The 61,816-nt window shown below is 46.0% G+C and overlaps 1 protein-coding gene across 6 annotated transcripts; it reads left to right on the top strand.

The window, feature by feature from the left end:
* Window positions 1-16,659: 16,659 nt before the first annotated feature.
* Window positions 16,660-29,595, top strand: YPEL5 (yippee like 5). 6 transcript variants are annotated; one of them, XM_086461913.1, is made up of 7 exons: window positions 16,660-16,712; window positions 20,106-20,350; window positions 20,455-20,517; window positions 20,693-20,844; window positions 21,603-21,790; window positions 25,601-25,773; window positions 27,450-29,595. In XM_086461913.1, the coding sequence occupies exons 6-7, from the start codon at window positions 25,633-25,635 to the stop codon at window positions 27,672-27,674; spliced, it is 366 nt and encodes a 121-aa protein (XP_086318039.1). In that variant the 5' UTR covers window positions 16,660-16,712; window positions 20,106-20,350; window positions 20,455-20,517; window positions 20,693-20,844; window positions 21,603-21,790; window positions 25,601-25,632; the 3' UTR covers window positions 27,675-29,595. The 6 variants fall into 6 exon arrangements, with proteins under 6 accessions (XP_086318039.1, XP_086318038.1, XP_086318037.1 ...); XM_086461912.1 differs by lacking the exon at window positions 21,603-21,790 and having other exon boundaries at window positions 20,314-20,350; XM_086461911.1 differs by lacking the exon at window positions 21,603-21,790.
* Window positions 29,596-61,816: the final 32,221 nt, after the last annotated feature.

Here is a 61,816-nt window from a genome sequence, read left to right as displayed (position 1 = left end):
ATGCAAAAACCCAAGTGTGTTGCAAGGAACCTGGAAGTGGAGTTCTCTCAACCTGTCCCACACCATAGCCTCTCCGCTCCTCAGCTTTTTGTTAGCATGTCAGAAATCTGTAAAAAGCTGAAATCGGGATGGATCCCCATCCTGAATATATTGGGGAAGTGGCATATTCAAAACCATTGAGGCTGTCAGATTTACAACCCAGGAAAGTCACTGGGACATAGGAGAGCAGCTCCTGAGAACTCGGCCAGTTGTAATCGAAGTCAGAGGCTAGATGTACTTCAGGGAGGATGCAGATCAGAGAATAAGAACAGAATATCAGTTGGAAAGAAAATGTATCACAAATATTAGGTTTGCCTAGTAAGACTATGGAATCTTTGCCATTTGAGGCATTCAAAATATGCTTAAGATGATCGAGAAGTACTTGCTCCTGCCTCAGCCTAGGAGGTAAAGGGTGGTGATGTCCTGAGCTGGCTTTTGACACTTCGTTATCTGAGTCTCTGGTATCAAATACTAACTTTCTGTGTCAACAACATGTCATTGAGAAAATGAACTGGCCTTTTTTGTTTCCTGAGGGGGTCTTAGTACCCTGTGGCAGCTGATGCCACCAAAGCATTTTTATTGGAGTCTGCTGTGGGGATTTGTCATCAGCCATTTGAATGCAAGCTGCCCTCACTAAACTTACAGGGACAAATATTTACCTGCAGCAGAGCACAGGCAACTGTAGCTGCAGGCTCCTCTTTATTTATAGCTCACTAGTGCAGGCAAGTTGCAGTCTGCCTGTCTTTGGTCACCTGCTCATATCTGAGGTTAACACATGAGTAAGCAGTAACTTCCTAAAGGCTAAACTGTATTTGCAGAAAAGATCACTTTATCGCAGTCACTGCTATGGACAGATATAAGGTAATACCTACAGACATCTGAAAGCTAAGCCTGCTTATCTGATGGTGTGAGGTCAGACAGAGGGGCTGTTAAGGGTATGTGTTTATAATAACAATTGTGATTGCTTTGCAAAAAGACAGCCCTCAAAGCGTTTCTTCAAAACACTGTCAGGTCAAAATACAGATTCCTGAGAAAAATTAGGGTTTTAATAATATATCATCTCCTATCAGGATACTTACAATCACCCAAACACAAAATAGCTGTGAGATACTTTCTTAGAGAGCTCAGGCTGATCAGATGTCACCTCGCAGAGTTAAGCTGATTAGTGCAATGGTTAGGAGGGAAACTCTTCCCCACAGTGGGCACAGTTAGTACCCACTGGTAGCCGAGGTCTTACCCAGCCTCCATGTCTGAGCACAAGCTGTAGTGGACCCAAAGCCAAGCATGGGCTGACAGGCCAGCTGATGCTCACGTCCAGTTGGCTGCTGCTTTTCTCAATTAAAGAGCTGGGTTATCCCTGCCTTCCTCAGCGTCAGGCCACCTGGCTCTCCACAGAGAGAGGTGCTCACTGTCCCACTGTCAAATTTGGCTGACCTTGGCCAATGGGTTGCAGATTTGCTGGGGAACAACTGAAGGGGAAACAGATGGACAAACAGCGTGAGAGCGTAAGCTGTGTTTCCTTAGAGAACCAGGCTAAACTGTCCCTCTTGGTTTAGAATAGCAAATACAGACTCACGTGTGCACAGTAACTGCCTGCTACAGCCTCATGTCTCTTTTGGCTTCAAAGCCATGAAAGCCCTATGAAATATTGCCATACCTGCCACTCCCAGCTATGGCAACTGAACTGCTCTCCTCCACGTATTCTGGTTGCATTGTCCCGAACTCTGCTACAGGGCACATCTTGTCACGTGGTGGACCTCCTCCTCTCCTCCTTCCCCACCTTTCTCACCAGGTCTGACTCCAGCCCTTAAGATTTCAACCGCTCTGCCTCTCCATCACACAGAGGGATTGCCTCTGAGAGAAGGTAACTGAGTTATAGCTGGAATACAACTGTGGATTGTGTTGTAGCCAAGCACTGCACATATGTGCACACAGGTTTTCCTTAATAATAAATATTGATAATGTATGTAATATGATAATTAATTATGCAATAAACATTCATCACAATAGCCCTGGAAAATGTCATAAAGAGGTGAGTTTAAATGAATATCTGATTGACCCAAAGCAGCTTGGTCTTCCCTCTGGGTGTTACCTCCTACCAATCCCTAAACCACGCAGATTCACCAACAGCATCTGGCCTTTGGAGCGGAGCAGGTTGGTCAGTAAGACAAGGGCTGTAGGCAGAGAAAGTTGCCAGGTTCACAGCAGCTTGTAAGGTGAAGTGGACTCAGTGGGAGATGAAAAGGGAGAGGGGTCCCTCTGTGGGCAGTAAATGCTGGAAGAGACAGGCAGTTGAGGTAGACAAGGGAGCACATTTTGGAGCAGGTTGATGGGCCTCCCTTTCAAAAAAACTAGGCTCAGGCTTAAGAGTTACAAATTTCTGCATGACTTGTGTTACATCAAGGAATCCAGGTTTTAAGAGGTACTGTTGAAACAGCTGCTTTCCTGGCTCCCTGTAAGCAGTATCCTGGCTGCCTGGTCCTACTAATACATGTACAGGGCCTGGTGTCTCCATAGTTCTCCCTGTCCCCAGCACTGCTGCCTTCCAGTGTTGGGTAGAGTGATCTTTGGTGGGCTGAGTGGAGGTGGTGAACCGGAGTGCAGCAGCCAGGGCTCATCCTTATCAGAACAGACAGAAGCAGTCCTGTGTCCCGCTGAAGGGAGACAGCAACTTGGTTCATTATTTCTCTCCTGCGTGCATGTGGAAGCAATGCAAACTCTGGCATAACCCTGGACTATGTTATTCATCAGAAGCCACTTGATGGTGGGATTTGGCAACTAGCCAGTTCCATGGAGAGTTTCCTTCTTGCAGCCACCATCATTTCATCTTTCCTATAAACATCTGCAAATTATCCTCCTTCAAATCCTGCCTTTAAACTTGTCTTTGCTGTGACTGCACCGAGAACTGCCCTTATCTCTTTCTCTCTTTTTTTCTTCCTTTTGCTTCCCTCTCTGAAATAAAGGACGCTAGATCTCAACGTGATTCCTGAACACTGTTTACTCCCAATCTGTGTTGTTTCCATTTCTAGGCCTGCAAATACAAGCTACTGTTGGAGCTCAGTCTGAAAGAAAATATCCCAGCATATGGTTGGCAAATGCAGCATGCTCAGCTCTTGTCTCTAAATCCTGTTTTCCAGTGCTTCTTCAGGGAATCAGCATTGATTAAATGTGCCAGTATATTTCATTGTATTTGGAGGATCTGCAGATCGTCCTTCAGAAAAGTGGAAGCATGAAAAAGTAACTGAGTAACCAAGAGCAGTTTACTGTACGGTGCAAACTGCAATTACATTTCGAAATGGTTAAAACCCAGCTCTCGGTAAGAGATACTGCAGTGACTCCCGTACCCTTTAATCCCTTTGCAAACAGCAGTTGGTGGCATTTGGTTAAACATCTGCCGGAATTGTGAATAAGAGCCACCAAATTCATATCTGAGTGCAAGACTCCTTTAGGGTCTCCCAAAATTTACAATCAATCACTCCCAGACTCCAAGCCCTCTTCTTCAGACATTGCTGCTGATCATGTTTCTTCAAGCTGTCATTTATTTTCTCTCTAGATTTTCACTGGTACGGCTGACGAGGTTACTAAGGCCTGCTCCCCAGGCTGCCCAGCTGATGAGACGGCTCAGTGGGCCTTGGTGCAGCTCTTGAGCGGGCTCAAGTTGACAGCCTCATTTTCCGTGGCCAGCAAGTACCAGTCCTGCTCTACAGCAGCAAGGTTTGAGCTGGCCATGTAGGATCCACCTCACCAGCCCAATGCAAGCCACTTTTGTTTGAAATCAGGACCCCAGAACCCAAGAAGCTGGAAATGTGTTGGATTTTTTTTCCAAGAAAGCTCAGATTTTCACATTTTAACTTGATCCCAGGCACTTCTTGCTGTACAGAAAAACAAAACAAAATAAGCAGTCTAAGGCTAATGTGAACAGACAGCTCTCCTTTTGTCCCCCCAAAATGCCACTCAATATTCTTCTGACCCCTTGCCTAGAAGACAAGTGGCATGTTGTCCTAAAGGACCTTTTTTTTGGCCAGTGTGAAACACGCAGGTTTGACGGGACTGGAAATTGGAGCCTCTTATTGAAAATTAAATGAAAAGCCCTGCCAAAGCCAGTAGTGACTAATCCGCTCAGACAATTACTTACGGGACAGATGACGATGATTTTCAGAACCCAATATTCCCTGCAAACCACTGTCACTGAAAACACTTTGCAAATTTGTCAGTGTGCCCTCCATCTAGGGCTTCTCCCCTTTCCCATTCCAAACCAGTATCACTCTGTGTTTTTCAAAAAGCATATTTTTAGCTCCTCTGAGAGGAAAAAAAAAGGGCTGATGCTGCGAGATTTTTCCACTGTACAGGTAACAGAAATTATAGCATGCAGCTGGGATTGCTCTCCTCAGATGGAACTGGCAATCATTCCCCACCAACATTTTCTGTCAGTTAATTAAAAAGTGCTGTCTCCCTGGAGGGCTGTACACACAAGGCCTTTTGGCCCAAATATTCCAGGTGGTTTAGTTCCACACTGGTGGGATCATGATGGGGGCCACCAGCACGGATGCTGACTCCAGACGATGTCAATCATGAGCTTGGGCTGATAATCATTGCCACTCAAAGCGAATTGGGCTAGGAGAGAAAAAGAAAGGGGAAAGGTTACATCCACAATAAAAATCAGCATCTAAAGATAAAATCTCTGCGTCAATGGCAGAATTCAACACCAGGCTGAATTATTAAAGCTGAAATTATTTTCTGAGGCTAATTTTCCTTTCCTTGCTTCTGTCAGCGGATCCTGCCTAGCAACAGAGGTGACCTCTCAAGATTGCTTCTAGCAGCGTTTCACGTGGCTCTGTTTGCTCGCTGTCTGCAGCTCCTTCCCATCCAGACAGCCAGAATAGCCAGTTTCTCTTTCTCTTCTCCTCAGTATTACCCTCCAATTGCTATGTGACAGCCCTGCTTTGTTGCATTTCAAGTTATAAACACTGTCAAGGGAAATTTAAATCCTCCAGAAAACAATTCATCTTTAAATAAAAATAAGTATCTATGAATCATTCCCTTTAAAAATAAGCACTTATCAGAATTCACACTGTTTCGGGGTAGGAAAAGCTTCTGTTTGCCTCTTAACAAAATCAGGGTAAATCTGTGACAGAATTGTCTGGTTTCCTTAAGGTTTTCTTCCTCAGCTTCAAGAAAGAATAAAGCCCAGACCACTATGGTACCAGCCAGTCCCAGCTGTTTTCTCTGCTTCTCTTTTCCAAATCAGGGTGGATTTAATCTAAGCTCTTAATTATAGACCCCATTCTAAAAACCATTCCCTGCTAAAATAAGATACCAATTATGCACAGCTCCTCTGTGGTACGGGGGCATGCAGTGAGTTAATCAGTTCCCTCACATCTGGTATGGCCCCTACTGCTCTACTGCTGGCAAATCCCTGCCTGCAGACTGCTCCCACCTGGGAGGGGCTTAACCCCTTTCTCACTGGCATCTGAACTGGTCTGAAGGCTATATTCAAGCACATTCACAACCGCAACCTGAAATGCTTCACCTTCAGCAACCAGGTCCCAGTGAGGACCTCAGAGGGCAGGGTCAAGGATGAAAATAGGAAAGTGGTGGAAAATACCTGTCAATTAAGCTCGGAACTGATTTTCTCAATGCCTGCCAAAGTGCAAGGTGGCACGCAGTGCAGGTCCCAAGAGCCTGCAGTCACAGCAAGTGCAGGACACAGGAGAAATAAACTGCACCACTCATCACGTGTCTGTGTGTGCTTCTTCTGTACTCAGAAGGGATGTTTATTCCTGTCTTCCTTGCCTGCATGTAACCCATTCCTTTACCTCCCTTCTGCTTTAATGTATGAGTTTGTACAGAAAAAAAAGTTGAGATGGGTTTCCACCATCACACAGAGCACTAAGGACCACCAGCAAAGCCCTTGCATTCTGCCAGCCTTTTCCTTGGCGTAGACTCACTTCAGTGCCTTGTGGAGACTTCCTCTCCTGTTCACTATAGCACAGACGACCTCCTCTTCCCTTGGTGGTCACAGCTCAGTCTTGCTGCAGCTCCAACAGCTATATGTAAAACTAACAGCAGAGTAGTATCAGGAAGTTATTTCCAATATTTGCCTTTCCACTTGATATATGCTGGTTTCTAGAAATGAGAAAAAAGACCAGTATTAGTTGGAAAACTGTGTCCTGCTCAGCTGGTAGGAAAGAATTCCTTGATGCTATGGGTCTCAGTTTGACAGCTGCTGTCATGAGCCAAAACCTGATTTCTAAACCGGTCTGTCTCACATTGAATGTTCATAATTCTACAACACTCTCCTAGATAGGAGGGATCACATAGCTTAGCCCAGGCTTAAATCACTCCACAAAAAGTAAAGCAGTGGAGAATCAAGCACACCGTGCACAGCAAGGAGGAACAGTCTGTAAAAAACTCACGAACCTTGCTTTGCTTGAGGCAGGAAAATCATTGGGTTACAATATTACAGTGAGATATACATAAATAAAAGGCCTCTTTTATAAGGTGGTCTCCTGCCTTAAAGCAGCACCTCAGGCTGTTTTCAAACGGTTTATATACACGGTTATTTCAGCTCATCATTTGCTCAGTTTGCTTACTTTAAGCAGCCGTGTCAAGACAAATTTCTCTGTTTCAACTTAATTTCTGTTTATCAGTTTTGTCCCAGCATCACCTAGACTTCTATGTTCAACAGCTAACTCAAATCTGGAGCTTGCCACTGCCTACATGCAAATGAAAGATCAAATTGTGGGTGTGGGCCAAAGAACAGAGGAACAGAAAAAACAAACAAGCTTCTTAGCAGTTAATTTAATAGCTAAGACAAGGGCTAAGGATCATTTGCCCTCAGGTACGATGAGTCAATGTAGACAGAGCTATGCCACACAGAAGAAAACCTCCCAGGTTACCCAGAATACAAATCCACGAATAATGAAGTCTTGATTAACTTAAATTGATCATTTAGCAACCATCTCTGGTTCGGTCCCAATTGTGACTGCTGACGTTTTGCTCACGGGCACATGCAGTGAGTCACTGCACACTAACCTCCCCCCCACACCCCCCCACCGAGATCCACCACGTTCAGTTTTCAGCAGCTAGAGACAACTATTAGTAAGGGTGAGCTAGCGCAGACCCAAGTCCGTGGGCTGCCCGTGGACGCCTGCAAGTCACCTGAACGTGGCTTGTGCATGCATCACTGTCCTAGAAGCTAAGCATGTGGGCAGGAGCGGGATGCTTCATACGCTGTCGATAGCCATTAACGAGGCCTTCGGAACGCGGAGGGTAATTAGCAACCACAGAAAACTCACCTGCCTGACACACGGTTCAACTCTGCTTTTAGTTACTTATCAGGTGCTGAAGTGAATTTGCCAGGGAAAGCTTTTCCTGGTGTTTCAGACAGGTTTTGACCTATTTCTTTTTAATCCATCTCCTGGCTCTGTCATTTTGCTTTTCTGCCCCTAGTTCTGAGCTGTTCCATTTGTTTCATTGGCTCCCATTTTTTTTGTGTGTAACTGTCACCGGATTTATCTTGTTTGCTTGCTATTTGGGGGGAAGGAGTATTGCATCGTTCTGTTCCTTTGGGAGCTAGCTACCCACAAGAGGGCCTTCAAACAGAAACACATTTGCTCAGGACTTACACGACCTGGGAGAGTCAGCTCCCTTTGCTCACAAGCAGTTACACTGCATGCTATGAGGCTCCAAGTTTGCTTCTCAACTTAAAGTAGCAATAAAAAAACAACCCAGACAAACCCCAAACCCCAGCAGGTTGGACTTACTAGATTTTATCTGTCAGGGGAGGAAAAGTACAGAAGAGCTCTGTGAGATACTACTGAACTGGTACTGGGGAGAAAAGGAAAAGAAAAAACACAGGTCAATCGAGTATCATGTTTAAAAGCATCCCAGTCCTTGCAATGTGCTGCTTCTTGATTTAGTTTATTCTCAACTATCTAAAATTGGATCTCCCCAAAGTGAATTAGAAACTGCCAAGTGTGTGCATGATTTTTTGGGCAAAAATCTGCAAGGAATTGGAATGAGATCAGGCATGTTTCTCTTGCTAACTGATCAGATCTGAACCCAAGATTCCACCAGACTGAGGTCAGTACATTTCCATGGAGAAAGATCATACTAAATTACAATAATTGAATTTAAAAAAAAAAAAAAATTTAGGAAATGCCAGCATAAGTGCTGTACTGTGAGAAGTTATTCCTATCATCCACTTCCTCAGCTAGCAGTGCCATTTTAACTCCAAAATATAGTCACAGCCCTAAGGGCACTAAAAGGCCTTAACTTCTCTGACCAGCCTCACCTGGGACCTCCACTCACACTCCCTGCCCATAGACTCCAGGGCTCCGTTTAAGCTCTGGACTGAGCATTTGTTTAGTTCCTGCCTGAGCTGTGTTGTAGGTGTGCCTGTCTGCAGCCCTGCCCCTGGCGTGGACTGTGGACCTCCCCCATAGGTATTCTCCTGGATGGTCCCCCAGGTGTATGTTACAGCTTGTCTCCTGTCCTGGTTCTGTGTCCTTTTGTTCTGCACAGAGTCTGGACCTGGTTCATTGCTTACTGTGTCTGGGGCTGTTGACAGACCATGCTACCAGGATCTGTCCCTGCTTGCTGTGTTCAGGTCTTGTAGGACTGTGCTTCACCAGTGAGGGCACTGCTTGTGCTAGGATTGCCTTTGGCTCCTGGCTCACCTGCCCTTTGGGAACAGCAGGCCATTGCTGTTCCCTGAGAAATATTCTGGAGCTAAGCCTGCCCTCACCTAAGTTACTGGAAGAAGCTGGTTCAGTCTAGTAGCCTGCACAAGGAGGTCTAGCTACTTGTGATGTTTCACCTTCACTCATGCAGAGCTCTCTATGCATACCTGCAAAAATAAGTCCATGAGGAATATATCTACTTATAGTTTGCAGCTCCTCCTTTTTACCTTAGCAATGGGTTTATACGGGTCCTTTCTGTTGTCTGCTACAGGTTTCTTCATATGTATCTACTCATCCCTCTGGAGTTTGCTTTCTGAATGCTATTGAGTTAGTCAGTGGAGGTGGGGGGGTGGCTGGTGGTGTAAGCATGGGCTAGGCATTCCTGCCATCTCTCCACATGGTGTGAATTATGAGCCTGAAGGTGCCCTAACCTCTACTAAACCACGGGGTATGCTTGGACATGCAGATGACCGCATGTTCTCAGGGCTCCTTCCAGGCCTGCAGCATTAGCCTGACTAACTGTCCTGTAAAGAAATTATCTCAGTAGCTCACTAGAGACCATACCGGCATAGCCCATGAGCCAGCAGCTCTTCAATGGCATTGCGCCTGCAAAGGTGACATCTGAGGGAGCCCAGCACCCTGTTCACCTGCTGATGACAACAGACTGTTTCCCAGGTTTGCAGTCCTTACAGCAGTATTTTTCCATTAAATTAAACCATCTTGCTGTGCTGGTATCTTCTCATTGCTGTTTTCTTCTCTTCATTGCTGTATGATTAATGTATCTGAACACAGTGGGAGGAGGCACAATACACCTTTGCAAGTATACCATGGTCTTTCCTGTTCAGAACTTAGTGCAAGGTGGAGGCTGTTTTTCACAATGTGGTTTTCAAGGGCTAAGATATAGCATTAGATTGGTTAGTTTGTTCAGTCTAACAAGGCTTTTCAAACCAGTCTAGATTTTAACAGGGCACCTGTGAAAGTACATTTGCTTTTTGCTGGTTAGAAATTCATGAAGGGATGATCACTTCATCTAGCCTCCCACATTCCAGGCTGAGGCTGGACTATGAGCTAAATCCCTGTTGCCTAAGTCTTTCTGAAATGAATGGGAGTGAGGCACCTACGTGATGCCTTTTAAAAATCTGTCTAAACACTGTAATAATAATAATTAGCTGTCACATTAGCAGATGCATAGAAGTTTGACTAATAATGATGCAACAACAGTAATGATGGAATGCTCTTCCATGCTTTATTGGCAAATTACTGGTTTTGTTTGCTTTATTCCTGCTTTGTGCCTCCTCAAAAAGCATGGAGTGTCCAACTCTTCCGTTATTAAAACCTTCCTCTTCCAGTACCTAGCCGGCTGTGCCCTCCACCCTGTGCTCTGTTGGGTGTACAGGTCCCATATCAAGTTGTCATTGCTGCAGGTCAGCTCCCTGCTGAGGTACTGTTGACGCCTTGTTGCCTGCCTGTGATATACTTGTTGACGCGTAATCATCTGTGAAGGGAATTATCCCACTCGTGTCAAGTCCTGCAAATCTAGGAAGAAAGCTTGCTCACCTCTGCCAAATGTGAGCAGTCCCACTGAAGTAAGAAAACTGAATCAGGTATGTTGTGAGCTGCTTCCGTGCATGCTGTTCTACAGTTTTGTGAGCCCATCTGAGTTTAAACCTGTAGTATTCCTTACTCTTTTTGTTTTCACCTATTTCACTGGCCTATGAGTGACTCAGGCTACCTTTACTAGCAAGTCCCTTGCTAGCCTAACTTGGAGCCCATCCTGTGTAAGGCAAATCACATGTGCTGAATAATTCTATTATTTTCCATATAAGCAACTGACCACATGAAAGCCCCCAAGCACCCTTCCCTTGGGCTCTTGGCCAAAATGGAGCCTGGAGAGCACAACAAATGGAAGACTCTTTGCCTTGTGCTCCTGGCATAATCCTCTATTCCCCCTCTAGCAGGACAAACGGCTCCAGATCACTTGATTTGCCTCTCTTGTACTCTTGATTTTTATCTCTGCTGCAAGAACTGGACTGCTTACTCAGCTTAGCAAAGCACTTTAGAATCTTTGTGTGTGTGATACTGTGTAAGTACAAAGTCTCATCACTACAGTTCCGATGTAAGACCTGCAGATAGCTTACATCTTTTTGTCACTGCTGTACCTGGGAAGGAAAGAAATCCTTTCTCACTTCTGTGATGGTCTCAGTAATGTTCTGGAATAAACCATACATCGTCTCTCCTAGTTTGTCCCAGAGGCAAATACGTTATTGTTTGCTCAGCTGTGCAGCTGGTCCCTGAGTTGACAGCCCCCTCACAGACCTCTAGAGCATTTGCAGAAGGCGAGTCAGGCATTTTCTATTTCATCAGGTGTGGGCTTCTTTCACAAGCTTCATTTGTTGAAACACACCCTACCTTAAAGAAGGTGGTGCCACTGGTGTCATTGCTGCTGGACAGAAACCAGATTTGAAATCTGCCTTCTCAAGGTTTCTCCATCCTGGAGACTGCTTTTAAACATGGACACACATCTGCTCAGCTCTCCTCCCAGTCTGATGTGCACTCTGCCTTCACAGGGGTACTTGATTACAACCAAGTATTATTAGGTTGTCAAGAAGATCACAAAAAAAGCCTCTTCCCCACCATTTCAGTGGTATGGATGAAGCTACTTATTGGGTAGGCTACCATGTCCTGTTCCCTTCCCTTGGATGTCCTGTCTCCCCTTTTTATGTGGGCCACATGTTTCTTTCCCCATCTTTGCTTGCCTTTTTCTCTTTGCTCCCTCTGAATTTAGCATCTTTGATAAATGTCTTTGAGTGGGTATCTATGAACAAAAGAGAGTGGTAAGTCTAGAGTGGGGCTGGCTCTCTTCCTTTAAATATGTTCACCTTTGACACCCAAAAGTGTGCCTCCTCAGCATGGGGTGGTACTGTTAAAAGACTGATAGCAATATTGAATCAGCTCCAAGACCTTCAAGGAAATGCTGTGTTGACTGTAGCTAGGAAACCCCACCCAGAGCTCTAGGAACAGCAATGAAAAAGACTGATAATGCTACAAAGATTTTTCCTCATTCTCCGGTCTGTGAAGTGACAACTGTAACGGACCAGTTCCGTCTCTTGTTAAGTGCAACCACAAAGAAACAGCTCAGGAATTCATCTGGGCCTCAGGTGTGTATCTATCTATATTCCCAAGCTAGTAGATTCCTCTGACTGCATCAAAAAATGGTGATCCAGTGTAGCCATTAAAGTGTCCTATTCTGTATGTGCTCTGAATGTCTCTGTGTGGGGCCCTTTCTAGCCCAATCTGTCTTTGTTCTCATCCAGGGCTCACAAACAATAGCGACAGCCCAGACTGTTTGATGAAGTCCACGTGCATTGGAGTAGCTGCTCTCCCCCAAAATGTTTCTTTCCTCTCCTGGTAGACAGCTGTTGGGATGTTTTTCTGTGCCAAAGGAATGGTGCCAGCTTTACCTCCTCAGCTGAGGATGAAAGCTCATTTGAAATCACCTACTTAACATACAGGGGAGCTGGCAGCTGGATCAATGCCTGCCCTGTTCAGCTGGGTCAATGGAGCACTGTCCCATTGCATCTTCTCCCCACTCACACACATGGGCATCAGACCAAGACTTTGTGTGGAGGAAGTTGCATAATCGGATGGCTATCACCCGTGTGTTGGGCACCCGACAAAATCTCCCCCAAATAAAAGACTGATAACTCATATGACCTTGCAGAGCATTGCCACTGTACAGTGATTTGTGAGACAGCAGCAGAGGAAAGCACAAGCAGGCAGCTGCCTTACAGGTAGCCTGTCCTCCAAGGCACTTGTGATCTTCTGAGCAGGGTCAGGTTTCTAAACATTTTCCAGGAAGGAGGGATGGAGTGACCCTGTCCCTTGGCAAGATAAGGTGGTTATGGGAGCCTGTATACAGAAAGAATAATAATCAGCCTGACCCTTTACAGGAGTCCACAACCTGAAAGCTCTCCTTATTTCAGTAACCATCCTCCACTGTGGAAAACTGAAAAAAAAAGGCGGCCTAGCAATGCCAAAAACCTGCGAGATCCCCGTCTTGACTTTCATATGTTTGTATTGCCACCCATCCTATTTAGCAACCTTGCTTGCTTTGCTAGGCAATGGCAGTGAGTCCTGCTCACTTCGATAGTGACTGGCTTCAGGGCGATTTGTGTCCCTCTCCCAGCCTCCCTGAACCCCTGTGTTCACAACAGTGACTCTTCCTTTCTGCAGGAGAGTGTTATGCATTCCCTGGCATCGGGACTGCTTACTGTCTCTGTTCCTGACATCTTAATAGTGGCACATAAATTTTGAATCCCTCTTTGGACATTAAGTTCTTTCTTTGCTATGGCTCCCAGGTGATTTGAGGTTTTCAGTTAAACACCTTTTAAAAACTAGCCAACAGCTACTAGGTATGGTGACAGGGCAATGAGACCAGCCCTGCCGTTATGGAGAAGGCATGGAGGAACCTCCTTATCACTGACCTTCATGTTCTGATGTTGATATTAACTGTATAAATAATTTCCCCTGACAAAACACAGCCATCTGAAAAAGTATCTGTAAATGGCACTTCTGCCCAAGTCAGTTTTCAGGTAAGCCAAAAGCAACAGGTGTCAACTTGTGAGGGAAAATGAAACGTAATTAACTTTTTTCGTGTCTCAGTAGGCTTACTTTATGAGAATGAAGCTGTAGGCTGTACCATCTCCACTGAAAAACACAGGCTATCAGTAGCCACTCTCAAATAACAAGGGCAGCTAGTGGGATGAATCCAGTCTTTGATGTGAGGCAAAGCTGAGAAGACATAGAAGGGGCACCTAGGAGTCAAGCTGCCTCTCAGAGAGATCACAGCCTGTAAGTCTAGCTGTGTATTTCAGCTGCCTCCTCTCTGCTGCCAGAAATCCTGGGCACGGGAGAAACAGCAACGGAAAATCCCGCTAGATCATTGTCCCACCTCAGGCATGCCTGGTTTGGTATGCTCAGCTTTGCCATGCAGAAATCCACAAGTGTACTGGGAAATTAGTAGTGGTTCTGGAGACTGAGTAGGAGTAAAACCCGCTAAGCTGTAGCATTTTCTCTTTAAAGAGAGAAGATCTGCACAAGCAGCTCCCAAGCCCTGGCACTAATTCAATGGGATGTACCCAGGTCTCACTGTATTCCACTGAAGTTTTGTCAGAGGTTTTAATCAGATCAATATGTTGGTGTCTGAGTTTCACTGCACAATTGTTTCTGAGATTGTGATGAATTCCTCAGCCACTTAATTTTCTCTGAAATGCTTCCTATAGTGTTGCTCACAGTGCTGGAAAATGGATTTGAATGGGACAAATATTAAAGGTGGGCATTACTAAGGCTGTTGGGCTCAAGCATCTCCTTTCTCTCTGGGTCACGAAGTTGCAGTTCTAACACAGCCTTTTCTGCTCAGTAGTGCTGCACAGAGGACTGGTTCCTGCAGAGTCATTTGAGCTATCGTGATATGAATCAGCTGTGGAAAAGGCCCAGGGTCTTCTCAAATCCTGGCATAAGAAGTAAAGGAAAAAACTGCTGACTGCACTGCATTTCCCTGTGTCAGAGGAGGATTAATCAATGTTTTCAGGCTGCTTTGAAAATGAAAAGTGCCATGTGGTACAATATTGCCGTTCCTGTTTTTCACCCTGTAGCTGGTATGTAGCATACCCCTTACAAACTAATCGGAAATTGCTTTTTGTATTTTTCGTGTTTTTCAGTGGAGCTGCTACAGCCTGCTGCTTTGTTCTAATAAATGTGTCCTACCTCACACCCCCCACACCCCCCCTTGTCCCTCTTCCTCTAAGCTCCTCTGCAAGGGAAATAAAAACATCAGTCCCTGGCACCATCTGTCAAGCACAGGCTAATCCATTCTCTGCTTGTCTCATGGTCAATTTGGTTTCTTTCTGATTGGCACAGCTACCCTTCCTATTGCTGAGCCCTTGATACTATTCATAGGTTTGAGGTTTGCTTTATTTTCATTATAATATTATTACGATGACTGCAATGTTCAGACATAACATCTCCTCCATATGCCCAGCCTGGAGAAGAGTACAAACGCGCAACCACCCAGTAAGGCAGGCAGCATTGCTCTCCCCATTGTACAGCCGGAGCACTGACTTGCCCAGGGATGTATGGATGCCTCAGGAGCAGAGCTAAGCAGAGAGCTCACAGGTCCCTGGACGTGAGCCAGTCACTGACACCGACTGAAGCACCTTCGCTTTGCTTCTCTTTTTCCTCTTGTTGTGGCTTTGTTTACAGTGATCTCTCTGGGAGCTTCACAAAGATGATTAAGACGTGGACCTTCATATAGCTCCTGTGACAAGACTGAGCAGATCCACCAGAGACAAAGCTCACAGCTACTCCGTGAGGCACAGCAGCACATCAGGTCAATCTGTTAACAAACAGGGCATGTTAAACCAGTTATTTCCTCCATTTGATGGTGGTAAATTGGACCCCAGGCACGAGTTTTATGGCTTCCTTCTAATATTCTTAGTGCTTCTGTTGTCCCCATGCCATTAACTAAGAGGTGATTGCTGTCTGACAGGCTGCTCAGAGACTTTTCCCTTCCTTTGCATGATCTAAAGAGAGGTTGATGACAGGTCCGTGAGAAATGTCAATGCTCAGCTCTGTTCAGGATCAGGCCAGAGCTGACCATACTGAAGAGATCTGATTTTTTGGAGGTCTGCCCAAAGCAAATAGCAGGTCTTAACTTCTCGACGTTGACCCATCACTGACTGTCTACACTCATGCAGGGTGTTGTGCACCCTTCTACCTAGCTATTTCTAATGGTGAAAGAAAGAACCCATGCAAAAAGACACCAGCTGAAGAACAGCTGGGCATGTAAGTATGTGCTGCCTGCTGTGTGTTCACAGAGATGTCCCTTTGACTTTGATGTGAAACGACAGGAGAGTCCTGCTGAGACATTCCTTCCTGCAATTACTGCAGCTCCTCTGGTGATACCACACGGATAGGCCCAGGAATCACCACACACGAAAAATACACTTTCTCTAACATGGATGTGATATTGTTAGAACAGAAATCCTTAAAATGGCATGGCTTGCCCCACAGGAGAAGGAAAACAAATACCCTTTTCCACGTCTGTCTCATAAACAGCAACTCAAAAAGATTTTTATCATTGTGATATCCATGCCAAGGATGCAACCTGTATGTGAGCACTGAGCCATTGAAACTGTCAGGGAACTGATAACGCTTGCAACCAATGTCCAAAAAGGGCCACTTCCCCGACCTTTCATCTCCATCGTGGGCACTATTTAAGGTGTCATGCAAAGATTTCAACTTGACTGGCTGGATACACTGCAAGAAGTATCAGTCACAGCTTCAGTGAGGTGGGGAACCTGGCTGATGGCATCTCAGGACCTTTCCCTGACTCAGACCCTCACAGGGTGAGGCTCACTGCTCGGGCGGGCCAACCCCTCGGGCATGCGAGGCCCTGGGGAGGGGAGCAGCCCTGGACACCGGCATCCCCTTCCTCCCAGCCGGGTCTTATGCCGATGTGCCCTCGGGGCGGCAGGAGGCCTGGTCAGCAGGCTTTCTGGCTTTCGGCTCCCGCAGCAAGAGGTGGGCGCCTCCGGCAGCGCTGCTGAGGGACGGGGCCCTGGGGGGCAGACGCGGGGAGCGGAGGACACCGGGCTCGGGGCGGCGGCTGACAAGCGCTGAGAGAGGAGACTTGGCGGGCGGGCAGGGGCTGAGCGGAGCCGCCCGGCCCTGACTCCCCGCCACCGGAGTCCGCGGCGCTCAGAGCCACCCGGACCCGCCGCCGTCTCACCGGGAGCCGCCGTGAGGCGACGGGAGGCGGGGCGGGCCGTGAGGTGACCCGGGGCGGAGCCTCGGCAGCGCTGATTGACGTGCGGCGGAGGCGGGGCCGCGAGGGGGCGGAGCCGCGCCGCCGAGCCGGAGCGTCGGGGCTGTGGAAGGCGGGGGGAAGACACCGGGCACGGAGCCGCCGCCGCTGCTCCCCTGCGCCAGGTAACCGGGCGGGGGGCCGCACCGCGCCCCGCACTGCCCAGGGAGGCCGGGGCGGGCCGCCGGTGGCTGGGGAGGGAGGTGGCGGCCGCCGCTCCGGCCCGCGGCACCGTGTCTCTCGGGCCGCGGCGGGGCCCCGGGCGAGCCGCTCCGGCCCGGCGGCGCGGAGCGGAGCGAGGGGCAGCGCCGGCCCTGACTACCCCGCCGCGGCCCAGTGCCGCGACAGATCGCTGGCCTTCCCCCACCCCGTCCCCTCCTCCGTCAGCGTCTCCCAGCGTCGCCCAGCCTTCCTGCCCGGCCCTCCGCCCAGGGCCGGCACCGAGTACACCCTCCCCGCCGCGGCCACAACTTCCTCCCCCTGCCCCGCATCGCCGCCGCCGGTTCCCCTCCCCGGCGGGGCGGTGGCAACTTTTCGGGCCGGTTCCTGTGCGGAGCCCCGGGCGGGGGGGGAACGAGGAGCCGCGCCCGGGGCCCCTCCGCCGCGTCTTCCTCCCCCCGCCACCGCACGGCCGGGAGGGAGAAGCGGGAGTGGGGGCAGCGGGGCCGCCCGGGAGGGCGGTGGTCGGCCTGGGCGCCCCTCACGGCGGCGGCGGGGCCTCCCGTCAGCTGTTTCCTCCTGTTTGTTGTCAAGTTGCCTGCGCTGCCGGCAGCGCCCGGCGGCGGCGCCGGGGGCCGAGCCGGCGGCGGTTGGCTGCGCGCGCCCCCGTGACGGCGCTCAGCTGGGGCCCGCCCCCGCGCGGGGCTTTGTGTGGAGCGGCGGCGCGGGGGCAACGGCCGCGGCGCGCGCGGCCCCACCGCGCACGCGTGGGCTGCAGGGGCTGGGGGATGGCCGCCCCCCTCCCTCAGCCTGACGCCGGGCCCCAGCCGGTAGCAGCGGCCGCCGCTGCGGGGTTCGCGTCGCCTCCGCCGGGGGCGGCTCGGCTCGGGGCGGGACGCGGGCCGGCGTGGCCGTGAAGGGTTACGCGCGGGGGTTAACCGCCCTGCGGCGAACAGGTGGCGCCGCTCGCAGCGCGTGGGGTCAGACCCCCAGCCCCCGCCAGCCCTGTCGTTAGCGCGGGTGTGCCGGCTGCGCTGCCCGGTGCGGGTTGCTGTGGGCAGCCGTGCCGCTGGGCGCTTCCCCTTTCTCCCTTCCCAATCAGAAGGTGCTACTCGGTCACTGCTCCTTCAAGACTCACCGCCGACACAGCCCTGAGTAAACCCGGTGTCCCGGCCTGATGGGTGACTCTCACGGGCAGGCGGTTGTCAGAAACCCCGTGGGAGCTGTTAGTTGCTTATGGAGGTGCTCGCAGCTGTTCCAGCAATGAGCCAGCTTCTCCTGTCAGCTCTTAGGTTGGATTTTGCCTGTGAAAGTATGGATTCCCAGGGAACTGAAATATTTGGCAAATGCTTTTTTGCTCTGGAAAAGGCTGTAGTCAAAGCAAAAAGGAATGCAAAGACTGTCATCTGTCTGTTCGTTTGTTACTCTGTGTACAGGCCTTGGCTGTACTGTACAAGTAGATACAGATTAGCTTAATCCAGCATGCTTGTTTAAGAACAAAGGCTGTGTTTTGGACTAGTACATTGATAGAATTTAATAGATTATTTTTCTTTAAACAATAAACACGCTGTTAGGGTTAGATTGAAGGAATAACAAAGCAAGTACACAACTCGTGAGAGCGAAACACGGTGCATGGCTCTTCTCAAAGTGGTAGGTGTCGCAGAGCAACTCCTGATGCTGACAACTAATGGCAACAGATTAACTATTAGCATAACTAGTGTTTGTGGCCGATGGCAGAAAGTGAGGGTACTTGCTCCGTGGTTGTTAATATTCCCTCATGTGGCTGGTTCAGCTAAATAGCTATATATAGAGCTGTATAACAGCTATATATAATCTTTTTATGTATAAACTCATTCTGGACATTCGAATTCAAGTAACATTTGTGACAAATGAAACTGTCCATTTTTTTCTAATGTTAGTCTTCAGTAATACTATTTGGAGGCTTCTGTCATCTGCTACTTTCACTTCCGTAGTTGTAGAAGTACTTATCTTATAGCATGGAGATCTAATTGTTTATATGTAGATTTTAATAATAATGATGAGTTAGTTTCAAATGTGGCTGCCAAGTATGTCAGGATAAAACAAGTTGCACCTCAAAGCTGGTAGAGAAGATGACAAGAACAGATGAGATGTGTTACTTGTCATCTGACAGACCGAGAGTTGTACACATGCACACAAATATATGTATGTATATTTAGCATTCCCTCTGCTGGTAGTCATCACAAGCTTGAAGTAGTGTTGTCCAAGTTAGGTCATTGGTTCATGTTTGTTTACTATCATTTGACCTATGTTGAAATCTTGAGTTGCTCAGCTCTTGCTGAAATACGTAATTCCCTTAAGCAAAATTTAACTTTAAAATGTCTTGTTCAATGTGTAGAGGAAATAGCTGTACACTGTGGATGTTTGGTAGCAAGACTGTCTTAATTTTGGAGCCTTTACCTACGTTTGGGAGTTTCCTAGTTAATATAAACATTTCTTGGTGAGATGCACTAAGCATATTAGCACCTTTTCTGCCAGTTGGATGTAGTTTGTGTGGAAGTTTGGGCCATCACTGTCTTTTCATCATTTCTTTACAGTTAGTTTATTTGATTTTTCTTTTTCCCCCATGACTCATGAAAGCAGTAGTGTTGTCAGGTGAAGGGTTTGTATCACATTAGCAGATGAAAACAGAAAATCTGAATTGGTTTAGCTTTCTGAAAGTTGCAGAATGGATCGATAGGCGAAAGTTGTCTTATCTACTTAATTAGTATAAGAATAACATTTATTACAAACTAGGAAATGCAGCTTTCTTAAAAGCAGCTCAGGAATTAAGAGAGGAAACGGTGATCCTTTTCCTGTCTTAGGGAAGGAAAAGGGGGAAAAAGGAAGGGAAAAAGAAACAAGGAGACAGAAACTGTTGCTGCTTTTGGACTGTGTAGTAGTGGGAAAGAAAAATAATCTGAGTCAATACCATTTGTAGGCTAATACTTTTATATGTTATCTACCAAGTGTATTGTGAGGGTGTAAGTTACTGCGTGGGAGATGCTGAGATACGGGGGCTGTATCAGAACCAAGCACCCATCTGTATGGCTCTGCTCTCTAAGCTTGAAACAAAGTACCCTGTATTAGTGTTTGCATATACCAATATAATGTTATGGTAATGTATTTAAATGGTAGTATCTCAATGCGAAGCTTTCGCCTTACCTCGGAAAAAAAGCCGGTTTGCAATAGAAAACCACACTGGTGCGGCTTGCCCAAAGGCGGCTCTGTCCTGCAAGGCGGTCTGTTCCAGGCGGGTGCAGTGCACCGGCCTGAGCACCGCTCTCCTTGCTTTGCCAAAGCCCTTTCAGTCATTCGGCTGTGTTAACTTCCTTGTACAGTTTGCTACGTAGCTGGATGGTTCTGACGAGCATAGTGAACTGGAACAGCACACTTCTTACTGCACATTTGGCCATGTGTGGTGCGTTCTGATAACGAACTCTGCAGAGGCCAGAGGCCAGGCCCTGCTTGCTTCAACAGTCGCAGAAGTCAGTGGCAGACGGTTGAATCTCAAACCTCCTAAGAGACTGACCACATGTGTATTTTCAGATGCACCCCCTCTTGTGAGCAGCAGAAACCCGGGAAGGTAAGGAGCAAGCTGGGGTTTTTTGCTTACCCAGTGATTCTTTAATGTGTGGTCTCATGTAGCTGTGCTAAGTATTCTTTTTCCTCTTTTTGTCCGTCTCCGAGATGAGAAGAGGAAGCTTAAGCCCAGTTCGTGATATGTGAAGATGAAGTTTAAGCCTGGTTTGAGTAAGTACATCCTGAGAATGTTTTACTGTGCCTAGGGGAATGCACGACCCTTTTTCAGGGGGGATAGAGTCCTTGTTGGCTCACCATACAAAGGAAGATGCTTTTAGTCAGTGAAATGAGAAAGAAGCTGTCAGGTTTTTTTTATCCTTTAACTAGCAGCTGTTTTCTGTTGTAGATCTGAGATGCAGTAGATGGTGCTGAAGCAACACTGAGGCTCCTGAAATACCTGCAGTCCAGTGTGTATCTAGAAAGTGCCTGTTGGCTCTCCCAAATGTTGATGGTGCTGTGTCTTCAAGAGATGCGCTCTGGGACAAGAAAACACTGACTGTTAGTTTTTAAAATGTTAATAAATAATTCTTTGTGTTACTTTTTTGTTCTTTATTGCTTGTGAGGGTAGTCAGATTAGGTAGTTCAAATATCAGCCAAGTAGTGCTTCAGGTGCTTTCGGCTCTGTGTGCAGATGGTGGTCAGATTTAAGCTGTTGAATGTCAGCTCTTTGACAGCTGTAGCTCAGTGTTGCCAAACTCGACACTGAAAGACAGGTGGAAGTTTGGGAGCGTACTGCTCTAGGAATACGTATTATAGCATGCAGCCACAGTGCCTGTGTTTCCTGCCTGTCCATGCACTCACTGGGAGAAGCATGCAGGCAGGAAATCTTTCACAGTGTGACTTAAGAAGTTGTGTCAAGGTTTATACTGTCAAAATAATGCACTGTCAGCAAGCCTGACTAGCTAGGAAATACAAGCCATCATTGGTTCTTCTGCTCAAGAATGCAGGCTGATAGTGGTGGTCAGGGTGCCAGCTGACGACACAGTGGCATCATTTCGCAGTTCATAAAAGTACCCATCTCTGAACTATGTAGATTTGGCAAGTGGTAGATACTTTATATTCCGTTAGTGAAGGTAAATAATTCTGCCTTTTTTACACTGGAGCTATTAATTTAATATTATGACTTGGTTTTGGTAATTTGCATGAGGGCAGGATCACTAGGACTTAGTCACTGACACATATCCAACAAAGAATGCTTAGCTGACTTTAAAGATGAAATCATGGGCCAAAGAAACAATCTCTCTTCTTTTCCTCAGCATTTGGTTTTGTGAATAACCAAGATTCCTGTCCACTGCTGAAAATTCTACTAGCAGCATGATGGAATTGACGTGATAATGGCAGTGTCATGTTCTGGGGTTGTGAGTAGCAGTAGGGAACCTGACTGGCTCTCTGAACCAATGGAAGTTATTTTCACTGTTTTTAAGTGTAGAGAGCAGATGAATGGGTAAGTGCACTTCTTGCATTTTCCTCCCCCTAATTGGAGGAACTCAAGCTTTAGAAATCCTTTAATGTTTCACAATTCTTTGGCTTCTCTTCATTTAAGAGAGCCCTCCCACTGCCTATAAAAGCTGCCTATAAGTGGCTTTTCTGAGATCATTTATGTATGTGTGAGCGTAAATAGACACCCACACCTTTTACATGGGAAGTGAAAACTATAGGGAAAAAAAATTACACAGTTATCTTGAGTGACTTTGTACACACCACTCCTGTATGTAAGGGATATGAGCCTGAGAGCAATGGAAAATGGCTTTCCCTTGTTCTGCTGTGCTTCTGGTTTTCTCAGTGTACAATGGGTATAGCCTACAGCATTCAGGATCCTTACATAAGGAGAGAACAGTCTTTATGCACAGCAAGTACCTTCTGAATTGATTTTGTAAGTGAATACTATGTTTTTACCTTGTGAAGCAAAAAAAAGGGAGGGGAGAGTGTAAAATGATTCCAAGTTGAAATTAACTTCTCTAACTCACATGAGAGGAAGAAGCAAAAGTTCCTTGTTGCCTTGTTTAGAAATTCATGTTCAAATGCAGTATTTGAGGCCTGCCTTACTAGCAGTCATTTTGTAACTTTTTCACTACTTTTTCCTACTGTGAGCAGTCATATAAAGACTAGTGTAAGGTGACTAGTTTTATAACACTTCAGCTGGACCCTTATGGATTCATTGAAATCCTGTAGCAATCAAAACTGAGAGCCAATGGTAGCTGTAGGCTGCTGTCTATTTTGACTGAAATCTACCAGAGGGCAGTTAAGTGTACAGGTTATTTTAAACATTAGACATTCTAGTAGGATTATGTTATTTTAGCAGTTTCTTAAAAAGCATACTCAAAATCTAGACTGTTTTGACTCTTACAATGCAGATTGTAGAACTTCATTTTCTAAATTTTTAAATGTGCATTTATTTATTTCAAGAACACATGTTTTCTTATGCACTGTGTTCTGAAGAAAATCCTTCTGGTACTGGTTGGTTTATTAGATTACACTGTAACTTTAGTCTGGATATTCACACACTTGTGCTACCATCAAATGAATCTCACTTTGTCTTTCTGTTAGGACCCAAGTCTTACTGGAAGTTTCTTTCTCATTTAGATACTTGATGAGATTACTTTTAGCTTTTTGGGGTGATATAAATAATTGAAGATTTTAGGCCTTGTATTACTAGACAGGTTTTTCAGCCTTAAGTCTTTGAACATATTTATTTATACATTTATTTTAATGTTGAATATCTTCAGGACTTGACACTTCAGTCCATGCATAATGCCATATCCAGAAATAATACATTTGTGTGTCTCTTTGACTTCAAACTTGTTTGTAAGAATTACACTCACACTGTCTTCTGAAGTATTTGAATTTTAGTTTTAGTGACTCTGGGTTACTGCTTTTCTGGGTGCAATAACATGAATTATGTTTTTAGATGGGTGAGGTCTTTGCATTTTAAGTGTTCAGATGCACATTTTTCAAAATGGCATGCTTTGCAAGGTTAGCTTGTGTAGTGGTTCTGTTCTTGTCGCTTACCAAGCTTAGTGTTCGTGTTGCTCTTGGTAAAAGAGAGATGGTTTTGGATTTGTTTTATGTTAGCTTCTGAAAATAGTGACAGGGTGAGCATTGTGTTTACCCTGAAAGAAATACCTCTTTGGATGTTGATTCCACTCTTACAATAACTTACGATTGGTTAATTGTTGCCCATCAACACAAAAATAACATTATCCAAAATTAGTAAGGATGGCACATGGAGCTAGGCCAAGCGCCTTATGGGCATATCTGTCACAATTGCTTTTATTGCTTGTGTTTGTGGTTTCTTCTGGTTGGTGAATTTGACTGATACTTGTTTATTCACACTTATTGTCTGTTGATTTTCCTTCATGCTGTCGCTATTCACACTTTAATTTTTTCTTTTGCCCTCACTTGCTAGTAAAGATAAAGGCATATTAGAAAGGTATCATGCTTAGAGAAATTGAAGGAAATCACTTCCTCTATTTTGTGTGGAATCACAAGGAGTCACCCCCCTACACTCATCTGAGTCTTTGAAATGTTTTTGTCAAACTGAAGACCTGTTTTATTTATCCTTTCAAGAGGAGAAATGGGTATTATATCACCTCTAAAGGAACGAGTCATTCCATTGCTTTGAGTTTTTATGTGTCCTTCAGATGGGATACAGAAGACTAATAGTGATTTGAAAAATCTGAACATAAGGAACTTGTGCTAAAATCACTCTGTTCAATACTAGGAACCATTTTTCTTACCACACATTGTAAGAAAACAAAGTCGTGAAATAAAGCAATTGAAAAAAAAATATCATGATGTTAGTGACTTACGATTTTTACACGTAAAAATGCTGTTTTAAATTTTGTGTGTGCAGGTGCATGTTTCAGTCTATTTGCTTTGTGCATGTCAGAGTAAGCTTTGAGAAACTGATCTAAAACTTGAAATGGGTTTAATTTAGGTATTTGTGTCTCTTAAAGGCATTTGACGTGGAGTATTCAACTTGATGAGCACAAAATTTGGTTAATTTCTCTATGAATGGCACACTGTCTCCTGCTCTGAAAAGTAAAACCCACGTAACTTTAATATTGCAGTGTGTCAGATTCACTTTGCATTGCTGTGCACGACAGAAGCAGAGACAATACTCTTTTCTGATTCCATATCTGAAGCATAAATAGAGGTATATTTAACTTGTATAACTATAGATGTTTAGTCATAAAACTTCTGCAGTTGAAATAGAAATGACATCATCATTTAATTCCTTTGTCATGTTATCCTTCGTGATTTAAGTTTTCAGCTGTCTGATATGTTCTGTGCCTACTCGCTAGTTAACTTTGAGTAATTTATGTTAGTTGGTGTAAAGTTGATGAGATACTTTAATTTTCCCAAGCAGTGAAGACGTTTGTTTATGAGGTATTGCAGATCTGCTATAAACTTTCTAAGCTCTTTTTGTGCTCGTTGGAGTTGCTCAGGTATTTTAATGATGATGCTTTGGAAATAGCTTGGGTAAGTGACACAATATTTTGTATTCAGGTTAGACAGCTTTAAAAGTTTGTATATAAAACTGTCTGGTGTAAAGACTGGGTGGATTGTTTGTTATGTGAAATAGCATCCGAACCTTTCTTATGTTGTTATGTGTATGAAATCAGTGTCAAGTCAAATACAGGCCAGATAATCTGCTGTATTGGAAGACTAAAGCAACCTGGATGGTGGTGTTGTGTGGTTGCATGTCATAAATTGTGCAAAGCTGAGGGGAAGTGATAAAATAAATATATATTTAAAAAGGGGGGGGTGACTTGGGAAAATTAAACTATAATTGTCTTGGTGACTCAATGTACTTCTCAGTGCTTCATTTCACAGTGCTGACTAAGATGAGTGAGTTGTTCTGAATATACTGGAATGGAATTTCAGTATTGTATTAAAGAGGAAAAGAAAATAGGAAAGAAGTAGAAGCTTTTGAGTTTAAGAACAGTAGTGGTCTGCAAACGTCTGAACTAGATTTTAAAGGTTTCAGTACATGTTTTGCTCAGTTAATGTAATTAATTTGTATTTAGGTGTGGCACCTTATTGGTAAGATGGTCACTTTGGGAAAGAATTTGTCTTGATGAGAAAGGATGAATGCAGTCTCTAAGTTCAGTAATTCATCTGTGAAAGAGAAAACCTCTGCAGTCATTAGCTGACTTGGTTTGCAGAATATTCTGACATATATGGGGTGGGGTTTTGCTACAAGGTGGTTTTTTTTTTTTTACATGTACATGATCTTTCTTTTTGCTTTCAGGTCTTGAGTATAAACTTACGTAAGTTCTAAAAATGGGAAGAATTTTTCTGGATCATATTGGTGGCACTCGCCTGTTCTCCTGTGCAAACTGCGACACGATTCTGACCAATCGTTCTGAGCTCATCTCTACTCGTTTTACAGGGGCCACAGGAAGAGCCTTTCTTTTTAACAAGGTTGGTAAGAAGCTGAGGGTGAACTACTATTTGCTTTTGAAAAATGAGTTTGGGGGATATGAATCTGTCATTGAAACTAGCAAACTTCTTGGCTAAAATGTTGTGTAATTACTATTTTAAATTTTTAATTTTTATTTTGTTCTGTTCAGCTGTCTTTGAAGTCAAATTGGGCATTTACTATTGATGGCAAGCTATCTAAATTGGCTTATCTGCAATACAAAAAGACTATAAAGAGGATTGTGTGTATAGAGGCATTGTGCCAAAATGCATGGAGTTTTAACTTTGGAGACTTCTGTAACATGAACCTCAAATCGCTGTGAGAGTATCTTTTGTTTATCAGAGAGTTTCAAAGATATTTGCACTTACACTCAGTTAAAAAAATGGCTAGATAATACTCTTTGATTTCTAAAACTCATTTAAGCTAACAGTAGTTTGGCAACTTCAGGTAACCACAGTATCTTTTGCAGGCAATAATACTTTGGTTTAGATTAATTATTTTTTTTTAATTGATCAAATTTTATTTAATTCAGCAGATTGAAATATGAGTCATAACTCTGAGTGAATTGTCGCATTATTTATTAACCCTTCCATATAGATTTGTCCATTAGACTCATTGAAAAAACGGTGATCGCCCTTTGTTTTCTCACAAAGTTCCTAGTCATGTAATCATTGGTGTGTTTTGGTTTGGGTTTTTTCTTGAAAGCCGTTTGGCCTTTGGCAGAGTTGATAGTGGCGTCAGTAATGTCTTCACTTAACTGTGCTTGGCCTTGGGATTTCTGGTGTGCTGAATCCTGTCAGTAGTATTTGTATGTAAGTGTTAGGCTGCGTAGCTATAAAGGAGCTGTGCATCTGGCTTTTCTCATCCAATAAGCACTGGATCCTGGGGTTCAAATTTTTGTTATGTTACATAGTGGGATTTAATCACAGAAGTTTGATATTCGTGTTTCTGCAATTAGAAGCCTTACAGCTGAAGCAGAGAGACAAAGCACAGTCAGGTGGAAAGTTGAGAAAGCAGTGCAGCCACATCCTCTGAAGTCCTGTCGCGTATTAGCAGTTTGGATATAGTTCTGACATCAACTTTTCAATGAATTATACATCCTGGTTCTGTGGTGTTGTGCCTAAACCAGTTAAAAGTATGTTTTAAACTGCTGAGATAGCACACAAAAAAAGGTGAATGTTTAATGCCTACATTCTCTGCCACTGAGCCTTTCTTTTTCTTAGATTATTATTTTGAAAGCACTCCCAAGATTTTTAAATGAGTACCTCTTTTAATATTTTGGTTCTGATTTCTGGGAGTAAGTGATCACATCAGTTGCTAGAAACAGGTTACATGTTACAAGTGGATTAATAGCAATTAGTATGTAAGCTATTCATCAGGAATTTCTCACCCAAAGTTGACTACAGTACTCTGCACTCTTGTATGTCTTGTGATAGCATGTCATGTCGCAGTTAAACAGTGAGGGTTATACATCCCCATGAAGCACATCTTTAAAGCATTACCTTCTCAAGCAGGAGATTTTCAAGGGCTATTGACTTACTACAGTGCAGTTTTCGGTTCATGTGCAGTGCCAGAGGCTCTTTACTTCCAAAATGTTGATAGTTGTGCACATTGTTACCAAGCTTTGCTCTAGGCAGACTAATCCTTTCTATTCCCTGTCCCTGTATGTTTGTGTCAGGTGGTGAATCTGCAATACAGTGAAGTTCAGGATCGGGTCATGCTCACTGGCCGCCACATGGTTCGAGACGTGAGCTGCAAGAACTGCAACAGCAAACTGGGCTGGATCTATGAATTTGCCACTGAAGACAGCCAGCGCTACAAGGAAGGCCGTGTTATCCTGGAAAGAGCACTGGTTCGAGAGAGCGAAGGATTTGAGGAGCATGTTCCATCCGACAATTCCTGAAGAGACTTGAGTCTCTTCTTCAGGTTCTCTTCGATTGAAACTCAAAAATAATAAAATCAACAAAAAAATCTGCTTACATACACTGTCACCTTAGCATCAGAGTCGGATTCATGGACTACAGAGTGGGAAAGATTGTGAGAGTATTTCAGATGGAACCTTCCTTTCTTTATTCCTTTTATATTTTACTTTCCCTCCAGCAGCTGTTTGTAGAAAGAATGTTGTGCAGATGCTGTAACTTTTTCTCTCTTGCATTTACATCTGTTAGATTTGAGATTGTATCTACGGATACAGTGGGCTAAAAGAAGAATACTTACGGGATTTGTCTTTCGTTAGAGAGAAATTCAGTGGGGTTTTTTTAGTTTGCACAAACTGATGTCAGCATAAAGTTATTTTAAAACTACAGATGTTTTTTAAAAAGTATATTCCCATTTTTGGCTTAGGTTTTTAGTTAGGGTTTTTTGGTTTTTTTTACCCAGTCTTTTCACCTGATTTGCTAGCTAAAGTGAAGAGATCCGAATTTGTGCCGAGTGCTAAAGGTTCAGTGTTGGTACAGCTTGGGCTGGCCCTTGTGCCATATTCTTGTTGAGGTTGATTGGTAGCACAGAGCCCATTATTTCTTGTCATTCTTGACCCAAAGATGTCACCATTCCTTGTTTATTTGTGAAGTCCCATTCACCATGTAAACTGGTGTTGATTGGAAACTGTTCTTGAAATAGGGCAAAACTGCTTGGCTTTTTTTAACTTTAACTGATGTAACTTATAAGCATAGTAATAATATAAAATAATAGTTGTCTGTTTAGTCTTGCGTTGCTTACAAATCAAGCTGTGTAATGATAGGGATCCACTGAAAAACTACTGTTTCAGTAGTAATTTTTTTTTTCGTTTCTCTACTAATCTCATTAAATAGACAGGGAATTGCAAATCTTAATTCTTCTTCAAGTAGCTTTCTTTAAACCCAGAACTTCCTATGTTAAACACAGCTGCTGTGTAAAAGGAGAAGATTGCCAGCATGTTTGTTCATGCCTAGAGTTATGCAATCTGCATCTCTTGAAAAGATTGACTTAAACAGCTTGTTTTCAAATGCTGCTTCTGGTGTTGAAACCTTTATCTTTCAACTTTGTTGAACCTTTTCATTGTGATGTTACATTTTTATCTTTCTGGGCAGCAGTACATGTCAGCCTAGTAGTTACTAGTGACTTGGATTCCTGCTTTCTTCTTTCTTTTTGTAGGGGTCAGCTCTGTTTAGAACAGTGATCTTGCTTGCCTTTTTAGCAAAATTGCTCTTTGTTAACTCAAGGGTGCCCAAACACTTTAATTGTGTCTTAAGCCATAAGTTAAGATCTCAAGGGCTGAAATTTATTTGAATGTTAGATATGTATGACTCCTTATCAAGATAGAAGTTTGATATTTTTTTTCTTATTGGATAAATTGTGGTCAATGTGAAGTAAGTTACCCACAGACTTACAAAAGGGGAAAAAAGCCCCCACCCAACCAAACAGATCTGGGCTCTGAGCTTTCAGAATAGCTTTTCTTCACTAGCCACAGCTCCATATCTGAGATTAAAATGTGGAGGGTGACTATGCAGAGTATTTTTCTTAATTGTTTTGGTTGCCAAGTGGCAATTTGGACACCCCTGACTTGAACCTACTGCCTATTTCATGTAAAAGTAGCTTTATTATAGAATTGTCACATTGAAAGAAAACAGAGTAGATCACATACCAGAGCTGTGCTTGAATCAAGCTGCTTAAACAATAGTGTACTTGTGCCTCAAATGAATCAGTTTTTGCACTGAGTACAGTAGTACCCCATTATCTTGTACTTCTGTTCTTCACAGACCCTAAAAGCCCCATTAGCATGGTTCTCTGCAGTACTTTTCTTGTACTTCTGACATTACAGTACAATAAAGTATGTTTTGTCCTGAGCTGATAGTTGCTGTTCTTTCTGAGTAATTTTCATGGAGTCTGTCAACTGACTGACATAACCTGTCTTCCATTCTCTGCATTCACTAAATCACTGCATTTATGCAACACAGTGACAAGCAGTTGAGCATCCCTCCGAATAGGTGGCAAAAGAGTGTACTGTTAATTTTGGAAGGTGCTAACCAAAGCTTCACACATACCACTTGGACACTCAAAAGCCTTCAATTTACTCCTGTTAAAAAGAAAATAAACCAAGGAAACTGCTTATTTCACGAAATTGGGGGTGCCAAACGTCTTTCCCTGCCTTTGAAAGGGCAGCAAGCTAAACAAAACTCCAGCTTCTGCAAGAAATGTGTTTAACTTCTGAAATAGCTTGGGAATTGAAGAATTGGGAATTTGTGTATCTGGAATTCTGTGACCCTTTTTTTATTTCTGTAGTAATGTTAGGGAGAAGTCTTCTGCTAGCAGCTGGTCAACTTCATAAGCTGTAGCTGAAGAACTGAGGTGAGAGGATCATTATATTGGTGCAATGGGGCCTGGGGGGGCTTATTCTAACATAATATTAAGACCCTTTCATTTTGGTAGGATGTTGGACTGTGAGATGTTAAAGATTACATTCCCCAAAGTCTGTGATTTGAAAAACACTGTTGAGGTGAATTCATTAAAAGCCTACGAGACTTAAGGCCACTGCGGCTTTAAAACACCAGACTTTGAATTGCTCTTTTAGCCTACGTGCTATTCCCCTCCTTACCACCGTGATGGCTCTGTGGGAGAGGTTAGCCTCCTAAATTTTGACTTGAGCCTCCTTGAGACGTTTTGTGTGTGAATACAGATAACTTCTCTTTAGGGAACAAGATGATTGGTTACAGTGTGGCTGGCAACAGAGAAGCCATTGCTGTTTGGTGTTAAATGTTATTTTGTAGTAGTGCCGTAGCCTTGGATTCCCAAACAAGGCAGTGCTGGCACAGCGAACTTGTGCCTGGCATGTGATGGTGTGCCTATGCTGTCTCAGGCGAATAAGGAAGCAAGGAAATTGCAGTGCACGACAGACGCCACTGTGTGTTTATGGAGACCTCAGGATTTGTGCTCTTAGGCTGCAGCTTGGGCTGGCAGTGGTGCTGTGGCTTTTGCCTAACATTGGTTGTATGGGGTTTACGTTACCCGTGCTGTGATCTCATCCTGTAGTTGCAGTGTAGGTGCACCCAAACGCAATGTACTTAATGAAAGCTGCTGACTACCATTTCAGCAAAACACAGCTTTGGGAAGATGAAAAGATTGGATGGTGTGTTTGTGGATTGAAAAAGAGTTCTGATAATGCTTTCTGTGGATGTTCCAAAGAACTTTTGAAATGCCGTGGCTCTGTTAGAAAAGGTGCATTACACTGGGCTCTGAGGATGCCTACGATCAGCTGACACAGGCTTATTCTTACAGGGCAAACTTGCCTCTACAAATTTCTGCCAGAGCTGTAGTAAATAGTCAGCAGATCATCAGTGGATTAACGGGTAAGAAACCGGTGAAGCTGCAGTTCAGGACACAAGTGCTGGGTATAAGGAGGAGTGCCTGGGAAGGTTACGGTATTGACGTGGGAAAAGGCTAGCTGGTTAATCAACCCTATTTTAGAAGAGTAACCTAAGCTGTGGTGTTGCAGTACCATTCTGCAAAAGCCAGAAATAGTGGGTTATGTTTCCTTCTTGGGCCTGCCTTCACTTCTTTAACAAAACAACTAAGTTAAAAAATCCAATGAAGCTTGGTTTCCTGTGGATCTTGAGGGCTTTGTGGACTCCCTGATGCCTGACAGGAATGAAAAGCTTCAGGCTTTTTAGTTTGTTTGGGGCACTGATTAGGATCGCTCTCCAGTCTTGGCCCTGTTTTTGCAGGACTTTAAGGAACTAAGCAATTTTGAGGCCCCCTCTCTTCATAAGCTGAGTTAAAATTGCTCAATAACTTCAAAAGATAGCTTTGAGTGGTGAGGAAGGGTATGACCTGATTGATGATGTCACTGCGTAAGCCTTTTTCTTCTTTCAGGAAATCTGAAATACGATGGCCAAAGAAAATGAGTTCCTGTCTGTCTCATCATCTTTATATGGCAAAGGCATTCAACAGCTTCTGATGAGCCTAATTTCAACAGCGTGGAGCTGTTCCTGGTCTCGTAGTTACTTCCCTTGCCACGTCACTCTGGTGTAAGGATTTCTGGTACGTGTAGGAAATTATAAGGGGAGAAATCTCACATTTGCTTTCCAGCTTTTTGTTTATTTACTAACAGGGCTGCTCTTATTTGAGTGGATTGCTGTGATGCTAGTAAAACTGCTGGCAGTCTAATGCCAGCCTTTTGCTAGGTAAGGGACCTTCCAGCAGGATATTAGTGACTTTATCATCTCTTTCGTCCTCAAGTCTAGGTAGAGGTTGTTTGGAAATGATACTTGACTGAGCATCCTGGAGAACCACCTCATTCACCTTGTTCACAGGACACTTCCATTCTGTTGCTATGCTATGTCTCCACCTGATGTTACTGTGGGTGCGATCTGCTTAAGCTTGCATTTCAGCTCCTCTTAAAAAGGAGGTGACTGTGAGATAGCACTCCGTGCCTCTAAACGTGGCATTTCTCTCTCAAGGACCTGTGATACCTACAGTTTGGTAACAGGCTGCTGTCTGCTGCCCAGTTGGAAGGGGCAGCTGTGCTCCTGTTTGTCTTGTTACTGCAAAAATAAACCCTGGCATTTGTCTAAGAGGTGGCCAGAATCTCTCTGCAATGGGAGGCAGGTTATGGAAGAGAAACCCAGATAACTGAGGAAGGAAAACATTTGTATGTGCGTGTCGGGGGGGGGGGATCCAAGTCTTAAACTAAACCAGACCAATTTACGCAGAAGGAGCAGAGGTGGGAGAAAGCTTGCACCTTTTCTTTATGACTTGTGTGAGTTCAGGGAAAATGGACATCACTTGGGCATGGTAGAGAATCTATGGTCCCCTGATAAATGGAGGAAAAGGCTGAATGTAAACACTTCTGTTTCTTTTGAGAAAGCTCATTGAATGTCCTCCCTGTAGGACACTGATAATGGGCAGTGCAGAACCAGAGCTAAGTTTCTGGCCTCTCTGTGTTTGGGTGAAGGCAGCTGGGAAGTATTTGTCCTTCGAAGTACGGTCTGTTTTTGTTCTCATTATCTGAAGTGTTTAACACTATCAGAAACTTGCATTTCTTACAGAAGTAAAAATAGGAGAAGGAACAAAAAGCAATGGCATTAATTTGCTTTTCCGAAGCGTCTGTCAGGGGTAGGTGGGAGAGAGAAGGGTGTTCACACCTTAGGTTTTGATGGCCTGTGAGAGAAAAGCGTGCTTGCCTGACATCAGGATCCAGTGCTGTTTCTCTCTGGGACCCAGGGATGTTTAGATACGTGATTTTGCTTTGTCCTTTTGGAAGCATTTGATTTGACTGTTGTAAACATTTACAAGTATTTGAAACAGTAAGTTTACTGAATTACAACAGACTGCATGCCATAGTTGTTTGCAGACTAATCCCGGACATTGCAATAGTTGGTGAAACAGGGAAACTGTTTCCCTGCTAGGGGGACACAAAGCAGAGTGGCTAGCTCCTACAAGGGTGCTTAGCCAAAAAACTGCCTGGTGACTTTCATCTGTCCTTATAGACCGACTGAGTGTAACAAGAAGACTATTATTCTAAGCATAACTACAGGGTGAGTACAGAAGGGAGAAGAGGGTGTTTGTTACTTTTCAGGGGTGCTCATGTGCACCATCAAGAAGGTGGAATGCTCTGAGGGAGGTGGTGAGAACGCGTGTGCATCTCACAGACGGTGCAGAAACAGCCTCTGTGGCTCTGGTGCTGCTGGTGTTTGGCCAGCAGATCTTTCTCCCCATGCTACCTGTTTTTATTAGGTTTGGTCTTGTCTGGAAATCTGTGTGCAGGTATGTTTTAGTCCACACAGTGCAGCTGCCCATGCCCTCAACTAGAGCAAGTTCTTACACTTCCTCGGGACAATCTTTCTGCTTTAGGGATTAGGGGGAAAGTAAAACCTACTTCATCTCAGTCTGCACCCACGGATGTATGTGGTGAAATGCATGCAAAAAAGGCCATAACTGCATGAATCTGTAGTGATTACTGTACTTTCCCTGCAGAATTAGCACAGTTTAAGTATTTGGGGAAGTGCCTGCTTTTGGCAATATTAGAGGGTCACTTCTAGTATCAGTGTACCAGCATAATGGATTAGTCATTGCAGCTCAGGAGGGATCGATGGATTGTCTATTCCATGGCTCCCTGCTGAGGAGGGATTAGCTTAGTGATGTATTGAATAAGCCTCCATTCGTGGGATGAAGTTTCTCAGCGTGATTTCTTACTGTAGCCAAAAGTACATTAGAGAGAAACGATTTTGGTCACAAAAGTAGAACACTTAAAAATTGCCATATTTCCGATGGATTGGGTAGCACATGGTTATCCTGTCCCTGCATACTTGCATCTTGGGGGTGAAAGTGATATGTGATCACAAGAGTAAGGATTGCACCATTGTCACTGGTTTATAAGTACGCATTGAACTTGTACTTACCTCTGCTCCACCATTCCTAACTCTGGACCGTTTGACTTTTTAATATTTTTGTTTCTAAAGGTAATTTGGATATGAACTTTCTAAGGTACATTTAAATGGCAAAAGTAAAAGAAACTCAGATTAAGCATTTGTAACTGCAAGCTTCTTTATGACTGGGAACCCCATTTGGTGCAGTAACCATTACTACTTAAGCTCCAAGGCTGACTGCCACTTAACCAGCAGCTTCTTTTCATCAAAGAAGACTGAGCAGATGTCAGACCTGGGCTTTAGACGTTTTTGTCTGATGTAAGGTCTCAGCATGGGATAGGGAACTTTTTTTTCAGTTTGTATGCTGGTTCTGGTTAGGTTGGGGGTTGTTTTGGTTTTATTTGTTAGGGGTATTTTTTCCCCTCCTCATGCCTGATGTTGGTGAATTTCCTGCACCATTTAGGACTTTGGAGGAAGAGATGAGAAGATGAAAATTACTCTCTGTTTCCTACACAGACTGCTTAACTGATTCTCTTGCTTCCAGCCTCCTGAGTTGGAAAGTTTCCTGCTCCATGCATGTTCCCTGCCAAGGAGAGAAATACCCCATGATTCATGTGCCACATTTCTGGGAAAGGGAGGAACAGTTGGAGGTAGCTTACTGTCTATCTCGCCCCGCTTCATTTGCTCTATCAGGCTGCAGGTAAACTCAGAGCTTCTGGAAACTTTGGCTGCCTGTCAAAACAAGCCCAAGGCACAGAAAAACAACAGCTTTTAACACTCAGTCCAGTGCAGATTTAGGACAAAAAATTCCAGTATTTGTATGAAACCAAAAATAAACACAAAAGTTATTTCCACCGTAAAACTCACTTCAGCAGCATTGGTATTTTTATGTCAAAAGGCCAAAGGAGAAGCTGGTGGAAGTCTGCCACAGGGAGGGAGGGGAAGGCAAAGGCAGAGAAGGATGCTCTGGCAGAGGTTTTGCAGTTACTTACTGGCGGTGTTGATGCTTAGATATTGGCTCCAGGTGCCTTGGGGAAGGTGATAGTCATCACTGGCTTCTTTACCTGTCTCCTTCTTTTCTACCCCTCCTCTCCCTGCTCTCTGCAGCCCTGTTGTGCTTTGTTCCTCCTTCTGCAGTCTGTGCTTTTCCCTCTTGTCACCTCCCCACACTGCCATTTGTTCCTCTTTCTCCATCCTGCCCTGCTCCTTGCATTCCTGCTGAGTTTTCCGCAGGTGACCTTGTTCCTCCCAGCACGGCATCGAAGGCTGCAGTTCTCTGGTGCCAGGCTCAGCTCTTCGCTGCAGGCTTCTCCTCACCCCTGCACTGTGACAGCAGTGCTGGTGGTGTGGCCGTATGGTGAACCAGTGTAGGGAGACAGAAAGGCTGTTGCTGGTCTGATTCACTGGGCTGTCACGCAAACAGCGCACGCAGCCTTGCTAGCAGACTGCTGGGGATGATGCAAAGAGCAGCCAAAGCTTGCTTGCACTGGCACTATGTCTGAAATCAGGTTTTTATCCCTGTCCCTTCTGTGCTGCCAGGGAGGCATGAAGAACACGGACACAAGTGATCTTAGTGTTCTCAGTTCCTGCTCTGGTGGCACAGATGCTCAGGAGAGATGGGTATGGAGAAGGCTCTGCTCATCTTTTCTGCATGGGGCTGGTGCCCAGCATGGACGATGAACTGAGCTGGAACACTAACATCCTTCCGCAGACACGCAGGCCGTGGGCAAAAGGCGTGCACTGGTGTGACAGCCCTACCAAATTTCAAGGCACAACTCCAAAGTATGTGTCACAAAAATGTTTTAACAAAGTAATTGAACACTTTGTTTTAAATGGGAAAAATTATATACATCCCCTGAGCCTTGTTTTCAGAAATGCCTAACCATTTCTAGATGAACTGTTTCAGAACATAATAACTTAACCTGAAGCAGACCTCCAGCTTGGAAAGCTTCAACCCAAGTGTTTAATGCTTGATAAGTAAAATTATAACCAGCTGAAAATGGAGCTGTGTATTGGAATGTGCCAAGCAGCCTTAATTAAGGAGTTGCTTTTGCAGAGACACTTCAGTTTGCCAGAAAAGAAAGGAAGGCCCAGCTGCCAACAAGTGCATCAGTTTGGAAAGCGGGGTGGAAAACTACGTATTTGCATTGCATTTATTGTGCTTTGATATCTCTTTTCAGGATGCATACATACACCTGCTTTTTCTTGTCTTAAATGGGTAATTGTATAAAATCTAGCAGAGGCACATGTTTTTGTCCATCTTTTAACACAGTAAAGTTGTTTACAGTATTGTCTTAGAAATGGCTTAGTGACCTTTTCCAGCACTGACTAGCTGCCAAATAATCAGTGCTTGAAAGACTCTGAACCTGATTCTTCTCTCCTTTGCACTGTTGTGGTTTTGTTTGATTTTTTTTTTCCCCCCTGCTTGTCGTCAGCTGACTGCATTGGACCTACTCATTCCCTACAGGCTTGGGAATGTGTATTTATATATATATACAGAATACGTATACATATATAGAGAGAAATGAAATCATAGTAACTCGTGGGTTTCGGTTTTACTTGACGTTGTACACAGTGTTGAGATTGCTAGTCTCCTACAGCATACTTGAAAGCACCTTTTGCCTAAAGAATACTTCTGCAGGTTGTTCTTTAGAGTTTTGTGTGGCTTGTTGTTAGTTGTAAATTTCCCCATCTGCACCAGTTAGAGGACCAGACCACAATCTTTGTTATAAGAACACTAAACCATTTATTTTCTTTTTATTTTTTTTTAGGCAGTACAAAATATGATCCTGGTTTAAGGCCCAAGAACTGCCAGCTCAGGTGAAATGCATGCTCTAACCACTCACAGTTTAGGCTTGATGCTGTAGCATTAGGTCAAAGCAGTGTCCTTTCCTACTATCAGGCTTAGTAACGGATGTGATCAATTTTGGAATGACTGTAGCAAATCATCACAGTTTTCCACTCTGTATGCCGTGTGCTGCACGTGTTTACGTGTGATAGGTAAGAATGATACCACCTAACATTTTTATTTAAGGTTTTAACCCAAAGACTTCAAGGCATTTTACAAAAAAAACCTGAGAATGACTACTCAGTTTTGCATATGGATGCTCAGAGACTTCTGATGATTCACCTGGAGTCTACACTATAGTTCCAAGGTCTTATAGCTTGTGACTCTGGGAGTGCAGTGACCCTGAGTAAAAATCTGTATCCATCGAAGTTTGATTGCTGGCCTGTGGTGGCAGGGAAGTGCTGCTTGGTGAAGGCACACTGAGGATGTGTAACCTGAGGGTAACCATCAGGAAGGTTATATTATGCCAAATATTAACTCAGTTGTGCCTTATAGCAAGGCTTAGACTGGTGCTGAATTAAAACAATAGCAAGCAATGAAATGGTGTCATTTTTCAGTCACCTTTCAAAGTGATCCTTTTTAAGTCCTCTTAGACAAACAAATTTGGTGATCTGCCATCTTAATTTCTTCCCTGCTTTCGTTTCTATCTTTTGTCTCCATCTGTTCATCACAAGCTGAATGCTTCTCATCGTGACATCCTGCCAAACCACCATCCTCATTCTCAAAGACCTTTTGGACACTGTTCTTCCCACTGACAGGCCTTTGCCAGGCTCTGCTCTTCTCCAGTCCCATCATATACTTTCTTTTCTTGGCCCTGACTGCTCTGCATCCTCTTTCTACTTCACCAAATCCACGTTGTTTCTTACTAGTGGTGTTCAGAGCTCTTACTGACTCCTTTTTTTTCCCTACGTTGCAGGTAGGACTGGTGTGAAATGTGCCAGAGACTCGAACAAGGGTCCTCAACAAACGTTCCACCTTTCTGTTTTGAAACTGATCCTGGAAGTTTCTGAGATTAGTGTAGGTCATTTCTGTCACTCCTTCAACAAATGTGGTACTTCTGACTAGGCTGCTGTCTCTATGCTTTGAGTGTATCTGATTACCATCCCCAGATTACCTTTAATAAAATCTCAAGCTGCCTCGTCTGCAGCTAGTAGGGTGTGACAGAGGTGACAAAATTAACTTACAGGAGCGGAGGCAAGTAGTGACAGGGAGCACTGCATAGAGTTACCATTATTTTCCTCCTTCAGCCTAAGAAACAATAGAAAAAGAGAATGCCGCAGCTGAGCACTGCAGTATGTATCCATAGATGGTGGTCTGCCTTGCACACTCCCTTCGATATTTTTTTTTTTATAAAGGGCTATTTTGTGCTCCTCTGATATTTGATGTGGCCAGATCCCAGAGAGGAATGCCAACCACTGTCAAATGTCTACTGCATGTGTTGCTTTGGTTTTGTGTCCATGTGGGATAAATTCAGCTTCTCTGCAAAGCACCGGTGTTCCACACATCAGCTCTATTTTAGAGATTCTGTTGTTAAGAAAATGGTGTTGCAATCCCTTCCAACATCATCCGTGAGCTGACCCTTATGGGGTGGTCTGAATCCAGCTCAGTGCCAGCTCACCTCCTGGGGGCATCTGCATCCCACTCCCCCCTCATTAACTGTACAGTGAGATATGCCCATTGTAATAATCAGTGTTTGTGTTTGAAAAAATGGCTGGGTGCATACCACATGCCGTACATTATCAACCCCGTATTTTAATAAAGACCTCTTTTCTGACAGCACAAGGGACTCTGTGGAAGTTTCAAGATCTAGAAATATTGCAGAGTGAAACCTGAAGTAAAATTTGGCAGTTTGCAAATTATTTATTACCCAGGACTTTCACTGAATCACTGTAGCCTAGAGATATGGTCCTGCCTGCTTTCTTAGCCTTTGCCAGGTCTCTCTGCCTAACTTTTAGCTGAGGGGTAGGCACCCTGCCCTTATTGTGGAGAACCTTTTTCTGATTAGTGTAACCCGGCCCTCAAAACAACTATATGTCTTTAAAAGCTTTTCCCCTGAAGATTCTCATTTTATTTTCCTGGTTGGTCAAAGCTGCTAATGAAGGTGATTTGATTTGTCCTCACAGAATAACTTCATACCTCCTTCCCAAGGAGGCTGCAGTTGTAATTTGTGATTAAAATATTACAGTATTCCTGGCTGAACTGGAGGTCTGTGGGATTGCAGGGGCATGAGAATTTGTGACTTGAAGGATATATAATATCTGACTATAATCTTTGGGGTGAAATACATCTATGTCTCTTCAAGTTCTCAGGCCAGATCCCAAGTTTGTATTTTTTTCCTTCTGAAATAAAACTCGGGTCAGGTTCTTCCCAAAGCTGTGCTTCAGAACTGTTTATTACAACATCAAGCTTTGGGACAGAAGTTGTTAGTCACATGTTGGTTGAAGCGATATTTATAGGAAACCTAAAGCAACTTTATTTCCCCAGGGTTCCACCCTGAGGATGTCAGATATGGTGCTTTCCAAGGAAGCTGCTGCCTTAAAATAGACCAAGAGAATTCCTATTGTTCAGGTGACATAATGAGGCTGAGATGCCAATGCAGAGGGAAGCAGTAGCTGGTATGTTTTGACGGATTCTTTTTTTCCTTATGTTTTTTTTTTTTTTTTTTTTTCAGTAGTATGTTTTATGGGGGAGAACAGGGAAAGATCAGCAGCCAGCTTCTGGCTGGTGGAGTTGGGATGCACAGCCTGCACAGAGGGTGAACGTGACTTAACGCCTACATCTGACAGGAACTGATTTAGACATTTTCTCCACCTCTGCAGAGGGCTGCACTGCAGTATTAGACATCGGTGCCTGATTAGTTCCCCCCCTCCCCCTTTCTCAAAAGAGGAGAGGAAGAACAAGCAGAAGTTAATAGCTGGTGGCCAGGGCATTCAGTGTAGCTTTATAAGCACTGAGTTGAAGTCCTTGCCCAAAAATGTCTAGATAGGTTCTGATATAAAACCAGGTCCCCTTTGCATTGCGTCCCCAATAAGCATTGCACTGTGGGAAGGGGAGCCACTATAAGCGTCACTCAGAACAGAAATTCTGCTGAGGACCCAGGAACACATCTTAGTCAAGCTTCGTTGAACCCAGCACATTCTCACAGACAGAGTGAACCAGCGTTTACCAGCATCAGGCTAAATTTTGTTGTTGAAAATCCTACTTACCTCAAGTGGAGTCAGAAGGAGGGCAGCTGGTACAGCCCTGGAAATGAAGAGGCCTTGGATCTATACCCAGTTCTGCCACCAGCCTTGTCCTACAACCCTTTTCCTACAAGGTCATTTTACTTTTTGTCCTTCAAGTTACCCCCATCCTGTGTGAAATAAGCGGGCTATGAAAGACCTAGAAGTTGTCTGTCAAAAGTATAATTTTGTCAACTAAAGAAGCCATGGCAACATAAACCTACAACACAGTTTCCATCACAAGACTAACTTGAGTCAGTTACTGCCTTTGAAACATCTGTGGTGTGGGCTAAAAGTAGAATTTTCTACCAGAATTGGAGTATATTGAAGGTGTCACAAAAAATATCCCAAAATAGGGGAAGGAAAGAGGGAATATCAGATAAGAGGGGGAGGGGGAGGGAACAAAAGAGTGCAACAACAGTTATGAAATGCCTCAGCAGTTTCCTTGCTTTTGTTGTTGCTATTCTTTTTCCAGACAGACTGATGGGTTTACTGGATTCTTTGAATTGTGATATAGTGAACAGAACCACTGCTGAGAATCTTGTTAATTTTCTTAATACTAATGACATTCCTGCAAGGAATTACCTGCAGCTGGGCATTTGTATCACGGCTTGCTTCTGTAGGGACTGGAAAGTTGTAGGAGTCTCACCTGTGGGCTTTATCAGGATGTGGATAAAACAGTTCCTATTTTGCCTTTATCCTGCATTATGCTAACTTCTATCCTCCCTGCATTCCTCCTTATTCTGGGAATGCATCTATCTAGAGATGGGAAACGTAGGAATAAAATTGCCAGATGATATTTTTACCTGGAAAAATGCAAATGTATGCCCTGGAGGGGGGGGAGGGGGGAAAGTTGCTTCTCTGTGAGAGATATTTGAGACATCTGAAATAGCTGAGATGTAACGGGGATAATTTTGGACATGACTTTGTGATGTGACTAGCAAAACGGGCCAGTTTGGGACCTGCTTGTATGAAGGCAACATGTCCTTGGGCACATCACACTTGCTTGGCTCTGTAAACTGCACAAAGGATTTTTACTAAAGAAACACATTTCTACAATGCTTTTCACTTGATTATCTCAAAGTGCTTTAGTAAGCTCCGAACATACTGGGGAACAATCAACGCAGAAGCTGTGCTTTAAATCTTTCAGCAGTTATTTCTGTGAAAGTCCTATTTTCTCACTCTGTTTTTATTCAGACATCAAAAGGAAAAGAACAACAAGACAAAGGCAAAGGCAAAGGCTCATGCCCAATGTTTTTCTTTATCATTTTTGCCAAAGAAAAGAAGAAAGGAAACAAACACCATTGCGTGTAAATAATCTTTTTTTTCCCCTTGCCTACTTCTAGACCCACTTTCATTGGTTCACTATAATTAGGCAGAAGGTACTGAAATTATTTATATGTCAGACCTAATGGACAATATTGTAATTGTCTTTTAACAGATACTTTAACTTCTGAAGACTTTGAATCAAACCCTTTATTTCAAATGAATGCATACTTCAGGAAATTTCAGAAGTAATTGCCAGTTTCATGGTTTGTACCTGATACTACACTGAGCTGAAACCAGGATTTGAAAGTTTGGAAAATATGGCTACAGATTTTTTAGTCAAAGGCCATCTGAGATAATGAGCAAGAAGAAAGGAGGAGTTTTAATGTTTTATGGGTCAAGCATGTAGGGGTGTGTGATGTACTTTGTGCTTTTAAGATATGCCAGAAGTCTAATCCCAAGGCCAGGAAGGCAACACAGCAAGCAGAGGAATTTGGATGATAAAAGAAAGTATCAACAGAAATTGATGCCTGCTGTAGTTAGGGTGTGCATTAAGGGGAGTTTAAAGCCCCCTTAAAGAGAAATAAATTTCTGCAGTGTTTTTAGGAGATTGCTGTCTGAGGGATGGACCAATGAGCAAGGTATGCTGGAGAAGGAGGACAGGTTTATGTGCAGCCTGGAAGGACGATGAGGAAACACTGTGGCTCCTGTATGCATGTGCCAGTTCTGTGGCTGTGCCAGGATCACCGGGCTTGTCCCAGCTGGTGCCCACACAGCAACATGTAGTAGGTGCCAGTGTTTTGGTGCTTGACATGGGGAATCGAGGGCCAGGTTTGCAGGGGTCAGCGAGCATCTTCTGCTCTCACAAAGGCAAGTGAGAAGTATGGGTACCTGCTTGCTCTGAAAATCAGGCTTTGCTGTTCTCAGACTAGCCCTTTTTGTAAGTACTGACCCTGCTGGTTTTGGGGTCTTGCCCTGGTACGGAAGTGTTTGGAGATGTGCCTGTGGAAAGGGTAATTTCTTTTTCTTTTCATGTTGTTTTCTATTAAAATATTCTTTCCCCCCAGGCTTTCCCCAAACTACAGTCTCCTGTTTCCATGAGGCATGTACCTGGCCTTGGCTGGTGGGTCACCTCTCCATTCACCCCCGGGATGTTAACCTGTGATGAACCTCCACTGATGTAGAGCTGATGAAAACCGGGGGACACACACACCCTGAATGAGAAGGCATATAAAAGTCAGTTGCCAAGGTAAAACAAATCTTTTTAAATCCCTTTCTTGGTAGGCAAAATAGGGACAGTCTCTGAGTGTGGCTGGTAGGGGGTGGTTCATGGTGCTGTGCTGGCTGCACCACACAGTGCTCTGGCCCCCAGGGTGACTCTCCTGAGGGCTGGTGGCACCAGCAGCAGGGACTGAGTTTGCTCACAGTGGGAATTCAGGAATTTTGTTAGAAGAGTTATGCACGCAAGTAACGGATATGTGTTGCAGTAGCTGTGTCTCACGGCGTTAAGCCTGCATCACCCATTATCTCAGTGAACAAGCCCAGGGTGGAAGGGCTGCTCCCCCCACCATCATAGCTGATAGCAGCTCTCTGTTCCCCTGTAATGGGCAGTCTCCCTGCACATAATGAACAACCTTTGGAGGACTGTGGAAGTAGAAATGCTAGGGTGTACGTAGGCCTCTAGATTGAACCTTCACCCTGTCTCCTGAAACAGTAATCACCGTGTAACCTTCGCGATAAACTATTTCCTGCGCTGAAGAAAGCAGAATCCAGACTGGCCGTGAGTGGTCCTGTAGCCTTGTGTGTGTAACAGATATGTACAACTCACGTCCCATTATCTGTTTTTGCATAGCGTCTCTGAGGGGATATAAACCTTCTCTCCACTCTGCAAGCATGGTGTTCACGTCAGCAGAGCCTGTTTCTCTGCTGCTTGGTCTTCTCTCTTGTAGCTATTGTAAATAAATGGCTGCTTCTCTGACCTGACCCACATGTGTACTCCGGTTATTCTGTGATGGGATGGAGAGGCCAGCAGCTTTCACTGTGAACAACATTGTCTACATCTTAGAACACCTGACATATGATGCTCTGTAGCGGGGCTGTTGGTGTCAAAGACAGGGCTTGTGCCCACCGTTTTCGAGTACCTGTGAGGCTGTGCTCTGGACTTTGGGCATTTCACTGATTTCTGTGTAGTGTGAGGAGAAGGCTCATTTAGTCATATATTGAGGGACTGGCAGCACTGCAGGGAAAGACCAAGAAGGGCTGAGCTGGACGGTGTTCCCTGGAAAGACAACAAAAGGTGGCACTCAACCAGAAACAGTTTTCTGAGGTTACCATTGGATGCTCATCTTTCTCTCCATCGTTATTCCAGCTGAGCAAATATTGCCCTCACAGAAGTCAGGGTTGCTTTACCACAACTTGTGCCATTTCTGTTGGCTAGAGAAACACAACTTGTATGAGAAGACATAGGATTTATTGTTAGTCTACTTAAAAGTTTTAATAGTCTGCTCAGAGTCCTCATCAATCCACTTACAACAATGCTAACAGTGATAAATGCTATTATCTAGACTATTAGAGAGAAAGGGGATAAAAGAAAAAGCCCATAACATACCAGTGCCAAAACCGATACACACACATCACTGTAGCCACTGCAGCTTTCCCCAAGTTAGGCTCACACCTCCGCTGCCCGGGCACCGGATTCGGAAGTCCTGTCTGGCACCCAGGAGAAGGTGGGAGAACTGCCGGTATCATAGACCCACCAAGTCCTTTGTTCCCAGCAGTGCAATGCCAATGGTGGGGCCCCTCTGTCTGCCTTCCCAGTGTGGTGGTGGTAGTGGGGTTTCTGCCTCCTCCTCTGCTAGACTCCACCTGGGGCTGTTTCCACCTCGTTTCTAAGGCTCTCCCCACCGTGATCCTTGGTCCTCAGAGCCAGGTACATCCACGCTGACCCTCCAGGCAGAGCTGTGCACGCCCGGCAGACCTGCTCCTCACCCTCCTTGCTGCCCGCCAGCGGCGTTTCCCAGCCCCAAGGTCATGTTCCTCCGTTGACGCAGCGCTTGCCCACGGGGGAGTAGTTCACAGTGCCGTGGCTGCCTGGATCGCCCTGTGCCGGAGGTTCCAAGGCCCCGCTGCCCTCCCCTGCCTGCGTTTTTCCTCCCGGCTCAGGGACCGATTGCTGTGCCCACAGCTGCTCCTGCTGCGCTGCAGAAATACAGCCAAGCCGTGCTGCTGGAGGCCTTTCGGGACCCCTTGGACCAGGCGAAGCAAAACCTGGGCGCAGATGGGTGAGGGCCACTGGAGTCACTAAATGGTTGCTGTTACAGCTGCAGAGCTCACGTGAAGCACCCTACAAGGCAAGTCCCAACCAAAGCAAGGTTCACGAATCTCTGTACTACATTTTGCTGTATTAGTACACAGCCTGCAGCCTGTTTCTGGTAGTGTCCAGACCATATTTTGTGGGCTATAGGCATACGGATCCCCTTTTGATAGTCCATCCACGTAAGCTGTCACACATGAGTCCAGCAAGGATGCTGCAAACCCTCCTGTGGCTCAAGGCTCCTTACCAGGACCGAGCAATCAATCTTCTTGGAGGCGTTTGCTCTTTCCTATCTGGTCTTGCCTCATGTGGGTCTGAGGGTGGCATGTAGGTCTTGGCTTTAGCGTAGAGCTGGTACTTGGTTTACTTAATATTTGATTATAAAATCCTGTCTATAAAGACAGGATAATTTGCACAATTAGCCAAACTCTTACTATACTCAGGATTACACTTCTAGGCTGTACAGCCTAGTTAAAAATTTCTGTAGCTGATAGGAGTCCTGCTGAGGAGGGATTTACACCAAGCACAATGCTTGGCGCCTCTTATTGTGGTTGTAGTAAGAGCAACTTGCTCATTCTTCTCATGTACTGCAAACCTTGCTTTGGTGGCTTCTTTACTGTCTGTGGGACTACAAATGTTACAACTGGATGCTTTGTTATCTGCAACAATGGCTCAAAACCTAAACCAAATGTTACAAGGCTTTGTTTAGTACACAGTTAAAAAGTTTCTAGTAATTTTAGTGTCACATCTAAAAGCATTGTATAATTAAAATCATACTGTTACAGTTATGTTACATGCACATGTATTACCCAACAAGTTAGACACGCAGAGGTGATTTCTGGATGCTGGGTATACACACAAACACAGCTGAATTCCACGTAAGTGATTACAGACACACTAGAATCCAAAGGATACATTTGATATTCACGTCTGGCTAAACTCTGTTCTAAACCCATTGAAAACTGGTACCCTCTCGTATGCAATTTCCATGTGTAAGTGCCTCCCGCTTGCTGGTGTCCTCCCAGAGAGGCGGCTGGGAGCTGCCCATCATCACTGGTGTACAGCTCTCATCTCAGAAACCCTCCTGCTCTAAGTTTCTAAAATCACATCATCATCTTCTCCATAACAAAATAAAATTTTTCATCAGAGCAATACATGATTACATATTACATGCATATGTAGTGTGTTGCTATCCCCACCACTGGGGAACCTTTAGTTTTCTACCCATTCCAGCACCCTGAACTTATACACAGGTGCTCTATATTATACTCAAAACCGCTCAATGCAGTTTTCCTAATGTAAAGCTACACTAGTGGTATATTTTTTAAAATATAACTTACCCTACCAGAAATTTCTACACTTGATCTGTTCATTTTTCTATTTGTACTACTCAAAATACTATAATGTTTTGCAGATACAACTACATGTTTTCAGTGTTACATATACAGGTATTGCATCGTATGCCGGTGGTCAATTAATCACAATTGTTATTGATAATAGGAAGTATGTTCATCCTCATCAAGGGAAACAGGGTTTCTCTTGTTTGGAGATGGTGACCCCTTTAAACTGGATCCATTTTTATCCTTGTCACCACAGTTTGCTTATACTTTTCTCTTATTTGAACTTCAGCAACAGTAACTGATCTAGAAGAAAAGGTTATATTTTTCTCCCTTCATCTATTCATATATGATAATAAAGCAAAATAAAAGCAGGAAAGAAAATGCTAAGCAACATGCAATGAATAATATCCATAATTTGGAATGGCTACTTATTCTTCTGTGCTACCTATGGAAGACAAAAACAGTAAAGATTATTATTAATAGTTATCTTAGTTAACCAAGGTAGATCACTTATACCCATAGGACTTTTGATTATATTAAGGATCTAATAAACTGCATCTTTGTATATTTTTATTCAATTTATTAGCTTATGTTCTTAAACTACTGCTCACCAATCCTCCATCGTATTTGTGTTCCATTGGTTCTGTCTCTTCTCTGTAACAGAAGAACTTTATATTTTAATTAAATCTATGACATTAATGCATACTCTGTATCATGATTGGTCTTTTTTTTTATTTTACCTTTTCTTCACTCTAAGAAAAAATGCTGGTCTTAACACACCAACTAGAATAAGGTATTACAGGTTTAACTTTTTCCATTCAAAGTGAACTTTGTCCCAAGTAAATTAGAGTATTTTATCGTTAATTACCCTCCCCTCAGACCTTTATATATACATGCTTAGTCTCCCATTTCTCCAGCTTCTAACTTTTACATACTGGTAGCACCTAGCATTCCTCTGCTTCAGTCCTTTTTTCCATTTTTTTGATACCGCTCCTAAATTTCTTTCCTGCACTACTCCCACATGCTTATGTGAAAACACACTACTGAATTTAACAATACTAACGCTAGGCATGAACTGCCTGATTTGTGTTGGTATCTTTTGAATTTGCTCTGCTTGTGCCTCTTTATTTTGCTGCTGCTTTGATAACAGGCAGGTACTATTTCTGAAAATGGTGCTCTTTTTTCTTTTTTTTCTTTTTTTTTTTTTTTTTAGAGTCCAAACCCTTCTGGATAGCCTATAGAAGAGCCAGGAAAAAAAGATGCTATTCTTTTCTCCTTGTTTTGCCCTCAGGGTTTGTACCATACCTAGGACTCCTATAACCTTTCTTGCGGAGTCCTTCATACCTATAGCTCATTCTCAGTCTCGCAGCTGCACATTGCTGCTCACGCACACCGCAGCCCAGTTGGTATCGCAGCCTGGACTTGCTCCAGTGCTTTATCAGTCCTTAAAGCTTTCTGCTTTTTTCCCAAAACAGCCTCTGCTAACTTGGCCTGAGCAGCGTTTGGTATCCCTGCCTGGACCCCTTGCAGTGAAACAGGCAGCAGGGCAGCTGAGGCAGAGCTAAAGCAACCTCTGCTCACCGCAGCCCTGGCTGCTCTGCCTGGAAAAATCAACTTCTCCCTCTTTGTTTCTCTTGTCAAAATAAGCAATCACAAAAACTCCTAATGCTTTACCCCTCCTGCATTTTCTCCATCAGAAGAGCCTTCTTATTTCGCATCGGCTGCAATCTGCACCCGGTGCCCCGGTTTTTCATGTGACACGGGTGATGCCCTGACCTGGGCGATGTCTCGTGGGCTCTGCTCCCAGTCCCCCAGTGCTCCCAGTGCGGGAGCCTTCCCCAGTGGTCTGGTTCTGGTCTGACCACGAGCCCAGGGAATGGGGGGACCAGCTGCCCTAGACTATGATGGGGAGGGCAGGGGCCCCGGGCCCACTTCCCTCTCTTCTCCCACTGATCTCCAGCAGGCGATCCAGCAAAACCCTGGTGGGAGCATTATCCCAGCGGGCCATATCCTCCCCATGCTTCCGAAGCTGCCTCCATATGTCCACTCTCATCGTGCTTAACTCCCTCCTGGCCACGGTACTTTGTACCACGACTTGGGGAGCTGCGCTATGCCGCCACTGCCTCTTGCCCTGCCACCTTCCTTTCCTCCCTTTCCCCAAGGAGGGGGTCTGGGAGGTCGCACCGGCAGAAGCACCAGTCTGCAGAGCCTCTAAATCCCTTTTCTCCCTGGGGTTTTCCCTTTCTCTGCTGCCCCTTCCTCCACCGGAGCTCCCTCCATCCTCCCTTGCCCAGGCTCTCCCTGACTTGCTCCTTCCCTGGGCGCTCCCTGGTTTGAGCTGGTGTGAAGCTGGGTCAGCAGTGGTTGTTTCCCCCCTGATAACTCTATCTGCCTGTGGCTGCACATTTCCCCTGCTTCTTCCCTCTGCTCCTCCACCTTCTCTTTTCACAGCCACCTGAGCACTGGTAGGCAAAATGGGGTTTGCTTTAAACCTTTCTGGCATCTCCGTAACTAGTGAACGTGGGCTTGCAGGCTTACACTCCTCTACGGAGGGGCTGCCATCTGGATTAAACCATCTTTTTCCATCCCAGCGCTCCTCATCTCCTTGGTAGGGTGTTCTTATAAGGGCTGCGACCGCGCTGTGCTTTGCCCCTAATGCTGCTTGTAACTTTTCCATCTTGGCCTCGCAGGCTCGGTGGTCTGTGGCCTTCTCTTTTAGGATCTGTATTTTTTGCACTAAGGCTCGGATTACTCCTCGCACCTCCTCCACAGCTTTCATACTGACAGCTAGTTTTTCCTTCAATGCCTGATTTTCATTCAAAATGGCCTTTTTTTGTTCACACACCTCTTGATACTGGAGAATGCTTCGCACTTGCTCCACAGCTGCAACCCCTTCTCGAGTTTTACCCTCCTCTAGTTTAAGCCGCTGAGCCTTAATTTCTGCTTTCAGTTTGTTGTTTTCCTCCCTTAGGTTCTGAATTTCTGCCTGGGCTGCCTGTTTTTCTTCAACTGAACTTTTGGCCGCTAACCACACAGCCCATGCTCCTGCACATTTTAAGGATTTTCGGGAGAACAGTTTAGACTTAGCCGCCTCTTTTAATTTGGCAAACTCTAGATCTGCCTGCTGGATACTTCTGCAAGAGTTCGGATCCCAGGGGTTTGGTCCCCACTGCATAACCCAGTTTTCCAGCTCTGACATCTTTTTGACTCCTCTAAAGGTATTTCAGACTTTACAGAAAGGGCTGCTTCCAAACTACAACTCAAGCAAGCTGAGAGAAGATAGCAGAGGCTCACCCAAGTTTGGGGTACTCCTCTGTTGTTTTTCTAGTGTAGTTCTTCCCTCCAGAAGATTTTCTCAACCCAGAAATCCCCCAAGCAGGCATTTCTAATTTAGCTCTTCTCACAGACAAGGCAGAGGGCTTTCATTCCCCTGTTCAGGGATGCTTAGAGGCATCCCTTGAGCATTTCTCCTCCTAGGCAGAAGGCAGCGGGCTTTCCCTCCTGCCTGGGGGGCTTTCCCTCCACTTCAAGATTTTCAACAAGTCTTTAAGGGAAAATGTGTGGCCCCCCAAAACTGGGTGCTATGCTTTAAGCAAAACACTTGCTGGGGCTATGGGAACACAGGGCAGCCTTGTGGCTGGTTGTCCCTGGCTGCCACAGGATGGCACCCGAAAAAAGCTCTCCCAGAAGGGCTGCTCACCAAAATGCCATAAGGAGGGCTCCCAGGAGGGCTGCTGCCTTCTCCACTAGTTTGATGCTCCACAGCTTGTGCCTTTATGTGGGCTAGAGAAATACGCCTTACACGGGAGAATCTGCTGTTTCACTACCTAAAAGTTTTAACTGTCTCATCAGAGTGCTAATCAATCCACTTACAATGTTAGATGATATTATCTAGAATACTAGAGAGAAAGCGGATAAAAGGGAAAAAATATCCCTTATCAGTATCAAAACCACCCCTTCCCTTAGCCACTGCAGCTTTCCCCAAGTTATGCTCACCCCTCCGCTGTCTGGAGAGGGCTGCAGGTGTCACAGCCCCTGAGTCCTTCACATCCAAGCAGTGCGATGCTGATGGTGGGGCTCTTTTCCAGTGTGGTGGTGGTAGTGGGGTTTCTGCCTCCTCCTCTGCTAGACTCCACCTGGGGCTGTTTCCACCTCGTTTCTAAGGCTCTCCCCGCCGTGATCCTTGGTCCTCAGAGCCAGGTACATCCACGCTGACCCTCCAGGCAGAGCTGTGCACGCCCGGCAGACCTGCTCCTCACCCTCCTTGCTGCCCGCCAGCGGCGTTTCCCAGCCCCAAGGTCATGTTCCTCCGTTGACGCAGCTCTTGCCCACGGGGGAGTAGTTCACAGCGCCGGGGCTGCCTGTATCACCCTGCGCCGGAGGTTCCAAGGCCCTGCTGCCCTCCCCTGCCTGCGTTTTTCCTCCATGGACAACTTCTGTCAGTGGCAAGACCATGTTTCATGAGCTATAGGCACGCATTACACCACCATCATCCTTTTGTTTTCCCCCAAGAGCCCTGTGCTTTGCTACAACAGCCACAGGAATAGAGGAGCAAAGGCCTTGTGCTTTGCCCTGACCAAAAAGAGCATCACTGCTGCTCCTCAGGTTTTTCACCAGGAGCTGCAAGGAGAGCAGTGGGTCTTTGGGGGCTTGGTGGAACCGTGGGTGATGGTCCAACCTGCCCTATGGCCAAAGAAATCCATCAGGCAAGCACAATAATCCTACAAAGAAACAATTCCCCAAATAAGTGAAACAAGGAGAAATAATTGAAGCTCTGCAATTATTAAAACACATGAATGCCTGCTTGTAAACCCCACCATCCCCACAGATCAATACTTTAAGAGATGCTTGAAGCTTTGTAAACTAGAAGATGTAATAGGATTAAAGCTGCAATGTGACAAGACAGCTAATTTTTAATTATTTCTAACTCCTTTCTAATTTCTACTTTGTTCTGAATATTTAAAAGCCCTTCCAAATGTATTTCACGAGTTTCAATAACAACCTACTAACTGGATGTGGCATTACAGCAATTTATAATCACCTCCCAAAATGGGGATCTAAATTAATCTTTCTACATCTCATTAGTTTAGCTATCAGAGATCTTTTACAAGATAATTGGCTTTCAGTGGCTTTAATTTAATTTATTAATACCTTACATTTATATTTCATAGATGCTGTCTTAATTATTGAACTGATACATCTCAGAAACATAATTCTTTTATACAGCATCAAACTTCTGCTTTTAGGGCTTTAGAGCCTTTCTAAAATGTTTTAATGATAAACAATAAGTCTTTGTTTGTGTTTGCCTTTAGAGTGGATATTAGTTTACTTTTGCCTTAGGTTCTCGCAAAGGAAAATTAGATCTTATTTTGGAACATCCTGTTTTGCAAATGAGGTTGGCTTTATTCTTAACCCAAAACTTACTCCAACTTTGTAATACTATAGAAGTGAAAGCAAGGGGAGGCAGAAGTAGCAAAAAGAATGTGTAATAAATAGCTAATCCATATCTGACAGGCATTTAAGTTAAGTATTTCCATGGGTAGCAGTTAGGGAAGCCCAGACGCCTGGGGGGTTGTGTCCCATGGCTGGGCTCTCCAGTGCCGGTGGTGATGCTGCCCTGCTGGAAGCTTCTCCTGCAGCCAGGAACATCTATGGCCGCCTCACCAGGTCCCTGCTCTTCCTGGAGTCACACCACTAGCTGGGTCGGGGGGCTCCCCAACATCCCCTTTGCTAATTAACCTGCAGGAACATAGTGTTTTGGAGACTTTCAGCCCTCTGTAAACCTTGGCTGAAGTGAACCAGGAGGTTCCCAAATCGGTGAGGACAGACAGACAAGCAGACTTTGTGACTGACCCCAAGAACTTCCTTCCTTCAGAAACCAATCTAAAAATGTGTTCCCTTTTGAATGAAGAGCAACGTTGAAACATCTGACAGTAAATGTGATGATGATAATTGATGCTTAATGAATAATCCAGGGTAGTGTTAATATTTTAGCTTCACAGAATACCCTTCACCCCCAGGAGCTAAAGCAATTTATAAAAGGTGTCCTGCCACCCTGCACGGTCTCCTTTTGCCATTTAATCCACCATTTCATGGGGACCAGTTGCATGACTGGGCTGGCACTGGGCAGGTTGCATAGCACAGCAGCGCAGAGGGGCTATGTCCCACTGCCCTGCTCTGGTACCTGCTCAGAGTGAAGTCCACTCGCTGCATTTACCTCTGGCCGGTGACAGGCCAGCCCGGCTTTTGTCACAGCCCAATGTCCCACAGAGCGGCGGACTTCCAGTTCTGTGGTGGGAATGAATTACAACGCCGCATCAAGACCCCCATCAGGGAAAATCTTTCAGGTAAGAGGTGTGCTCCCGAGTTTTGCTCTGACACGGAGGAGAGCAGCCTTGTGCTGCAGAGGGGCTGCTGGTGGGCCCCTCTCCCCGGCGGCTGCGGGGCCGGACCTCCCTTTCCCACCCAAACCCTCGGAGGTGAGGAGGGGGCAAAAAGCCCCTGCAGACCTCCCTCCCAGGCACAGAGCTGCTGCGCCCATTCCTCTGTTTCACCCACGCACCTCCGTGTCCCTCCCGACACAATGAAAAACCCACCCACCCAGTGCCCTCCGGGAGGGAGACCGCATTTACGGGGAACGAAACCCACCCGCCGGGCCCCGGGGCTGGCTCCGCTCCCTCCCGAGGGGACGGAAAGCAGGAGGAATGCCGGGGAGCCCCCTCCCGGGCTGCGGGGAGCCCGGCGCGGCGATGCGGGCGGGGGCCGGGCTGAGCCCCGCACAGCGCCCCGCGGGCGGCCGGTCCGCAGGGGCGGCGGAGGAAAAGCAGCCCAACAGCCCCCTCTGCTGGCAGGAGGCACCGCGGCAGAGGCTCTCCGCGCCGCCGCCGGCTCTTCCCCTTCCTCGGGGACGGGGCGCGGGGAAAACAAAGAAAAACCCAAAACCCCACCCCTTTGCAGGTCACTCGCCCCGCTTGCAACGTGCAACCGGCTGGGCTCATTCTTCCAGCTAAAGCATAAAAAAAGGGGAGAGGAGGAACAAGCAGTAGCAAGGTCAGCTCGTTTCAAGGAGCACCTGAAGCCTCCGGCCCTCAGGTAAAGCCAGTTTTGGTTTTAAACACGTGCTGCTGCTGCTCAGGGCGCTCTTTTAGTTTGAGGGCTCTTGTGCCTTGATCGCTGTTGTGCCACCTGGGTGGGTGAAGGCAGGTAAATTTTCTGGTAGGGAAGGGGTTGAGGGTGAGAAGAGTGAATTGAGGATTAAAGGTGTAAAGTCCATTAGTTAATATCGTCCCTTCTTCCCCATTCTCAAAAGAAACAAGCTACTGCTGTACGATGTTGCTCTGCAGTCATAGCTTCTGCCAAATCCCTTTGCTCTTGCAAATTGTGACCTCTTTGGAGAGAAGGCTAGTTGTCTGCTTTGCCTGCTGAGGATGGAGGGCAGGAGGACATAAAAAAGGGGCAGATGAGTTCCTGTTATATTATCATGTTGGTTTGGGCCAGTTCTGCATAGTGGCCTTTTGTATTTTAGAAACATTTCAAAATTTTAAAATAATAGTAAAAAAATGCTGTGAGTCTTTCTTTCCATCCCCGTTCCAAATGCTCCAAGCTGGCTTTGCTCTTTCTTGTAAAGCCAGCGGCAGCTAGGATTTTTTTGATGATGTGGATGCTCTTGGCAGCACCCATAAGCCAAAAGAGGTGCCATCCAACTGCAACATGCAGGGCTCAGGCATTGGGAGGAGCGAGCACCTTGGTGAGCCCTGGGGAGCCCCACTGAGCTCGTGGTGCTGCAGCCACTGAAGGTCAGGGTGGGACAGCTTTCCCTTCTCCAGGAGGCTCTTGACACAGCTCACCCACAGTCCAAGGCTTTTCCCTGATGGCTTGTTATTAAAACTGTACAAATAATAAATTCTTCCTTCTATCAATCAAATCAGAAAGAAAGTCAACTGCGTTCATTTTAGATCAATCTGAAATGAACATATCTGGTGGTTTGGTTTTCCCAGCCAAATGAAAAATCTTCCTCAAAAGACGCTGGCTGAAGCCAGCCAGGGGGGGCTTCATTGTACTAGTTTTAACCCTGCTGTCTGCCATGCTGCTGCAACTGTCTGCTGGCTTAAGGTGGCACTTGCAAGCATTCTTCTTTAGTCCAAACCAACCTTTTTATAGTGGATAAATGACTGGTCCCACCATGCCCCTGAGCTCTATTCCTATACTAGCCAGGGATGCCCAAGTGTCACGCAGGGCCAGCTCGTGACTTTGGCATCATGAGCTCTTGCCCCAGACAGGCAGAAACGCAAATGGAGGATTTCTAGACAGCTAGGAGAGTTCTCTTCCAAATATACACTAGGTAATCCTCAGCTTCTACCCAGGTCTAGTTGTTCACCAGACAGGAGGAGCAAGGGGTCCAGCACATGAGCCAAGGTCTGGATCTGGCCCTGTACGCTTCTGCCACCAAAATGTGAGCCTTTTCATCCTGCCTGCCAAGAGGCAAGGCAGTTAGTGTGCCTTGTTGATTAAAAAAAAGGAAATAAAGGTCCCACTTGATGCAGTTCAGTTAGGGACTGTGCTAGGGATCTCACTGCCTTTTGAAAGTCAGATGCATTGGAAATGAAAACATCTTCTTCCTCACAGCCCAATCCGGTTCCTCTCCACTAACAATATCCTCTGCAGCCAGACCCTTCATCCCAGGACTCCTGCTTAAGGCATCTTAAAATCCCTATTGATTTCAATGGGATTGGGTTTGAGCCACTTAACCATTTGCCCGCTGGAGCAAGTAGCCAGTCTCTGAGTTGCTGCCTATCGCTTGTGTGCTGCAGCGGGACTCATCAGGCCGCAGGACAGCATATTCTTGGCTGTATCAAAGGAGAGTACAGCGTGTTTTGTCCTTGCAAAAGGTTGTTATAAATGGTTTGGTTTCAAGAGAGCTCAATTAGATCTGGGAACACTTGCAACGAGTTCGTTCCTAATTATGGCTCGGAGACCTTGCAGTAGGCAAAAGACAGATGGATGCCAAAGAAAGAAGCAAACAGCAGCAGGCATTTCCATGGTGTCCTCTTTGCTGCTTATAAGGTGTGCCCTGTCCCGTGCCGAGTACTTCAAGCACTTTGCTTTACACTTCCAAGGCTGTCATATTTCTCTTCTTAAGTTTCCACGACTTTCCGTGAGGAAGCTGAGTACACTACCTGCCAAAGGCACCGACCCGTTGCCTTTGAGAGTCGAGAAATTAGGAAAACGAACATTGCTGCACCTGAAACATCCCTGTGCCAATGCTGCCATGAAGCAGCTTTCGATCTCCTTCCAAAGTCCGCAGGAGATCAGTCCTTGCCGATGACTTCTAACTAAGCAAGATAATGAAACCCTCAGGACATCAGACTGGCAGATGCTTTTTAATGGGACCTGATTGTCCTGAGTCCTGAGAGTGGCCTGGTTTCTTGGGGATTACAGGCGGCCTTATTTCAACTTTCATCTCAGATGAATATGGTCACTGAAGTCAGGTCAGTTCTTGGGGTGGATGGACTCTGTACTTGCCAGTCCTCATTGCGAAAACCACCTGGGTGCTCCTTCCTCCCAGTGCTGGTGCGGGCCCTGGAGCTGCCTTTCAGCAAGTCAAAGACAGACTTTTACTTTCCTTTTCTCATTTTCCACAGCTATAAAAATACACCTATGGGTGGGATTAACATTAACAACAATGTCATTAAATCATGCCTTGATCTTTGCTGCTTTGTTTGCAGTGATTCATACTGTAATTCTTGCAAGTATGGGTCAAACAGGAGTCAGTGCTCTGCGACTGCAGTCCTAGCTCTCCCCCATCCTAAATGTTGACCCCCCCAAGGCAGCAGGAAGGACTCTTCTGTTGATGACTGAGAGATGTGGGGGGTCCCTGAGCCAAAACCTCTTTCCAGTTAAAGCAACAGCAAACTGGCTGCTGGTTCCCTGCCAGCTGTAAGCAGTGGGTTTTGTCCTTTGGGACCGGTCCCACGTCCTATCTCAGCAGACTCAGTGCAAGGCTGGACCCAGTAAGGGGTTGGGCTGGTTTCCCCCCCTCCTTGTCTTCCAAGCCCCTGTGCCACTGCGCTCACGTGTTGTGCCCGGGAGCGTGTGACAGCTCACATAATGCCGACTGGCAGGTGACCACGGGAAATGCAGCACGGGTCACGTCTCTGCAAGCCAGGCTCAGCCTAAGTCTCCCAAGATGCGTCATTAAGACTCTTAGGGCTAAATCCCTCCCTGCTAAGTGCAGCCAGCAGCAGCCCTGCAGCAGGGATGCGCTCAGCCCCCCGCTCGTGCCCAGATGCACCGCGCTCGGCTGTCAGTGCTCTCTGAGTTTCTAACTCAAATTGCCTGGTGTGAACTCTCCTTAACCAGGACTTTATCTTTCGGGAGCTCAGAGCAACCAGAAAGATTATTTTTTTTTCCTTTTTGTACCTGACAGCAAGGTGCGAGGCTGGGGAGAGAGACTCTGCTGGGCTGCCTGTTGTCAGGGGGGATAAGACCATCCAGCAGCTTCAAGGAGGCCGTGATCTGAGGAGTCTTGCTTAGAAAAACTGACTCTTGCACAGCAGCAGGCCTTCACACCGCTCCGTGTACAGGCAAGGAACAGGAGAAGGGATGCGAAGCTGGCTGGCTCCTTGGCAGAAGGGGGGTACAGCCTTCCTCCTGCCTGCCTGTGCCTTGCCTGTGCTGCAGGCAGGCCCTTGCAGGGGGTCAGGCTGGCATTTGGGTGGTGATTCCCCACGGCACCTCTTGTGCAAATAGGCCAGCACTACACAGGCCTCTCTCCTCATGCCTGGCTGGTGTTTCAGACCAACTGTCCCCATGTGAACCCAGCCCTCTCCTAACTCCATGGTTCTCATTTCTTGCCAGTCAGGTCCCAGCCACCAGGCCAGCTCATGCTTGTCTCCACCTCTCCTGGGATTAAACTGGTCTCACCAGTCTCCATCTGAATTTCCTGCCTGTCTGAGGCAGGTTGTCACACATGTCCTGGGCAAGCTTATTTCTGCCCCCTCCCTTGCACTCTGCACCAGGGAGCCTTGTGTCCTCCCAGAGCAGAGGCATGGCACCCCATTCCCTGGCAAGACAAGCAATAGCACCTCTCTCCAGGGTGAGGGGGAGGCCTTATCCTTTCTTTCCCCATGAGAAAAAGATAGGAATAACATCCACACACCCCCCCAGGGCGGAGCAGACACCCGCCGAGTATCGCCCTGCTACCCACAGCAAGGTCACTGTAACGAAGGGCCTTGTTTCACACAGACAGTGGCTTTGGAAACATTTAGTAATTAGTGCCGGAGACAGCAAAGAGCTTTGTGGGAAAACTGAGAGCATTCCTGAAACTGCTCATTAACTATCCGGTTCCTTGGAGCCAAGCAGCTGTCTGGTGGCTTCCTACATAGGGGCAGGGGCAGGCAGGGGATTGGGCTGCACTAGCCCCCTGCCCACCCTCCTGCCCGCTCCCCGGCCACCATGCTCAGCCCTCTGCCTTGCAGCAGGGTGCCCCGTCTCCTCTCTGAGGAGCTGTGGTCTTTTCAGGCTGAAGATGACCGCTGCGTGGTCAGTGCCCAGCGGCTGCAGCATCCCCAGCTGGGAGGGTGCTGGGCTTTGCTCTTTCTCCCCCTCGGGGCCTTTGTGGTGCTGGGGACCGTGCCCAGACCCAGCACCCCGTGGCTTTGTGAGTGAGGGAGGTGTATTTGCGGGGTGGCCTGGAGACTGTATGGGAAGGTGTGGTAAAAGTCGTGTCCGCTTTTCTCCTGACGGCTCCACTGTTACACATGCTGCTGCTCCGCTTGGTCACGGCTTCATTTCTAGGTGCAGAGAGAGGGGCTGGAGAACAAGAGGCCATTCACCTCCATGAAAAGGTTTCATTCAAATATTCTTTAATTGTCTGGGAAAATAAGTGATTAAAGACAGCTTACAGAAGTTACAGCTGTAGGACACTGCTGAAATGTCCATGCTTGGGATCAGCTGGGTGGATATTATTACAATTAGGACATTGTTTGAAGTCACTTGGAAGTGGGTTGGTCCCGTCTGGAGAGGAAGAAGCAAAGGGGGCATCTAACTACTGTCATTTGCCACCTACGGGGGGTGGGGGGGTGGGGGGTGGGGGTGGTGAGAAGGTGGAGCCAGACTCTTCTTGGAGGCACATAGCAAGAGGGAACAGGCGTAAGTTGCAGCGAGGGAAGTTCTGGTTAGAGAGAGAGAAAAATGTTCACCATGGGGATGGTGAGGCCCTGGAACTGGTGCCTGGGGAGGTGGTAGGATCTCTGCTGTGGGAAGTGCTCATAGCTCGGCTGGACCAGTCCTCAGCAACCTGCTCCAGTTTTCAGGTCAGCCTGGCTGCGAGCAGGGGCCAGACAGGAGACCCTGGACTAGGTCACTTCTGCCCAAAGCTGCTTTGTGATTCTATGATCCACATCATCCATGTCCAGGAGGTATTTCCAAGAATAACCTGAGAGTTTACTGATGCGCCACATCACCAAGGTTGATATAGCGCTCATGCCAGCAGGGTAGTGTTGGGGTTAACCCCCGGACTCCCTAAAACAATGCCCTAAACCACCCATGGTCCCACAGGATCTCAGCCTCCACCACCTCCACGAGTCCCTCAGGCAGCTGCAGCTCAGGGCAGACACGGATTTATTAGCCAGGGAAAAACACAGGAGTTTCAGGCAAGAAGTTCTGGTTCATCTCACAGGTAGGTTTGTCAGCCAAGGTGCCTGACACTAACCTGGAGCTGTGATAGCGGTTTGTCTCCTCCTTGTCAGAGATAGGGAGATGACAACAAAGAACCTCTGTGGTTCGGAGGCTTTGCAGTTTTGTTTCTGTTACACAGATTAATAGGAGAGACTGAAAGACAGGTGCTGCGCAGTGCTGGACCCAGCTGCGTATAAAAATACACTGTTCCATCCATCTCCACATAATAAACACATTAAAAAGGGACAAGGTGTGTCTTTAACCATCTCCAAGGCTTTATGTGGGCCAAGCTGGGTTTGTTTTTTTTTTCCTTTTTACAACAAATGGAAGTATAGGACTGGTTTCAGGGGAGAGAAAGGAGTGGGAGGCAGAATATCACATCCTATTTCCTCTTTTAAACACTTGGCAAGGGAACGAACTTTCCATTCCCATCTGGCACAAGCAGACTAAACACAGGTTCCTTTCTGATAGCCATCTGCACTCTTCTGCTACCTTTTCCCATCAGTCTTCTGCAGGCAAAACGCAAACCCATGCGCTATTTAAAGATACTTGAACTTAGGGAGTGTAACCAAACGATCCCTTTTAGCTACCTTCTTTCCAAGTCACCGAGCAGCAAGTGCCAAGCCAAACAATAACCCCGGTTAATCAACAGGCTCAGGACATGAAAGCGACTCAGTTTCCTATTTGTGAATGCACAGATGTTGTTTATCTTGGATCTACCCTTGTTGGTCCCCTGGGATTAAATCACAGGCCTTTAGGTGGAGCGTGAGTGATTGCTTTTCTATCGAAGCAGCCCACAGCAAGCTTTGGCCAGCCCCGCTGCTGTACCATCCTCCTTCCCATCTCCCTAATGATGGGTCTCTGCTGGTCCAAGGGATCCCTGCAAGAAGTGAGGCATATTGTGGCACCCGGGACCATCAGCTCCAGAAACACTCAGTGCTGTAGAGCTGGGTTATCTCCGCAAGGACCTGCACCAGGCATGCCCTCAGGATGGTGAGGCTGATAGCTTTCAAAACACAGGCGCTAGGGAGACTGGGTCAACCCAGGCACTGATAAGGGAGAGGAGCTTCCTTGCAGATGCAGACATGAGCACCTGACTCCTCTGCAGCTCTGTGTTCATCCAGCCAGTCCTGCCTTGCAAGCCCAGCATGACTTTGGCCAGGTCAGGGAACACCACATTTCAAGCAAGGTGCTGGTTTTGGTGGTGGTGCAGTAGCTGGTACTGCTATGAGAAAGGGCCTGATCAGGCCCCTATCCCATCCTTGCTTCCAGGCACGGCAGCTGAGCTGGAGGTATTGACTGCGTCCAGCACACCCCGGTGAATCTGTTGGCTCCATCTGTGAGCAGGCTTGGCTACCACATGTCCAGAAGAGGTGAGACTCTGTGGTCCACAGCCAGGTGAGTAGGATGATTCCTTCTCCATACACACCAAGATGCTCTGAAGGTCCAGGGACATTTGCCAAGTGATGCCAGCTCCAGTCACCTCACTCAGCCCTGGCAAGGCTGGCTGCTGCTTCTCCTGCCCGCTTACGCAGCTTTTAATTTCAAGTGGAGAAGGCCATCCTTATCCCTCCCGGCACCTGTCGAACTGCTGTGGAGCCTGGCTAGCATGGCCTGATCAGCAAACCCGCCCGCAGGGGTGTCTGTGCATCATAGAGGTGTGGGTGATGCTCGTGCATGGGGTTCACAGAGCATTTTGAGAAGCTGCTTGTGGGACGAGTGTCACTTCTCGTAGCATTGGTTGTAACTGTGCTCACAACATGCTTCCTCGGCTGTTGAGTGCTCTTTTTTTGGGGTGGGGGTGGGGTGGGGAGGGAGTCATGGTGATAGTTTTCCATATTGCAGAAACACCCTGACTGCAAGACAAAGCTGGTGGTGGCTGAGGCTGTGTTTGGAAAGACACCTTCCCACCCACAAACCCTCTGGTACCATCTGCCTACTAAACAGGAGTCCCCTCCACAAAACTGGCATGCAGGCTTTCTCCGTAGCTGTGAAGAGCCGAGCAGCTCTGCATACTGTGTGGCTTGTCTGTCCTATATGCAAAGATCCATTGTTGTATACACCCAGGGCCAGGCTGCGGCCGCTTCCCGCAGAGGCCATGGCGCGGAGATGCTGCAGGGCCACGCATTCCCGGCAGAGAGCGTGTCCCGCACACGCCGCTGAGCGCAGATGGCCTCGCAGATGACAATGAGGAGGAGGAGGAGGAGGAGAAGAGCCGTGGATGCAAACCTCGGCAGGCAGCCGCTTTCCCTGCTCACCAGGGCTGCAGATGCAGCTTTAGTGTGCCTGACACTGGTCCAGAATGACTGGAAGACCTGGGTGAGCATCAGCTTGTGCCGCTGGTGGAGGCATTTTTCCCCTAACACGCTTTCTGCAGGAGTTTCAGTGCCCAGGTTTCAGTGGCAGGTAAGGGGCCTGCCCCCGCCTACGGGCACAGGGTGGGACAGGGTACATCATATGTCCTGGGTACCCCCAGCAGCTGGGAGTAGTACCCGCAGTGGGGCAAAGGGGCTGGGTTTTCCCCTGGTGCAATTGCACTGAGGTCAGTAGACGTAGAGGTAGGTGAGCAGAGAATGTGTCTTTTCTTTAGTGGTATGACTGAGCTGTCTGATTACAATTTTTCAACAGTAGTGACAGATTTAAGATAAAGCTCATCCCTTCCAATGCTGGCTGACCAGACAATGCAACTGCCAGAGGACTGCAGCCATCAGGCCGGTTCCTGACATGGGAAGTACCCAGGGCCATGTAAAACTAACTGCAGTGACCCTCGCTGGGGGCCTTGCTGGAAGAAGGGGTTATGTTGTGAAGACTGTGTCCCACCCATCTGTAACCATATAGGATGTGAGGAGCTTGGGCCAGGGTCCTTTCTCTGCTGCTTTGGGAACAGCAGGAGGAGCGGCAGGCAAGGGGAGGAAGGAACCATCCTGCTACGTGGTTATTCTGGGTGGTGGGTCATGAAGTGGGGAGCAAGATGCCTCGCTAGGAACAGCAATCCTCATCCCTGTTGGGGCCAGGCTGGAGCCTTTGGAAAAGGAGG

Source organism: Leptosomus discolor, chromosome 2, assembly GCF_034619465.1.
Source record: "Leptosomus discolor isolate bLepDis1 chromosome 2, bLepDis1.hap2, whole genome shotgun sequence".
Lineage (NCBI taxonomy): Eukaryota > Metazoa > Chordata > Aves > Leptosomiformes > Leptosomidae > Leptosomus > Leptosomus discolor.
This window is presented reverse-complemented; position numbering and strand designations above follow the sequence as displayed.

Excerpts from the sequence above, each read along its gene's own strand:
- YPEL5 (XM_086461915.1), top strand. The coding sequence starts at position 25,633 with ATGGGAAGAATTTTTCTGGATCATATTGGTGGCACTCGCCTGTTCTCC. Across the intron at positions 25,774-27,449 it reads GAGCCTTTCTTTTTAACAAG|GTGGTGAATCTGCAATACAG; the intron begins GTTGGTAAGAAG and ends TGTTTGTGTCAG.